This window comes from Styela clava, chromosome 13 (genome assembly GCF_964204865.1).
Source record: "Styela clava chromosome 13, kaStyClav1.hap1.2, whole genome shotgun sequence".
NCBI lineage: Eukaryota > Metazoa > Chordata > Ascidiacea > Stolidobranchia > Styelidae > Styela > Styela clava.
In genome coordinates this window covers 16,865,745-16,937,160 of record NC_135262.1, presented here as the reverse complement: position 1 = coordinate 16,937,160, position 71,416 = coordinate 16,865,745, and the positions used below count along the sequence as shown (strand labels likewise).

The 71,416-nt window shown below is 36.8% G+C and overlaps 9 protein-coding genes and 1 long non-coding RNA gene across 13 annotated transcripts in view; 5 read left to right on the top strand and 5 right to left on the bottom strand.

The window, feature by feature from the left end:
* Nucleotides 1-7,470, bottom strand: part of LOC120332296 (telomere length regulation protein TEL2 homolog) — a 13,968-nt gene extending 6,498 nt beyond the window's left edge. For all 3 annotated transcript variants that reach the window (XM_039399512.2, XM_078119088.1, XM_039399513.2), the window contains exons 1-9: nt 7,217-7,470; nt 6,395-6,603; nt 5,632-5,832; nt 5,154-5,308; nt 3,522-3,669; nt 2,858-3,029; nt 2,010-2,151; nt 757-883; nt 1-12 (exon numbers count right to left, since the gene is read on the bottom strand). The exon at nt 1-12 is cut by the window's left edge and continues 349 nt beyond it. In XM_039399512.2, the coding sequence (XP_039255446.2) occupies nt 1-12; nt 757-883; nt 2,010-2,151; nt 2,858-3,029; nt 3,522-3,669; nt 5,154-5,308; nt 5,632-5,832; nt 6,395-6,603; nt 7,217-7,339 (1,289 nt within the window). In that variant the 5' untranslated portion in view covers nt 7,340-7,470. The remainder of the gene's footprint in view (nt 13-756; nt 884-2,009; nt 2,152-2,857; nt 3,030-3,521; nt 3,670-5,153; nt 5,309-5,631; nt 5,833-6,394; nt 6,604-7,216) is intronic.
* A 594-nt stretch (nt 7,471-8,064) lies between these two features.
* On the top strand, nt 8,065-9,772 carry LOC120332297 (ankyrin repeat domain-containing protein 10-like). Its single transcript, XM_039399514.2, has one exon. The coding sequence runs from the start codon at nt 8,188-8,190 to the stop codon at nt 9,262-9,264; it is 1,077 nt and encodes a 358-aa protein (XP_039255448.2). The 5' UTR covers nt 8,065-8,187; the 3' UTR covers nt 9,265-9,772.
* A 4,546-nt stretch (nt 9,773-14,318) lies between these two features.
* LOC144431293 (uncharacterized) lies at nt 14,319-16,410 on the top strand. Of its 2 annotated transcripts, XM_078119229.1 has the most exons (4): nt 14,319-14,366; nt 14,807-14,953; nt 15,147-15,295; nt 16,069-16,410. In XM_078119229.1, the coding sequence occupies exons 2-4, from the start codon at nt 14,838-14,840 to the stop codon at nt 16,191-16,193; spliced, it is 390 nt and encodes a 129-aa protein (XP_077975355.1). In that variant the 5' UTR covers nt 14,319-14,366; nt 14,807-14,837; the 3' UTR covers nt 16,194-16,410. The 2 variants fall into 2 exon arrangements, with proteins under 2 accessions (XP_077975355.1, XP_077975354.1); XM_078119228.1 differs by lacking the exon at nt 14,319-14,366 and having other exon boundaries at nt 14,602-14,953.
* A 2,130-nt stretch (nt 16,411-18,540) lies between these two features.
* LOC120347879 (uncharacterized) lies at nt 18,541-19,299 on the top strand. The gene has a single exon (XM_039417994.2). It carries the CDS (start codon nt 18,541-18,543, stop codon nt 19,297-19,299), a length of 759 nt encoding a protein of 252 aa, XP_039273928.2.
* Nucleotides 19,300-37,636: 18,337 nt separating this feature from the next.
* On the bottom strand, nt 37,637-39,300 carry LOC120332396 (AN1-type zinc finger protein 1-like). The gene has a single exon (XM_039399635.2). It carries the CDS (start codon nt 39,298-39,300, stop codon nt 38,530-38,532), a length of 771 nt encoding a protein of 256 aa, XP_039255569.2. The 3' UTR covers nt 37,637-38,529.
* Nucleotides 39,301-39,327: 27 nt separating this feature from the next.
* LOC120332397 (MIF4G domain-containing protein B-like) lies at nt 39,328-40,216 on the bottom strand. The gene has a single exon (XM_039399636.2). It carries the CDS (start codon nt 40,209-40,211, stop codon nt 39,534-39,536), a length of 678 nt encoding a protein of 225 aa, XP_039255570.2. The 5' UTR covers nt 40,212-40,216; the 3' UTR covers nt 39,328-39,533.
* A 147-nt stretch (nt 40,217-40,363) lies between these two features.
* LOC120332395 (methyltransferase-like protein 22) lies at nt 40,364-41,333 on the top strand. The gene has a single exon (XM_039399634.2). It carries the CDS (start codon nt 40,372-40,374, stop codon nt 41,323-41,325), a length of 954 nt encoding a protein of 317 aa, XP_039255568.2. The 5' UTR covers nt 40,364-40,371; the 3' UTR covers nt 41,326-41,333.
* On the bottom strand, nt 41,331-48,672 carry LOC120332394 (RNA demethylase ALKBH5-like). The gene is made up of 9 exons (XM_078119130.1): nt 48,476-48,672; nt 47,352-47,500; nt 46,866-46,975; nt 46,654-46,782; nt 46,242-46,361; nt 46,089-46,169; nt 44,737-44,832; nt 44,153-44,315; nt 41,331-41,670 (listed from the first exon to the last, which is right to left on the bottom strand). The coding sequence occupies exons 1-9, from the start codon at nt 48,609-48,611 to the stop codon at nt 41,569-41,571; spliced, it is 1,086 nt and encodes a 361-aa protein (XP_077975256.1). The 5' UTR covers nt 48,612-48,672; the 3' UTR covers nt 41,331-41,568.
* A 3,450-nt stretch (nt 48,673-52,122) lies between these two features.
* On the bottom strand, nt 52,123-54,301 carry LOC144431265 (RNA demethylase ALKBH5-like). The gene is made up of 4 exons (XM_078119131.1): nt 53,964-54,301; nt 52,840-52,988; nt 52,354-52,463; nt 52,123-52,270 (listed from the first exon to the last, which is right to left on the bottom strand). The coding sequence occupies exons 1-4, from the start codon at nt 54,097-54,099 to the stop codon at nt 52,138-52,140; spliced, it is 528 nt and encodes a 175-aa protein (XP_077975257.1). The 5' UTR covers nt 54,100-54,301; the 3' UTR covers nt 52,123-52,137.
* A 1,696-nt stretch (nt 54,302-55,997) lies between these two features.
* LOC144431274 (uncharacterized) lies at nt 55,998-61,065 on the top strand. Its single transcript, XR_013479902.1, has 2 exons — nt 55,998-56,201; nt 59,288-61,065. It is a non-coding gene; the product is annotated as an uncharacterized LOC144431274 (long non-coding RNA).
* The last annotated feature ends 10,351 nt before the right edge of the window (nt 61,066-71,416 follow it).

Below are 71,416 nucleotides of genomic sequence, written 5' to 3'. Positions count from 1 at the left end.
CCAAATTCCAGTCTGACAAAATGAATTATGAATTTTTAGATGGAAAAATTAGAAGTACAAGAGTAATAATTAGGCATTAAAATGTTCATATAGGTACAGTTGATCATATTTTCGGTATGGCGCATCATGCTAAGTGTTAGGAATACGCCTGCCGCCCTGCGTAGGTTCGCAGATGCAAATCCCATGCGGGGATAGTTATGTGCGATAGGATTGCTGGGCTCTTCGCCGCTGTAAGGTGGTTCACGTGACCGCTGGTCGAGTTATGGCTTTCTTCAACATCAAGACCATGCTCCCGAAAAACAAATAACTGGCAACTAATCCCATAATCGACTTGAACTGGTATCGTAACCAGATAAGAGGCCAGAGGCCGTGGTTTTCCATATGATTAAGCCGTTTTTATAGGCTTTCCTCTCCTCCGGGATAAATATGTAAATCCCATCCTAGTCATATGTAAGAAACAAATTACCAATACTGCTAGGAGTGGCAATAATCGATTGCCATTTTATTCGATGATGGAAATAGGCAAAAGCATATGTGTAATTTGGACATTATTCAGTGTATATTTCTATATGTGAATGTATTTTCATCTGTTCCTATTATAAACTACTGATTGTTGCTGATTTCCAAACCGACGATATATCAAAGTGTATGTAAATTCCCCACAAAATGAAACAGCCCTGCGTCATAAATCAATAATATGATGTCACATATTCAAGCATGTATTACTTTGGGAAAATGTTCAACAAATGAACTTACTTATTAGTCCCTTTAATGTTTGCTTTCTCAGAAATAACCTCTCCTGCAATCATTCCAAGTCTGCGAATTTTTGGATCTGTCGAGTCGAGGTGACTACTCATCCCGGGTGCTAACCACATAGTCAGTTCTGTCAACAACGACAAAAATGATTTCAAGCTCTGCAGTCTATCCACCAGACGTTCCTTGTAAAAGTACTGGTATTACCCCGATATAAAATAGTAGGCATTTGTTTACAAATGACAAATCGACTTCCCTTTTCATATCGCTGCCAAGTGTATGAGGTTGATAAAATATCTTAAAAGCATTTTATCGTCGACCAAACGTTACAGACGTTATAACTGCGGCAATATTCCAATTTCAAAATGTATGTTATTCATGGTTTACATAATCTTATGATTGTACGATTAAATATGTCTGACTTTTACGACACATTTACTGCCCTTCTGTAATACGAATCGCGACGCAATATAAGCAAATTTGGCTACTGTATGGACATGAAATTACCACAAAGGCAAGTTTTATAAAGTAGTGCGTCACGGGTGAGCCTGTTTTTTTTCGCACAAAAACGATCATACTACGATGAAATGTTTGATATCCATAGTTGTACCTATCTGCAAAGTAAGTAAGTTTAGTCATTTTCAAGTTGTAAATGCGGGCAGACAATTAATAATTATTTAAAAAACGGAACGAAATTGCTAACATACCTAAATTATATATTTTTTAATCAAGTATCACGCCGCAGATAATAAATTCCAGAGCAATATTTCACTTGATCACAAAGTTAATGTTTAATTCAGTACATTTTATTTTCTGCGTCAGAAGCGATATTAGTCAAATGACATTATGTATAATTTATACATGAAGTTATTTATTAACCGCAAGGCCTGTAATTATTAAATCGCAATGATATTCCCAGTTGGTTTGTAAAATATAGAACTGTTTACTTCGATCAAACATGGCAGTGGATTCCGTGCGTGCGTAACTATTTTTGTCAGAAAAGTCGTATTGACCAGATGTCAATATTTTTGGCACGTCTTTATTGAACCGAACTGACGTATATCGAGGCCGTTTTCATTTGATTGATCAAATCCTGAAACCAGAAATTGAAATACAGGTCACGTTTGCTATTTCCACTTCTTGAATCTTAATTTGGTTCGATTGAATGATCATCCATACGTAGTAACCGATGTGAATAAAATAGAATGAGAATACGTGAAAATTTAACAAAAATAAAAAGTGCAAATTCAAAATACCATGTTGGTTTTGATCCACTTGGTGTTTCGCTAAATGTCGAATACAAATAAGAATTGCTTGAGTTACATATTTATGTTGTTCATATGATACATGCTTGATCGAACTTGAATCTGACCAAACTGAGAGAAGTTTTTTCAATGTCTGAATAACAAAAAAGCAAAATTCTAGTATTATGTATAATCATTTCACAATGGGTCAGTTTGTTTGTAGTTGTCAGTTACCCAAATTGTAGCTGGCAAATCCGTCATTATTGGTGTGGTTATTTTGAACGGACCCTTAGTTAGGATAATCAGCATAAGATTTTTTAAGTTCAAGTTCTTAAGTTTCTAAGTTGCTTTAATAATAATTTCATTTAAACTCTGCAATTTGAATCCTCTGTGCACAGGAAATGGGAAAACCACCCAACAATACACAGTTTCAGGTTAAGCAGAGCATGAAAAGGGATTATATTAAACTGGAACAACTCCTTTCATAATGTGAAGTAGAGTTTATCGGTTTGAAATTCAATTTGCACAACCAACATTGGTCGATCTATTTAACGAGTCTAAACATGAGCCATTCAAATATGAAATTGATATATTTGTGTAACCATTGTTGAATAAAGCCATGCTCATGCATGCAAAATGCCATATAACAACCTATATATGTATAAACGAATAATAGTGAGTATATATTTATGTACAATCGGAAGGCTCAAAATCAACAGATGATTCTACAATGAAAAAAAAAATTATTGCAATTTACATGTATTTAGTGTGTCTTCAAGTTGTAAGATACTAAGGGATGAAACGATTTATCCATGGATTATATATAATTAAAACAACCCCACATTAACCATCGCACTTACCTCTAAAACCAAATTCTGTGTTGTTATATTATCTGCAACGTATCCTATAATATTTTTCAGAATGTTCGATTCAGGAAAACATTTCACAAGAATAAATTTGTGCAATAGTAAAAATTTGAACTTCATGTTTTTTTTAATCAAATCGCCATATATCCATTCCATGCATCCATACCTAATAAAAAGAAACATTTATATTAGGATTTTTTAAGCATTTGAATTATTGTTTTAATATAAACGAAAGCAATGTCATGAATAAATTGTTGTTATTGCCTACAATTAAGCGATTAGTGTCAGGACATGTTATTTATGCTTTAAATCCTCTGTGGCATATGCATATTCTATATCTGAAGTTACATTTAATTAAAGTCATAAAATACCGTTTTCACTGTTATAGAACCCCCCACCCCATATGTAAATACTGTAATTTGGTATTTTAGAATTTCCCTTGAATTTATTTTAATTTTGAATGTTTTAGAAACTGATCAATAAATTAGCAAATTTATGAAATTTCACACAAATCTAGGTTTCTTGCCTATAATAGGAAATTTGACAGAAAAAATCAGTAATTTTGTTTATCCGATTTTTTACAAAAAAAATTTTCAAATATTATCTCCCATCATTGACTTTCTCCTGTTTTTGTGCAAAAGTGATACAAATTACTAACCAAGGTAGACTTTTAGTGATGAACAGAACAGTTGGCTCTAAACATCTCTCAGGAATACTATATATGATTTTTTGAACAATTCTTCTCCAAACAAAATCAGTGTTGCAATTAGCAACACAAAGAGGCAATAAAATTCCAAGAAATACATCTGTAAAATGAGGATATAGCAATGACAAGTACCGTTTCAAATTGGCCGAATTTATTGAAAAAATTGGCTGATAAAACTGGAACCAAACTGGATATCTCCAACCTGAGATGCGTATGGTAGCAAAAAAAAAAAAACATTAATGCCAATCACTAGTCTTGGTTCTACCTACACCCCACAAAATCTTCATATCCATCGAATATTGAAAACTTGAGATAACCTTCTGCGGATTTATTTTTAAGAGTAAAGTATTGCCGCATTATTTATATTTTGAGTCTTCATGTTCATTAGAATCTGATAACAACAAGAATATCATTAACAATATAGACTCCTGGATAAATTTAGGTCAATCCAACTTAGAAACTGAAAACTGTATGATACAGTAGAAACTTGGAATTCAAACTCATTTTTCCAGAACCACAAATGAACAAACTGCCTCCAACTCAAAAATGAGTAAATATTTGGGGTACCTCTAACCATTTCAAATATATCATTGAGATACTATAGATATACTGATGGAAGGAAACTGTATGTTGAAAGTGCAAGGAAATTAAGTTTCTTGAATGAACTTCTATCAACATCTTTAGATGCCACAACAACTAGCAAATTAATCTGTAATGCAGTATATTATTGCAGTTTCTGATTGGTAACTGTATTCAACACCATCCGCTGAAATGAATATATTCATATATATAAGATAGAAAGATTCACATATCGACACCTCAAAACCAAACAGTGCTAAGTCCACTTTTCCAAAAAATGACATTTTTCAATTGCTGATTTTCCTGGACTTAGCTCTATATTTTGGTCTATTTGCCTTATCTCTAGGTGCTCTAGATCTCAAGACAGCTATGGACATAACCCTGCCTTTTTTAGAACATTTGAGAACTAAAATGAGCTGTGTCTACTATAGTGGACTTATCTCTGGATAACTGCATTGTAAGTTGGGGCTAAGTCCGTTTTTTGGACATAGCTCCTCTAAAAAAATATAATACCAAGCGCTAAGTCCATACCAGACTCTATAATAACCAAATAAAGGGGCCCTAAGTCCAATAAAATTGTTTCTGGTCCAGAAAATTTAGAGCCAAAAAGGGTTAAGTCCAAACCCCCCCCCCCCAAAAAAAATTGGGGCAGAGCACAAATTTTTTTATACCATCTAAATATGGCCTTCATTGTAACTTTGGTAGACCATAAAAACTAGACATCGTCGATGTAAGGTATTAGAGAAATAAAAAAAAGGAACAAAAAAAAAACGTTTTTTGCGTTTTTCTCAAAACTAGAAAAATGGACTTAGCCCAATTTGGATTTCATGCGTCGATATATTTATACCGGGGGAAAGGAAAGCCGATAAGACGATTTAACCATATGGCGAACCACAGCCCTCGTCCCGTTACCATTTCATGTCGGTTATAGGACTAGTTAGTTATTTGTTTTCGGACAGATAACCTCAGAAACTCACTCATAATTTCCAACCTACCAAAACTTACCAGCTTTTCCGTTCAGACAAAACTGCCCAATCATTCGTGCTAAAAATGCAACTGAAACATTCTTTTCTTTTCTAACGTTGTTCACCAATGCAACCAACACATCACCAGTTTGAACTGCCAGTAGTTGGAAGAATTGTTCATGATGAAAAATGTCACTTTATGAAAACAAATAACGAACAGTGTGACATATTTACAAAAACATTCATCTATTTTGAAAATTAAAAAAAAAAATGAAATGTACAAAAATGTTCAAACTTCAGTCAGTTTGTAGTAAATGAAATGGGTTATGATGGGCGGGCCTCATATCATCCTGGAATAAAGGCACATAGTACAATCCATTACTAAACGAACTTCTATATGTCTTATCGCATCATTGCTATTTATCATGGAGTATTTTTTCAACAATATTCGAACTCAATACAAGTGAAAGAAGATAAATCTACATAGCAATTCAGAAATGAGTACGTTTCCGACATACCTGAATTTTCCATGTGTATTATTTGCAATTTTTCCAGGTAGCGAGTTGATAACTGATAATAAATTTATCGTTATAGTCTGCTGCTGATAATCATGTTTTCGATCAGTTTTTGATGATTCTTCAAGTAAAAAAGCAGAAAATCTTCGGTTCTTGAAATATTCTTCTAGTAGCTTGAGACACAAGTGTTGCCGCACTCCAACACTGCAGAATGCAGAGACAATTAATAGACCAAAATGGCAAATTCTGGCAGCCATTGATCTAGGGTAATTTAAGCAGAAAAAAGACAATCCAATGAAAAAAATGAAGTTTCATAATATACCATAGTGAAGCTAACCCAAAATCAAACTCTAAGATTAGTACGTCACATCCATTGGCGTGTGGCGCATCGTACTAAGCAGTTGAAATTTGCTTGCCACTGCATCTCTGATTACCGTGCGTGGGTGTGCAGGTTTGAATCCTGTGAGGGATAATCATGTGTGAGAAAATTGCTGCACTCCTCGCCACCGTAGGATGGTTCAGATGACCATGGGTCAGTTACGACTTTCTCCACCATCAAGGTGATGCACCTTCAAAACTAATCCCATGCCCGACATGGACTGGGAAATGGACGAGAGGTTGTGTACGCTATATGATTGAGCGGACTAATTGGCTTTCCTCTCCCCCGGGACAAATATGTAAATCTTAATTGTATTATAATTTTAACTTTTATATAGTCAGCGTAGAAACAATAAATAACTAAAGTACATATGAAATCATAACATACTTCAGTTTGTTGAAAGCTGACGTTAATGACAAAAAAGAAGATCTTGGTGCATAACTGTTGTAAAATTGATTCAAAGTTGAGTCCTTTTTCACACATATATCATCCAGTGAATTTTGTACCCATTCAATGTCAGCATTTATAATGATGTTCTCTAGCAAGTTTTGCAAGTTTGCTTGTATTTTCGAAGAGATTGATTCAGTTTTCAGTAGCTAAAAATGATAGAGAAAACAGTAAGAAACCAGGATTGAATACAAATTGAAATGCTGAACTGAGTATACCCCACTCTTTAATTAGGAGCCACAATATATCCTGGTTCGCCTGAGAGTGCTAGGATTTGAGATTCGGCCCAGATTCGTGGACAGACATAAAACACTATATTTCAGGCCCTTCTTAATACCTACATACACTACAGCCATATTCTTCTAGCTTCTACAAGGATCCAAAGATATTTATCCCTGGCTGCCTGGTGAGAGGGAAGCTGATAAGACGGCTTAACCATATGGCAAACTACAGCCTCTCGTCCGGTTATCATTCCATGTCGGGTATGAGATTAGTTAGTTATTTGTTTTCGAATGCATGGACTTGATGGTGGAGGAAGCCACCGACCAGCGTTACGTGAAACACCTATTTGACAGCCTCTTTCATCATACTGATATTACGAATCATTAAAGTGTGGTCAAATATTCCCATTATACCGTAATAGCTGAAGAACAATTCCTGCCATTCATATTTCTTGCTCATACAGATCACTGAAGTTGAGGTCGAATCAAAATAAAATCGGAAGAGTGCAGGACTGGATACCTTGGTGAAAAAAATATTTACCTTTGTCAACTCAATTAGCTCATTGTTCAGCAATGTGCTATCAATTTTATTCCTAGAAATAGCACTATGACATCGTCGGATTGCAGATAACCATTTTGTTTCACTGTTGAATTGAGTTGCCATCTTTATATCTTATCACACTGCCACAGAAATTTAGGCACAATCCAGCAAGTTCAGAAGTTACTTTAAAAATAATTGAATAAACAAGAATGACATATCACTGTATTATAATATTCCTATACTGTGAGACAATAAGATGACAAACAAAAAGTTACAAGATATTCGATTAATCTAGTTTTACGTCAATCATTTTTAATGTCAATGTGAGACAATTGTACACATTCAGACATTGTGTCAAGTCAGCTAATCCACAATGCGTGAACAACGTCATTCTGTCATTAGACATGAAAGGAAAATGAAGCAATGTAGTGTTCATATCCTATTACACTAGTTTCAACTTGTTTTTACGAATAAATCAAGTTCATTGTATTTGACCTATTTGTATTATTCTGTGCCCAAGCCTCGTCTAAGTTTGTTTCATTGTAATTTTTCTCTGTATAGTGTATGTTTGTGCTGGTGAGCAGGCACATAATATTTCTCATCTTTTAAACTTTTAAGAAGATTTTGCTTGCTCTACAAAATTCTACATTTTTAATTTGTGTGTATTATTAAGCTTTTCAAAATAAAGTATCTATCTACGTTTGCCTTGATGCGAGAGTTAATCTACAAAAAAGCCACATGTTCACGCTCGCTGCAGATGACTCACAACAAAATAATTTGAGTTTGAGCTCTGCTGTCTGGTTTATTTTGAATGAAGCGCCAATTGTATTTTTTTCCCGATGTCAACCAACAACGAATCACGCATATCAGCGACAGGTCCAACATTTCGCGCTGTTTCTTGTTGTGCGCGCTGTCGATTTGTTCTTTTCTCGTGTGGAATTGTTAAAAGTTAAGTTTCTTCGCAAGTCAGTATGAGCTCGTTTGAGTCATCAGCACTCGGGTTATGGGGTGGAGAAAGTGAAGATATAATAAAACGAGATTTCCCAATCCACAGGGCATGCCGCGACGGCGATATTGATGCTTTGCGAAGAGCATGGGCTGTAACATCTCATGATCAGCTGAGGGCCGAAGACAAATTTTATGGTTGGACGCCAATTCATTGGGCAGCTTATTTTGGAAAGACCCAATGTCTGGATGTACTTTTGGCGTTTGGTGTTGGAGCAAATTTGAGCACAACGAAGTTTAAACAAACACCGTGTCATATTGCTTCTTTCGGTGGTCACCCAAAATGCTTGGTTAAATTACTGAGATCTGGAGCAAATTTTCACGCACAAGACTATTTAGGAGAAACTCCAATACATAAAGCTGCGCGTGTTGGAAATATAGAGGCCATTGGCGTTTTACTGACCAATGGCTCGCGAGTGAATTTGTGCAATAACAACGGTCATACGCCGTGCGATTTGGCGAGAATGCAAGGCTTTCAAGAGTGCGTGCGCCTCCTCGAATCATCGGCCCTTCAGGAGGTTTCTCGAAATAATAAGCATGGCGCATCTGGACTTATTGTTCACAGACTAAATGGTAACATCAACAACGGCCGTCATCCACCCGATGTAAATGGAAATATGCGACCCAGGAAAAGGATGTTAGACGACGAAAGTATCCCGACTTATAAGCGTAGCAGAATAGAATTTCCTAACGGTTATCATAACGGTATGCAGGCCAATTCAAATGATATTAATATGGAAATGGAGGACGAATCTACAATGCCAGTAGAAAATTCATTGGACAATAACAGTATTGTACATGATAATAATCCAAACCAATGTAGACGAGCGCCCAGCCCTGGAATGGATATTCAACTACAAGAAATGGATATGCAATTATGGTGTCACCAAAACGGCTATGGCGACACAGCAGAGACAATGCCGTCGCCTGATAAAAGTTCTTGTTTCAAACACCGACAATCATTTAGTAAAAATGGACAGAGGCTTGAAAATTCCCCAGTCTGTGCCAGAGGAATACAAGCAAGGGGATGGCATTGGAATTAATTGGGTATGGGGCAAACATGCAACGTGCACAAATTGTACATATGTTTATTTAATACAGGACTCATGCTTTGCTATGAAGATTTTTCTCATACTTACACAATGAACTAATAATATCCAATTGCTACTTCACTGCTCAAAATGTCATCCTTTTTTCAATGTTTTTATTTTTTGTTCCATGTTACTCATTTTTATATGTGCAGTATCTCAGTTGTTTGTTGAACATCGATGGTTGAAGTTATGAATTGCTTACCAATTTTAATAACTTATTTTTAAGAAATTTTTGTGCACTAGATTTTCTTGTTGGTGAAGGTTTCTGTACCTTAATGAATTTATAGGTAATTTGGGTTGTAGTTTTTTTTAACTTTTTGTTTTTCGCTGTTAATTGCTTATTTGTCGCTGCTTTATGTTTTTCAAACCTGCCCTTTGCGGGTCTTTTTTATTTTCTATATACTGTGTGATGATAATCATTTGACCGTGTAGAAATGAGATAATTCCTCAATTTGTAAAAGGATTATGTTACTTTCTTGTATCGCCGACTCGATTATAATTTAAGACGCCGTCGTGCCGTACTTGACAGACTGTTGTAACGACACCGAAGTGAGGAAGTACAATTTCATAAATCTGACGCCCGAGGATATACACAAGAAAAACGAGGTTAATTGGGATTAATACGCATCGAATATATGCTTTGTCGACTGCCTTACAAGACGTTCCAGCGACCGAGTGAATCGATAGAGATAAATGGCGACGCAGGTGCGCGAAAGACCCGTATGGAATGATATTCTTTTTGCGCCCGAAGACTCGATTTGACGTCTAATTTTTAAAGTTTGACTATGATCTAACATCCCAATCAAGAATGAAGGTATATTTTAAGTTGCGGCGGGGAAATTTTCTTACCGCACTATATGCGTAGCCTGTTAAACACACTTTTCTTGGTGTTGCGCATGCATACATAATTTAAGCACCAGAATATTCTGATGATGTAACAGAAGTTACGCGACACCCCTAAAGAAACGATGCTTTTGAATTATTGCGCTGCGTTGGTGTGACTTAGTGTCCATTGAGCGAAAGAAAGTCTATTCGTAAAACTGTCTTATGCGAGAATGTAGTATACTCGGTGTTAATTTCAAATTTCTGACACGCTCTCGTGTGCTATTCCAAATCATTAATAAAAAACTACAATCAATCAATGTTATACTACTCTCTTTGGCATAAAATAACAACAAACGAACAAACAAAATATGTACAGTTACCAGGAAGACCAGCATGACCGAAAATAAATGTAAACTGTAGAAGTTACGCGTCTTCCTAACAAAACAGTGAAAGAAGATGGTGAAATAAATACACGATATGAAAACTGGCGGAAGCTTATAAATCAATTTGAGACCTGATAACACTGATAAATATAAGAACAGTGCGACACATTTTACAGACCAAATTCAACAAATGTGCCATTACCATGGTTCTCATATGGTGTAGTGTAATATATATTCATAATACATTCCCAAAAGCACAATTACGAATAATACCATTTAACATTTTAAGAAATTTGTTAAAAATTTGCAGGTAACGTGTAATTCAAACCTTTCTAATAATACTAAACATAACACTAGGGCAAAGAGCCACAACATAATTTTGTGGAATTGTGTCACACATCTTTAAACAGATCGGTGACGTTAACCAGTTACGCCGGAACAACGCATGAACGCGCGCACACACTCAATTGTATACTAGGGCTGAAATAAACGGTAAACTCGAAAAAATTTCGGGCACATTTCATAACAAAGTTTCCATACGAAAATTCTTCGTTCTATTTTTCTGCTCACCAGCGGCTGTTTTTGAAAATCTCTTCGCCGTAAGTGAGCCTCTTTAATTCCATTCCCATCCACTGGCGACATAATAATTACGTCTCAATTTCTTGAATGTGGCAATGGGGTTGACGTTTTGTAGGTTCTGTCTGGGGTTGTGAGCAAGATTTAGATGAGAGATATCCGACTTTTTAAATATATACCTGTTTTCGAAAATAAAACCTAAAGTCTTGTAGGGCGTATGTACGGCTTTAAAACTCAAAAAGAGAAGATGATATATATCGATCTTATAAACCTTGCATATGCCAAAAACGGACTTTTTCGCGAGTGTGGTGATAACCACTTTCACGACATTGAATAGGCACGTCACATAATAAGCAAAATCCCATACCATAACTCGTTATGAAGCCCTCAGTCAATGGTTGTCATAGTTCACGAAGTTATATTTTGGCGTAGAAGCGGATTTGTTCTTTGTTATACACTTAAACCTGTAAGAGTGTGCGCAGTGCATCACAAGACTTAAAAGCAAATCTGATGCAAACAGAATAGTTTCCATGATTGCAAAGGGTTACTGAATGTTTTTAATGTAAAAATCGATTTGTTTTTATATATTAAACAAATATACCGATCGAATGACGCTATTATAACGAGCACAATTTGGAAACAGATGCAGCTGTTATTCCAGAGTATCAGTGCCAATATCTACATTTCAAATGTCATCCTTTTTATAATGCTTTTTTTGTATCGTGTTACTTATTTTTATGGTGACAGCACATTTGCACCCACGTACATTTTGCACACGTAAACTGAACCCGGGACATTTGCTCCCACGGACATTTGCACCCATGTACATTTGCAACCACGAACATTTGCACTCATAGAGGTTTGCACCCATGGACATTTGCACCCACGTACGTTTGCAACCCTGTACATTTGCACTCACGGGCATTTGCATTCGCGGATATTGGCACCAGCATACATTTGCACCCACGTAGGGGAGATGCGGGTGACTTGAGCCACGAGGAGACTTGTTCCACCCCCAAAATTAGCAACATGCATTAGTAATAGAATGCTCGCGCGCCCTCTGTTGGTAGGTTGTGTCATTGCTTTATATTTGGCTGTGAGAAGCAGACGTTCTGTAGCTCTGGTGGAAAACAGTTAATGAAAAAGCCGGAATCGCAGCAAAAAGTGAATTTCATGGTCTCAGGTAATATGTTTACTATTAATAATATTACAGGTCGTGGTTTAGTCACATTAAGTCATTGTGTAGTCCATGTTGTGATGCTCTAATGGAGACTATTGCAGCGCACGTCGAGTAGTCATTCGGCAGTAGCGGAGCTCAAATGGGAAGATGGCCGATCATGGGAGGGTTGATCCAGCGGTCACCAGGAGGGTTGCTCCGTGGCTCAACGCTCCTGCATTGGATATATTTTTCATCACATTTTTTCTTTATCAGACGATGCCGCAAACATACAAAAGAAAATCAACCCGTGGAAGTGATCCGGCATTAGTCGAAAGGGCGGCAGAAGCGGTAAAAGAGGGATGCAGTATTAGATCGGCAGCGAGAACATTTGATGTGGACCGGATGACCGGATGACCTGATGACATTAAAGGTGCGTTTACACTGGATGCGTCGCGACGCGTTGCGAAGTGCGCTCGAGATCGCTCTCCATGGACCTTTCCCCGAGCATCGACTTCCTTGTTTATTCCGTGACGTTGGCCAATCAGCAAATTGCAAAAAGTGACGTAACAATGCCCCCTTTTCGCATCCGCTCAGACACTTTTCTCACTCAGACAGATTTTCAAGCGTGGTTGTAAACATTACCTCGTTTTCGCATTTTTGAACTCTATTCGTTAGTTTTCAGTTGTGCTTCGGAAACTTGAATAAAAATCAGATAATTCAATGATCACTCTGTCTTCTTGGGAGTTTTAATTTAATTGCAGTAATAAAAATTAGTGTAGAAATAGCTGTGATAGACTAGCCTGAAATTCTTTACCGGTACTTTTAAAAAACAGATTGTTGTGTGCGATGAATCCTAATGATGGTTTGAAACACATACCCCATTTTACAGGCGCCAACTCGCAAAAGCACTCCTAAAATAGCCCTGAAAATTCTGCAATGGTAAAGTATAGGAAGAATTTTCCGGGGGTCAAAGGTCGGGGAAAGGTCCATTGTTTCAAGTGACGCCGTTCACACTGAAAGCGCGGCACCTAACGACGACGCGCGGTGCCGCTGCTGATTCTCTCGCTGAGCGTTTTTCGGCGCGACTGACCTTCGAATTCCACGCAGGGTTGCCATATTGGCTTTTTTAACGCCAAATTTGCCATTTTTGGCTTTTTTCAAACGCGTTTGGCGTCAGAATTTCCGTTTGGCTTTTTGGCGTTTTTTTGGCTTTTTTCAAGTCTACTCTAGTCTCTTATATTAAAATCATATGAAATACAATATTTAGTGTGTAACAACGTACTTAGCTACTTAACATTAGGATTTCCTGGAGCATCGATTTTCTTGTTTGTTACATTAACTCTTAACCATATCCTACCCAATAAGAAACAATTGCAGTTTCTGCAGCTGCTCAGACAGATGTTCAAGCAGGGTTGTAAACATTGCCTTGTTTTCATAGTTTTGCCTATTTGTCAGTTCTACATTCTGTTTCCAAAAAATAGTTATATAACTTAATTTTTATTATGCCTAATATGGTTTATGTGAAACTTAGTTTAATTCTGCAATTGCAGTAACGATGTGATTAACTACGCTAAAATTACTAAATTAGATATCAGTGGTCCACCTGTGAGCGGCAGGGAGTTAGATAATTTTTTATTAAAATTGATGGTTTATAAATTTCAGAAAGGAAAAAATTTTCAATAGTAAAGCACGATATACTGATATAGGGAGAATTTTATAAGGTATATCACAAGTTTAAGTAGAAGCATGTAGGTATATTACATACTGACATACTGAGGCGGCACCTCAAATGAATGGTAAAATGATGCTGTCCGCTTGATATTTATTTTACTCTCTACCGTTCTATAGAAACTTTACTTTCTATTTGTGTGCCTCACCGAATTGACTGATGGCTCTACATCATCATCAGTACGTTGCCAAGCGCTTAAAATCTGACAAATCATGGGGCTTTTGTACTTAGTAAAATTGTTGGCTTTTTCTGGCTTTTTTTATGTTTTGATTTGGCTTTTTTTGATCGCTGGGGTCTGGCAACCCTGATTCCACGTGCTTTTTTGCGGCGGTGTCGGCTGCTTCCCGTGGGAAGTGGTTTTACATTCTGCTTAGATCAGAAGGTACCGCATTTTATAACTGCAATATCAAATTAGGTACCGTTTATCGTAATTTATAAGTTAAATATCCAAATTAGGTACCGTTATCTAGGTCAGAATAAAATTGATTGCAAGTACTAGTGAAGGATTGTAGTCTTTACTATTTGCTATACCGGTACCGGTATGAATTCTAACAACAATTGTATTTTGAATTCATTACAAACTTTGTTTCACAGTCATGTCGTTTGAAGAACTTTTAATAAATGAGGTGAAATCTAGACCATGTCTGTATGACATGAGTCCTCATTATCGTGATGTTAATATCAAATCCAACAATTGGGCGGAGATAGGAGCATTGCTGGATTTATCTTGATGGCAAAATCACGTTGTCTAAAATATTTTCAAGTACACCAAATTGAAAATAAAAGCTTGCTTTGCTCAACTAACACCACAATCTGATATAGCTATTTAGGACAGCAGGCAAGAGAAGTCAAGATGAAAAATAAAAATGAAAGTACCATGGAGTCAGGGGCACCCCGAGGCGTTTCAACGAATAAATGGCATCTATTTGAACACATGACTTTTTTAGATTCCTTCGTGCAGCATCGAAAGTAAGTTATTTTGCATAAAATCGGCACAAGAGTAAATATTGAGCTGCTGTGATATGTTACTATGATGAAAAGTGTGTGCCTATTTCAATGATATATCTATCACATGTTTTGAAATGATCTGTTCAATTTGGTACAAGTTAAATTCTTTATTAATTTGAAGTTATTTCAGGACCTTTTCTATTTCATATTTCAGAACGTCCTCAAATTTAGAACTTGTCACTCTATCAGCTGTGGTAGAAGGGGAAGAAGTGTCTGGGTCATCTTCTGTCGCACCGACACCAAAAAAAAGGAAGGAAGAAGTGAACATGCGGATTTTGAAAATTCTTGAGGAGGAGAAGGATGGTAATTTTTTTAACCTTTTCGAACATCGTTTTTGTTTCATGTTTTATCTACGGTCACACATGATATGGTGTGATCGAGATTAGTTTATTATGTTGTAGAATTAAAGGGAGCGTATGCATAGCATGCTCATATAGACAAGACAGCTACCGTATATACTCGCCTATAGGTCGCAACTTTTTACCTATTTTTAAAAAAAAATATAGGTGTGACCTATCCGCTCGACATACAGACGATTTTACAAAAATTTGGATATAGGCCATTTCTACAAATCGTAACACGCCGCACGCATCTATTACAGTTGACCTGGTTCTAACCATATAAAATTATGAGCGTCATTAACATATTTTGATTATATTTTGCCCTACAAAAAAAACAAAATAGGAAGATACCTATGCAAAAATCTAGGAAAAGGGCTTTTTAAATCCGTAGATTTTCAGTTTGACTTATGTGCGAGTCAAATCAAAATCAAACTTTTTTAACACAAAACTAATAGTGCGACCTATACGGTGGTGCGACCTATAGGCGAGTATATACGGTATGCTCAAATATTTGGCAAAAAAAAATAATAGCCTTCTGGGGAAAAATTTTATCTTTAACCAATGAAAATTTCAAAACAATTGGTTCAGTTACCAAAGAGAAAAGCGATTTCTTCTGAACGTGTCAAAGAAGAACAAGACTAAGTCTAAGAACAACAAACCGTTCACTATGTCCACTACGTGTCCAATAAACACGTAATGGTATAGAATATTGATACTATATATATTTATTTGTAGATGATCCAGACAAATTCTTCCTTCTTTCACTTCTACCACAGCTGAAAAGACTGTCTCCTGAGCGTGCTTCATCAACAAAGATGAAAATCATGCAATTACTCCATGAGGCTGAATTTGAGAAATGATTCAAATTCAATTTCCCACTTAAAAATTAGAAAATAAATTCAAACGTTTTTTTATCTTAATTACAGTACATTACTAAATTTAATTGACTCCGTACAAACTTGAGCAACCTTCTCTAAACAAGAACTCAATTTTCTAAAAAATTTTAATGTTTTTTATTGTTAGTTTACCTCAACCATTTTATTATTTGTTCAGGCAGTATGCTTTTTCATTCTGGCTATTTCTCATTACAGCTTCATGGAGTATTTGCATGATTTTCATCTTTCTGCTGCTGTTTATTTTCTTTTATCAAGCACAAATTCTTTTTTCAATTACGTTTATTTTCAAATATTCTTTGATGAAAAATTTGGATTATTTTCCAAATTGATTACAGCTTGAAATATTTTAGTGTAGCGTGTCAAATGTAAAATCTCTCATTCAGTAATATGTTTTTTCGATGGTAACCACTAAGCTAGATAAAAGGAACTTTTCATGTCCTTCTGACTCTTTGAAATTGCCAGGGGCAAGCTCCATCAACCATGAAATAATTTTTAAAGCTGTCGCGAACAGCCGCCGCCCCTACACTATTTCTGCGACCTTGCCTTTGCAGGGGCAAAAAACTGTTGTACCCGCCAACTTCCTCTTGTTATGTTTCCCTCCAGGTCTTCCCTATCCACTTCACCTGCATCTATCAGTGTATGGCGTCTTACATAATTATGCAAACAACATGCTGCCTTCACAACCAACTCTGCGTTTTGTGGCGACACACCCATGGGCCTCCTAAAAACTCTCCACTTCGCACTCATTATACCAAATGCATTTTCTACTACTCGCCTTGCCCTGGATAGCCTGTAGTTGAAAACTTTTTCATCAATTGGCAAATTTCGCCCCGGGTATGGTCTCATCAGGTGCTTCTGTAGTGGGAAGGCTTCATCCCCCACTATCACATAGGGAGCCTTTTTTGAGCTGTTAGTAAGCGTTGTTTCATCCGGCAAATTCAGGGCCCCTTCATTCATGAGCTTACCGAGAGCAGAGTGGGAGAAAACACTTCCATCACTCTGCTTTCCGTAAGCTCCCACATCGACAAAAACAAAATTATAATTGGCGTCGACAAGGGCCATTAGCACAATGCTGAAGGTGTGCTTGTAATTGTAATAAAGGGACCCTGAATTCACCGGTGCTTGAATTTGTATATGTTTCCCATCTATGCTCCCTATGCAATGTGGGAAATTCCACTTTTTCTCATACTCTTCAGCGATTTGCTTCCATTTTGTAACTGTTGGCGGGCTTAAATATTCTTTTTTGAGTGATGTCCAAATTGCCTCACAAGTTTCTGTAACTATTCCTGAAACTGTTGATTTCGATGTCCTATATGAATCTGCTATTGTGGTATAAGAATCCCCTGTTGCTAAAAATCTGAAATATGATATATGTGCACTTTTATTTGATGTTATGTTTATTTTGTTTTTAATAGTTCTATGTGGATGTGTTATAATTTGAATATTTTCTTCCACATACATTTTGCTACATGGTTTGAATATACAGTAATTGCTCACCTTAATGTTATTCCAAGCCTCTCTTCAGGAGATATAGGTTCTCGGAAATTAGTCGTGGTTTTAGTTATGTAAGGAGCCACTGGCACTAGACTCCTCAGGTCATCAAACATACCAGGGTCCAGGCGGTATTGGTTACGAAATGCAACCGTTCTTTCAAGTCTCATTTCTTGGACAAGTCTATGGTACTCACCTGCGTAGAAAGTAATATTAAATGAAAGATAAATGTTTATTCAACTTCAAGCTCTACCGTCTGTTCAATACACAGGTAGATGAAGAAAACAGTATAAGATAGCCTATGATTAATTAATCTTATATTAGTATTTTGAGGAAAGACCACGCAATTTCATAGGGCGATGATTTGAACTTACCAAGCTCTTTCCTTCTTTTTAATATGGGATGAACCCAATGTTCCCTTTGCTTTTGCTCCGTATTGTTTGCCAAATAAAGGGCGATTGCCAATCTTTTCCTTTTCGAAAGTGGCATATTTGTAAATTTTGTAGCGGAGTGGGAAGCAGACGAAATTCTAGCTGAATTTCCCGCGTCAATGTTCCTAAGCAACCGCCTCTAGCGCCCTTGAGTGGTGAAGAAATGACGCGCGCTATGTAAACACCTGCCCCGCGCGACCAGAAGCCGCGCCGCGCCGCGACGCATCCAGTGTAAACGCACCTTAAAGGTGAGCGATACATGGATAAACAAAAACATGACCCGCTTGGTACAAGCGGATACAAGAATTGCAAGCTCAAGAATATGATATTCAGTCCTGAAATGGAAGCTGAACTAGCTAGTCACATCAAAACACTTGCAGCAAACTACCATGGCCTATCCAAAGATAAATGCCGATGTTTGGCGTATGAGTTTGCAGAAAGAAACGGTGTTGATGTGCCAGAAAATCAGCAAAAAAGCTGGTCAAGGGTTTTGGCTTGGATTGAAAGCACGCAATAACCTTGCAATTCGAAGTCCAGAAGCTACTTCATTAGCCAGAGCAACGGCGTTTATTCGCCATACAGTGGGACAGTTCTACAAAAACCTTGCCAAAGTAATGGACCAACACAAATTCGAGGCACAAGACGTATATAACATCGACGAAACAGGGTGCCATACGGTGCAAAAGCCTGAGAGCATTGTTACGGAAAAAGGGGTTAAGCAGATTGGTTCTGTCACATCAGGTGAAAGAGGTGAGCTGGTAACCGTAGTCAATGCGATCAACGCTGCTGGTGGATATATTCCGCCCTACATGATATTTCCCCGTGTCAATTATCGTAATTATTTCATACGAGGTGCGCCACTGGGATCTGACGGTGCGGCCACCAGATCAGGTTGGATTAACGAGGAAACGTTTGTCAACTATCTCGATCACTTCATTGAGCATACACACTGTATACCCGACAGAAAGGTATTGCTCATCTTAGACAATCACGAGGCCCACGTTTCACTGACAGCTGTTGACAAGGCAAAGGCGAACGGAGTTGTGGTGTTGACCATCCCTTCACACACGTCCCACAAACTCCATCCAGCCTTTAGACAAGACTGTTTATGGACCATACAAAAGAGCCTACGCGCGCGCGATGGATAATTGGATGAGGTCCAATCCGGGTAAGACTGTGTCTATATACGATATAGCTCATTTGGTGAACGAAGCTCACATCTGCGCATTTGTACCGCGTAATATCCTAGCTGGCTTCCACAGCACTGGTATTATGCTTTTCAACAGCGACGTATTCTCAGATGAAGACTATGCGCCATCTTCAGTTACAGATCGTGAAAATCACGTTTGCTCGGCAGTAGACAATGTTGAAAGCGTGTCAGGTTTACAGAGAAATCCCGATACTCCCACACACCAAAAAGATAACACAATTCAATCAGCAACTGGCGTTGAGAGCAATACTGGTTTGCCTAGAGCAGTGCAGACTACCAACGCGGAGACTCCTTATGTGTCTCCAAGTGATATACTACCTTTACCGAAAGCAGGGCCAAGGAAGGTGAAAGCTTCTAATAGGAAAAAAGGTAGCACGAAAATTTTGACAGACACGCCAGTTAGAGATGAAATAGCAGCGAAATCGGTGGCTAGGATAGAAAAAAATAGAGCAAAGAACTTCGGTCGGGCTAAAAAAATGCTTTGCAAACAAGAAAACAGTTAGAGTGAGGGTAGCACCATCCGGATGTAGCACTTCTTCGAGTGGAAGTGAATCTAACGAGAATGTATTGTGCGACGATACTGATGACTCAGAGGAGGAAGATCAAAATATTATCGAGGGCGATTTTGTCATAGTTAAGATTAGTGGAAAATCTCGAATTGTTCACTACGTCGCAAGAGTTGATGCTTTCGAAGGAAAAGAGTTCGAAGGAGTGTTTCTCCGCCGGGTTTTAAGCGTAAATGACCGAACTACTTTTATTCTGGATGTCGAAGATGAAGCACTTTGGTCGAAGAAAGACATTGCAAGAAAGTTACCAATCACTAGCATTATTGGAACTTCACGTCGCACCCAGTTCACGTTTTCTTGTGACCTCGATGATCAATCAATCAATCAATCTTTTATTTGTCAACACAAAAAACAAGCATATAGAAAACTGTTACAATAAATGAAATATACTGATCATGTTAATTGTGTGACTGGAGTCGCGAGGGACCTATAAAGGTCTTCAAGCAGCGACACCTATTCAATCAGCGACACCTATGAATGGAATCTTTGATTTTCACATACTCTGTCACACGCTATTTCAACTTATGAATAAACGTTTCTTTTCGATTTCTAAGTGCTACCAAGGTGTAATAAGAAGGCTTCGGTGGTATAATTCGTTTCCATTCTGTATTGACTGACAAAAATAAATAAGATTATAGATGCATTGACTCCTATTTAAGATTAGCTAAGTTAAATTTGCCCAGTTGCCTCACGGTTTCGATACAGAAGTATTTGCATCTCACATTTGTGAAAGATACTCGCCCGATTGCAACTTAAACGCTACTTCCCGTGCCATTCTGCATGTAGCGGCTCAACTCTCATCAATGGTATGCACAACTCTCCTCAACATGCAGGAGACTTGTGACATCTGACATCCCTTTTTAAAACTGGTATAACTCAGAAACAGGGTCGGTTGGATTAAAAGAGACATAACTGTAATATAGCAGAGGTAATGACCTTCGGATGATATGAGCGTCTTCAAATTGCTACGAACGATTGAGGAGATATAACTAAATATATAAAAAATGGCTCATCTCTCCCGCATCTCCCCTACATTTAAACCCATGCACATTTGCACCCATGTACATTTTCACTAATGGACATTTGCATCTGCGCACATTTGCACCCAAGTACATTTGTACCCATGCACATCTGCATCCACGGATATTTAGGCGCAAAATCTACAAAAAGTATTGCTTCGGTAGCGCACACTGACTGTTCTCGTTTGTTCAATAATTCTCCGCAAGGCAAAATTGCGGTCTTACATTTAGATGGTATTGACAAGCGCGACGACATTTGTGAATATTTCATGGAAGTTGGTAATGTTCCACGGCAGGCACAATCTGGTTTGGGGGGAGACCAAAGAAAAGGTAGAATTACTACAGGTACACTTCTGACATCAACAAACTATATATTTACAATGCTTCTTTTCGGTAAAATGCTACAAAACCGACACTGATACATACCAATGTGCTAAATGTCCGTAGGTTTATGCAAACCAACATTATACTCTGAGATGACTAAACTCAAATGATTTCTCAATTCCCAATATATCTGCAGAAAAATATCTTCTATGGGGTCATGCTGAACAGAAACAGCGTATATCCGATTGGATCGATTTCGTGTTGTAGAAAAAGTAAGGTACAGACTGCTTTTCTACAGTTGGCAGAACATAAGCCTGGATCTATCCAGAGTACTCCAGACGTATACTTTAGTTTCACAAGAGCGTATTAAAATGCAAATTGGTCGTAACAAACATTTACCTCATTGAGATATACTTTGCAATACTTTTTACATTAAAGTAGTATAAAATCTCGCATATGTAACCTGTTTTTCATAGATGAACAAGTAATCTGACGTGGTTGCATACCAAAAACTTCTGCTTTCTTGTGAATACCCTACTTTAGGAGGTATATATGAGAATGGATACCTGGTCAAATTACTCATTTTAGATCAATCGAACTTGTTGCAGTTTCGATTTCAGTCCAATGCGAAAAAAGGAACTAAGCAAACTGATATGCATTCACTTTGACAATCGACATATAGAAAATAAATGAAAACATTATCTTTCTTTTTGATGTTTATTTATATTGATAGTTTTTACCAGAAGCCAGATTGAAATAAGAATAATTGGTAAGCCAGTAATGCAGTTGTAGCTACTACATGAACTGATCACAGTCAACCTGCAATCGTGTTCGCTATCTACCACATTTTCTGTAATTAGCTCTAAAATGCCATTTATCAAAGTTTTCATCCAATTTTCTTTATTCTTCCGCTTTTATATTGTTTAGTATAGGTGGTTGGTCACGCAGATTTTTCATCAGAGAGGTCCTAAGCTTCTTCCGTGTCTTTCTGCAGTTGTCCACTGAAATATTTATCATCCTATGCAAATAATAGAAAAGATGGAAGAAATCTGCTTTTTTTTTTTTGTCCTCACCTAAAGGTCAGGTAGTGTTGATGTGAAACAGTAAATAGTATTGATGGAAGAAGAATATGGATTGATGTATGCTATGGGTATTTGTTTGTCTTTCTGACAAAGCGGCAGTTGGCCACAGACCGAGAATATGTTAACATTTGAGGGAATTTGTCCAGGATAGGTGAAACAGAACTACATAAATCAGATTTTTAGGCGAAAAACAAACCGATTTGTTAGCAAGTGGGCTGAGAACTTGCGCATAGTTAGTGTTAGTAAAAACAGAACTATATAAATCAGATTTTTAGGCGAAAAACAAACCGTTATTCAAGATTTGTTAGCAAGTGGGCTGTGAACTTGCGCATAGTTAGTGTTAGTAAAAACTTTTCGGGAAGCCTGGTAGGAAATGTCACATTTTGTATATAGAAAATATCTATTAAATTTAATGGCATATGATATGGTACTGATGTTTTGCATACTATGTGCAATACTAACCAGTTTCATTCAGTACTTCTGCTACTGTTTTCCAAATTATCTCTGCAGATTTCTGCCACTGTATGCCGGATTACACACATCGCTCAATAGCTTGCAGGGGAATGATGTTTTTATGTGCATCATGTGACCTTTTCATTTCAAGATTAGTGATATGAATTACTGGAAAATAAAACGATTAATTCAATTTGTATATATATAATCTAAATTATATACTGTATATCGGTACGTAACCGTACATTGAGATCTGATAAAGAATTTCTTTGGTGGCAAATTTTTGGCTTATTATTAAACTAGAAATGTCATGAACAAACGATGACTTTATGTTTTTATCATCCATTTCACACCCGAAAGTGTTGCTATATAGTAGTACGCTATTTTACCGCGTTTCCACGAAAAAAAAATAAGACTGGGTCTCATTTCAGTTTTCTTCCGAAAAATTACACCAGGTCTTTTTTTCGTGGGGTGCCTTATATTTTTATTCATCAAAAACAAAATTACAAAGTAGAGAATTACAAGATTTAAAAAATATACAAAATATGGAAACCGATATCCATTTACTTATAAATAACGCATTTTTATTAAAAATAGCTGCAAAACATAAATTATCAATCATTCAAAACGTGTAGGAGAGATTTCTTGCTATCGACTAGGTCAAAAAAAAGACGCTTTATTGACTATAGGTCTTATTTTGAGGGGAAGAAGCTTATGTTAAAATCATTTTTGAAATTCAGACTAGGACTTATTTTCGAGGAAACACAGTATGTAACTATGAGAGGCAGTACGATGTTGCTAGAACTTTCTACGTTTCATGCGCAAGCTGTATTTAAATTTCAGTATCGGCATCCATTGGTATGTTTTCCTCACCCAACAATTGAAATGAAATGACTTGTAATGGTACGGTACCGGTGTCAAAGAGTGGGGCTGGTAACGTGATATACATATACAGCCAAAAATATACATATGGCGCCAACTAAATATACATATAGCACCAACTAAATATCCATGTACAGCCAATTAATATCCAAATACAGTCATTTTGGTGATGTACAAATACTGCCAAGTCATATGCATATACAGCTAATTAGATATACATATGATATAATAAGTGTGTTAGGGTTAGGGTTTTAAAAATAACTCTCAGAAACTCCAAAACGACTTTTGTTGCAGTTACTTACGATAAGTATAAAATATATGTACTAATATATTGTTATATTAGCATCATTTAGTCTCTAGTGACAAGTATTTTTTTTTTTTTTTTTATTTTTTATTGGATTTTTATTAAATAAAAACAATATGGCAATAAACAATATCGCTCAAAATCAAAAAAACAATAAATAACAATATCATTTCAGATCACTCTATAGGACATGCATTTTTTGGATTTTCATAAATTATAAAACATTATATAGCAGCAAACAATATTGATAAACTCCTTAAACCATTCCACAGATAATTTTGGATTTTATACATAAAAACATAGAAATAAATAAATAAATAGTAATATTACTCAATAACACAGACATAAGAGTATTTTTTCATAACATGAACATAACAGTTTTAATCAAATTATCTTACAGAATAAACATGAGAGAATTATTTTTTATTTTTTTTCTAAATCTCACACTTTTAAATATATATTAGGCTATATAAAGACTATAAACAAATTAGAACAAAAACACAGTTGTCAGGTTTAAGCTAAGTAATCAATGATTATATAAATAAACGCCATTTTGTATTATGTATCATGATTTTACCATTTTTCATTGCGATATATTTCTCATTGTTTCGAATATCAGAAATGAATTTATAAAAAACATCAAAAACTGGTTTACGCTTTTGAATCCGACATCTATATATAAAGAAACGTGCAGCTAACAGCACACAGTTGATGAATTGCATATCAGAAATGTCATCGAAGCCAATAAAACATTCTTTCATTCCAAGATTAAAATCCAAGTTATCGGTCTTAAAGACAATCCATTGGTCTATGTCAGACCAAAATTCACTGGTGATTGGACAATAATAAAATAAATGCAAAAGGGTTTCAATATGTAATTTACAGAATTCACAGAGGTTTGTTTCCACTAGTCCGAATCCATATAAAACATTATTCAGAACTATAGCTTTATAAAAAAATTTAATTTGAAAAGATCTAAGTTTTGTTTCAATAGTTGATAAATATGAGTTTGTGAAATACTTGTTCCATTCCACACAAGGGATATTAAAAGATTCCTGCCAAAAGGATTTGTACATGTCTGGTGGGACAAATATTTTTCCAATCATTATTCTATATGCATTTTTACATGAGAAGTTTTTTGTAGTGGATGAAAGGAATGCACTAAAATCAAAATCACAAAAGTCATCACATGATTGAGCAATCTCATTCCATTCCTCAGGAATACTGCCTATGATTTTGTAATAAGTTCTATAATCATTAGCATTATATGGCATGCAATATTTACTAATTAACTCGAAATAAGTATAAAAAGTATTGCTAGAAATCAAGTGTTTCAATTCAGAAATACCATGCTCTTTCCATGTTGAAATATAAAAAGGTTTTCTACTGTATTGCAACTTTCTATTGTACAATATGGATTGATTGAGTATATGTACATTTGTAACAATATTTTTAAAGTTATACCAGTATACTAACATATCCTTAATAGTGATAAATGGAATATTTTTGATAAAATGAGAGTTCCGAAATAAATTCCCTTTAACAAGGATGCCAAATCCAAATCATTCAAATAATTAAGTTCAACAAGTTTCCACTTACAAACTTTGGCATCGTCTAATAGAAATCCCACCCACTTAATTTTTTGTGCTATTATAAAGCTATGTACATCAATCATGTCAATCCCACCCAACATTTTTGGACCAATTAATGTTTTTCGTTTGACTCGTTCCCATTTGGAGTTCCATAAAAAATGATATAATGCAGCATTCAGTGACTTTATATATCTATCTGGTATAGAAACGGGTATATACGTAAAACTGTAAGTGAAAAGAGAAGCAATTAATGTCTTAATAATACACACCTTACCTAATAATGTAAGATTCCTCATTTTCCATACTTGAATAATATTTTTTGCCTTGTTTATGATTTGGGGGGAATTTACATCAAATAACTTGGATAAGTCAACAGGAATGTTTACACCAAGCAACTTTAAAGAGGAAGTCAATTTGAGGCCAAAGTGACAAGTAACATGTTATTTGTTCGAAGCTTACAATGTCAGCCTCTCGTGGTACGTTGTTTACAATTTTATCGTACATTTTGCCTCTGTATGCAGTGCATCGTGCGCTGCGTATAACCAATCATTGTAGACCCATTATTACCCTTTTTCCCTTTGCTTATAGCGTAAATTAGTAATTTTATCTGTTGTCTGGTTCAGCGTTTTTCTTGCGGTCATTTTCGCATCACGTATTCATCGTGTAAGAGCCGCAGATATTTGTCCGTATTGTGGACTGTTTACTTATCTGTTATATATATATATTGTAATTGTGTTAGCCACCCGGATCGGAAAACGTTTGGTAAGAAATTAGCCTTTTGTTGTTGATATATGTAAGTTAATCAATTGTGTTTTATTCATTTAAGAAAATCGCTGTTCTTTGCCAAGTGTATAGAGAAGAAGCTGATTTATGCATGTGTCTTATTCGTGGATAAAGGGGCTGAGAGTGGCGCGTTGGATACGTGTTCATTGTGTCTCGTCTATATAGAGTCCGGGCTATCAAAAGACGTGACACGTGGTGCATGAATACATGTCTCTATAATGCCGTAAGATAAAGCCCCACAACAACTGATTATGATAACATGCGAAATGTGTCGCTGCCTACGACGGCATTGAAAATCTCTTTTCAGTGAACTATGCTTTGGTTATTTTGTCAACGAACTAATCAATAGAAAATTTGGTGCCAACTATCATTACTCACATTACATGTTGGGATTATTCGAGAAAGCATCGCCAGATTATGTTCATAGGATGAGACCATACTCGTTGACGCACTGGGAGTATAGTGTGCTTATGCTTACAGAAAATCCATAACGGCTATTGATTGAAATATAAAAAATGACTTACAACTAGTGTAAAGTAGATATAGTAATGATATGAACATCATTCAGCGGTAAGACTTTACATTTTGCCTGTGCAAATGAGACATAAAGACATAAAGTTGCCAGTGCATGTAGTTAGGAAAGAAATTAAATTAAAAAATTATTGTTGAGATTTCAGTTTGTTAAATAAAAAAATGATTCGACTGGAAATGTCATTTATTATATGCAAAGACCAGACAAATATGGAAATGCCATTGACATGAGAATGAAACTGTAAATATGCTCCTATAATAGGGTATATAATACAACAATCCTGGCAAATATAAAGCATAGTAATTTAGATGTCGTAAAGCGGTGGTTCTTAAATCTTTGTGACAATACGCCTTTGTAAAAACTCTCCGCGCATGCGACGCACTAGGGAGAAAATATTTGAAAGCAAAATAAGAGAAACTCTGAAAATCAAGTTTGGTTAGCGTTGTTACGATATAGCTCTCGAATAAACCGTTTGTATCATTTTTAGTACAAACTGAATATTCGGAAAATTTTCGGATTTACTAAATTGAACTAATCTTACAGTGAACTCGGAAAGTAACATTGTGGTTTGATTTGATCAGTAATTATTGACTACAGTTATGTAATAGTTTATTCAAATAGGCATACCTACAGTCAGTAGAGTATTACTTACCAGTTAAATATTTGTGCGAAGCAAAATTCAAATGACTCGTCAGTGCGCCGTATCGCACCATTCGAAAACTCCTGTTGTAAAGAAATAAGATAATATTTTAGACTTTAGTGCAATGGTTCCCAAACTTTTTAGAGTTGGGACCCACTATTTTTACCACAGCTTATGGCGACCCATTTAACTTCAATAAGTTAATAAAACATTGATGGAGGAAACAAATTTAATTTCTCAAATTGAATTTTCAGTGAAGCTAGTGAGAAAGATGAGATTGTTTCTTGCTATTTTCCATAACAGACTTGACATTTATTTAATTTCAGATAGTTTTAGACGTAAAAAATTGAAAAGTTGCAGTTTATTTCGAAATTTGCTTTGCCACCGATCCTAATAACCAGCATAATTGATCAAAGATTTCTACATCTTTTCACGACCCACCAAGCTTCCTCTTGCGACCCACCAGTGGGTCGCGACCCATCGTTTGGGAACCACTGTATACTAGAGCATTAAAATGGCACAACATTATATTCCACGAAATAAATGCCGGCAAGATTGTATAATTACACAATTTAATTTTTAGCTTGTACTTGTAACTTGATTGCGAAAAAGGTATTTCCATTACATGTGAAAATATTGAATATCCCATCATACTGACTTATTAAGAACTGACTTGTCAATTATTGGAAAACACTGCCACTGCTCGGATTACATTTTTCGATTCAATTTAAAAAAAACCTTAGAATGAACAGCCACATTTTTATAATTCTTTTGCATGTGCTTGACTGGCTATTTCTATCGGCACCATGACATGAGCCATTTCATGCATAATTGTGTGAAAGATTAATGAAATATCAAGCTTATCCGGCTCCAAAATTAAATTATGAATTTGTCAAGGTCGATTTTATACGTAACGCCCGTCGAAATTTTGGATGTGTTGCCCCTTAATTTGCAATATGTTTCATTGGAAACACGTCTAATTTTGTTGTCACCAGTGGGCAAGGTTGTATATGAAAATAGGTCACGGATGCTATTGTAGATCGACACTACCATCGGTGTTCATGGTGGGATAATATGACATCTTGCCAAGTTTTCAATTCCTCCATTCTTTTTTAATCTTCAACTGAATAAGTACGACAATTTCGACATTTCCAGTTCTGGTTCCCGAATTCGTCAGTTTCACATTTTTCATGAAACATTTTCTCACACAGTGTACACTGCAATGTTTCAGATCTATCACGTCGCATCCTGCAATGGCAAAATACTTTGCAAGTCCACCGAAGGGATGTTTTGGGTACTCTGGTAGAATGTATTTCAGGTTTAATGTGACTCCAAAAACGTCAATATCATATTGAATGAATGCCATTTCGAGCCCTTCATTAAATTTATTGCTATATGTTAGTAAACAGGGATTCATATTTTTGCGAATTGCTAGGGCGTTGGCTATAGCGAAATACCCACATTCATTTCCTCGCTGCTGTTGAACAGCCATCATTCCAATTGTGATGCTATCACTATTGGTCCCACTGAGCTGCACGATTTCAGGATATTTACTCGATAAAAGACTGTCATACACGGATGCATGATTTTTTTGATTATTTTGTGGACGGATTATTGCCAATAGCCGAAAAATAGTTTTTTCATATAAGATTTTCAGCCATTGGATTTCTAATATAATCTATCAGCTGTTGTGGGGAACTATGACATCATAGATTGGCGCCTATTGGATATTCATCGAGAACTACGCGCACAGGCAGTTTTATGTTTCATATATTCCACCAAACGTTAATTTAAATATTTTGTGGACAGATTATTGCCAATAGCCAAAGAATAGTTATCTAAAAATGGATTTTTATGCAGCATATTTCTTGTGTTTCCAACGATAAGCTGTCGTGTGGGGTATTATGACATCATAGATTTGGCGCTTATTGGATATTTCTGAAGAACTAAGTTGGTGCATATTGGATATTCCTCAAGAATTACGCACATTGGCAGTTTTATATTTTTTATTTCCCATTAAGCGTTTATTCGATTAGTTGGTGAACAGTTTATTGCCGTTAGCCAAAGAATAGTTCACTGAAGAGCGATTTCCAGCCAGCACATTTCTTGTGTAATCAATGACCAGCTGTTGTGGTGTATATATTATGATATTAACACTGGCAGTTTACGCGGTGTGACTCATCGTAATAAGCGTTAGGAATACGCTCGCCACCACATCTCTGATTAATCTGCGTGGGTTCGCAGTTTCGAATCTCATGCTGGGATGGATATATGCAAAAGAATTTCTGGCCTCCTTGCTGCCGTAGGGTGGTTCAAGTAACCGCTTGTCGGTTACAGCTTCCTCCACCATCAAGTCCATGCTTCCGAAAACAAATAACTAGCTAATCCCATACCCGACGGACGAGCGGCCGCGGTTCGCCATATGGTTGAGCCGTCTTATCGGCTTTCTTCTCTCCAAGTATAAATAGGTAAATCTATCTTATTTTGATTGTTTTATTTATATATTGATTTGTCTATATATGCATATGACTTGGCAGTACTTGTACATCACCAAATTGGCTGTATATGTATATGACTTTGGCTGTGTATGGATATTTAGTTGGCGCTATATGCATATTTAGTTGGCGCTATATGCATATTCTTGGCAGTATATGTATGGTACGTTACCAACCCTATCGGTGTCAAATGATGGTAACAGTCTAGCTGCCCCAGTTTTATGTATCTTTCACTCTGTCCAGCAGTCCCGATTGCCGTTACCGTTCTAACTTCGCCAATCAAAAATGTAGGATTTCTCCTGTCAATCTTTTTATCCGATCTGACACGATTCAAAATACAGGACATTGATTGTATTTAGTACCAGTAGTTTTATTGTTCAAAGCAAACTTCTTAGGTCTAGATCTTGAACTTTAGCGCATGCATCTTTTATGATGAGAATCAGAATCAACTTTTTTCTTTGCAGTTATCGATAGAGATTTTATTTTGTTATCCTTGAGGTTCATGTATTATACATGTATCAACAGCTTTTTTTACGTAACATAAGCTTATTTTAGCAATTGTCTTTGCAGGATATCATCAGAAACGCCAGTCAAAATTCTGTCTTTGATTAACTCATCTTATCGCCAAATTCGCAAGACTTGGATTTATATTCCAGGTCTACAACAAATGACGGAATAAATTGACCTGGCATCCGTGCTCCCACAGTTGAATTGATATCTTGTTAGGGCTATGTTTGACTTGGGTAGGCATATTTCAGCAAATTTTCTTTTCGGGCATTCTGGATCATCACGATTCACGAGACTCAACAACGTCACATTTAGCTGACTCGTATGTAAAAGATTTTTCTCTTTCTCTTCTTTCTTTCCCGATCAAATTAAGCTAAAACTGAAGCATCGATATTGACGTCATGAATATCATCTTACAGAAATATGGACGTTCCCCCGACTGCAGAAATTTTTTTCCTTTTCCTAACTATTGCAAAATTTTGGATCTTATATATATCCAAACCAAGTCAGAACTGCTCAGTAGTCCATTGCACTGCGAATACTCTCCATCTAAATATTTGATGATGCTGATCTGGGATTTTCATCGCAGAATGTTTAGATCAGGGGTCACCAACGCGTTGCCCGCGGGCACCAAGTCGCCCGCGAAGACCATATTAGTCGCCCACAGGTCTGTTCCAAACTAAGCTTAATAAAGGCTCTTTTAAGTAAGCTACATCAATTATATTTTGTCCTGCTATTTTAGTATAAATCACACTTATATGGGAACTAGAAATGGCACTATATTAATTATTGTAATTGTAACCATCAACCTTATTTTTATTTGACCTCAGTAATGTGACGGGTCAATTAACACTCTTCCAATTATGACATCACACTGAGATCACATTCCACGAACCCGCGCTTTTTCTTGTCCGTTGGCTAGCGGAGCAGTAATAATACAATTATTGATTCCAAAGAAAAATCCATCATTTTCACGATGAATGGGAGGTGGATATATTTATACCACCATGAAAACAGCCTGCGTGTGTCTCATTAGTGGGCCGATTTTAGCGACGGCAAAGCGGAGAGATATTTCACATCTTGTCACGTAATCTTCCGCGCTAACTACTCACTGGTCAGCACAGTACGGACAGAAAAAATCTCGCGATTCAAATCATACAGTAATCCTATTTTACGAGACCATCGTTTGTTTCAACCTATCCTTTCGAATCAACATTTTTGACATAAATTCAGGATAGGAGATTTACATATTTATCCCGGGGGAGGAGATAGCCGATAGGACGGCTTAACCATATGATAAACCACGGCTTCTCGCCGGTTACCATTCGATGTCGGGTATGGAATTAGTTAGTTATTTGTTTCCGGAAGCCTGGACTTGATGGCGAAGGAAGCCTTAACCGACCAGCGGTTACGTGAACCACCCTACGGCGGCGAGGAGTCCAGCAATCCTTTTGCACATAACAATCCCCGCATGGGATTCTAACCTGCGAACCTAACGCTTAACACGATGGGCCATAGCGCCGCGACTCACTCCACCAGGAACAAACATGGAACACGCCTCCCTGATGAAAATCTGCAAGACTCGCTCAGAGTTACAGTGTCAAGTTACACGTCGGAGTATAATACTCTGCAACATTCGATAGTACAACCGTTAAGTCCATTTTATCTTAGACTTGTGCAGAGTGTTGAAAATCAATTTGAAAACACTCAGTTTTGAAATACAATTTATTAGTGTCTATACTTCACTAAATACCAGTAATTATATCAATAATTGAAGCTTAATCGAGCAACTGATTTTTTTAGAAGTGTACATTGAACTGGTAGCCCGCAGCTTAATCTGTACCCAAAAAGTAGCCCTCGGCTTCGAAAAGGTTGGTGACCCCTGGTTTAGATTAATTTCCTAACCTGGGTTCGAGCGAATCCATGGAGTTCGGCTGAGCCAGAGGCGTAGCCAGGATATTTTGCGCCCGGGGCAAAATATAAAATTGGCGCCCCGACCCCCACGTTTAATCATGTTTTCTATTGCATTTAATTGTATATGTAAAAACAAATTATATATCGTCACGTTAATAACCGAATTGCGTAAGTCATATTTAGCTGTTTTGAGGAAAACGTAAAAAAACTTCCTAATGATACTGCTATGCCATTAATTTGCCATAGTTCAACTTTTTGATCGTAGCCGGATTTAAGTTAATTTGTATGACGCAGTCATGTGACGTCATAATGGCGCACTGTGACTTAGGAAAAAATGTGTCTAGGACTAGGGGACATACGCAATTTTGCAACTTGACTTTATGTACCAGTCCTGAAAACCGAACAATCCAAAATAGCTAATCTGTTTCAATTACATTATTTTTTATGTTTAAAAATATATATTTCATCAATATAACACGCTCTGCACATCCACCGAAATAAGACTAAAGTTAAATATAAAGAATAAAACAGTAATGTACCATTATATAAAAGTCAACCAAGGTGAATTGGACTCAGACAGTGAATATCACAAGTGCACGCCTTCCTATACAGTAGTATAAATTGAAAATTATTGGCGCTAAGCTAGAATCTGAGATGCAAAAACTCGAAAATCCTTCGCCGAGGTTATTTTGCCTTTGTGACGTCACAATAGTCCTGCGTTAAACAAAGATAATTCATTATGACGGAACAATTGAACAAATTTGCATATCATACAAAATCTCTATTTTTATGGGTTTTGGAAGTCTTAAAATAAAATCTGAGTAAACAGACAGGTGCGCAGCATTACATAAATACCTATTTTATGAAAAAACTCAAAACCGCCAAAAATGACTTACGCAATTCGGTTTTTAGCGTGACGATAAGTGAATTCAAATTTATATTTATTTATATATTTATTATTTATTCAAAAATATATGTATATGTAAATTCAAATGTAATGTTCATTTTTTCAATTTCACTGTCGTAAACTGGTTAACACGTCATCAAAATCTGTTTTTTTTTCCCCCAATGTTTCTCTTTCAACAACGATCCTGTCCCGTTGATGCACGCGAATACGACAAAATAAGTTTCAATTTGCTTAAAGACCGTTCACAGCTTGCAATTGAAACTGGTATTGTTAACAAAATTTGTGGAGAGATTCGCAGATTAGGTAAAACGTCGTCTCCAAAAGACACAATAAAACCAAGAAGAGCCAAAGGAGTTTCTGGTTGACCTACAGTTTTGTTACTGAGCAGCATTCTGCAATCTCCAATTTCGGTGAAAAGTTCGTGGCCATTGATGTCCGTGTCGTAGAAATTTACAAAATCTGTGCATTCTCGACGAATTGTCGAAAACGGCATTAGGGTCTTTTAGCACAGTATAATATATTTTATGTAACTCTGCCGCAAAGTACGGTACTTTGACAACAACGAAATACAAAACCACGTATTACTCAAAACCTGTATTAACATCATTCACCCAAATTCCGTTTCCATTTGTCTTCAGCACAGTACTAATATCAACTTACATCGGAGTGCGCAGGCAAGAACTTAACGATACAGAACCACGTAATTAACGCGGTGCATTTTGTTACCTAACGTTACCAAATCAAATTTTGCTTTGTTTCCCGGCCAGATTTTTTGGCCATGTAATTACGATGGAAATCTGACCGTGAGCGAACTATGTGCGTGATGACGTCGGCAGTCGTAAGTGGTCTGACCAAGTGTGCAGTTTGCCATGTACTAGGACTAGATGTCTGCCGCCGGTGCGATCTTGCTTGTGACCATTTTTTACCCTTGTGAAATTTTTGCAAGCCCCATTTTGGCGCCCCTGTACCTTGGCGCCCGGGGACATATGTACCCCACTGCCCCCCCCCTAAGCTACGCCTCTGGGCTGAGCTGTTCTAAGGGTTCGACGAATGTCGTCTGCAATACTTTTACACCATGAGGTCTTTCCATTACCCAGCCTTTTACTTATGTATAATAATTACAATATATATTTCACCGAGGATATCCAAAATTTGAAGTTTAGATTTTATTGGAACTTTCAATGACGGGTATAGCTTATATCTCAGTTCATCGTTAAAACGCTTTCCGCTTATCTTATCTTCGGTGGTTTAAACCTTAGAGATTTAGGTTGAATATTTGCGTCAATGTTTAAATTTATTATCTACCAGTAAAATGTCGCTTACATTTATTCACAAGTTGAAAATCCGAATTAAGTGTATACAAACGAACATGGAATTTGGGCGTATTTGTTGTAGAATTGGAATAGTTTGTTGCAGAAGTTTGCTTAAAATATCATCACCCGCCCTGGAAGACGGAGTCGTACGGTATCATTATTTCTTTCAATCTTTATATCCGCACCTGCTTGTTATTTGGATTATGGGATGTGAATGGCTTGGACTCTCAACGCTTTTAATGCACCATTAAAACCGCTCGGATTCTAAAAGTTGCAATTTTTGCCTTGGGAGGGTTCCCCTTTTTCAGTCGCACACTTATTTTTCTACCAATTTGTCTCCTATCGCGGACGCTATTGTGGCACATCCAAGGTTATTTAGGCAAGGCGTTTGGTATCTAAGGTTACACTACCATGATCGTGGTGGTTCCAAGTTTGTCCGAAACAATCTTTGCAATTCAGAGGAGTTTTTTGTGAAATATGTCAAACATGAACGATACCTGTTGTTTTCTTGTTTTAATTTATGCTGCTATATCCAGTGGTGCACTCATAGAGTTGGTGGTGGATACCCCTTTTAATATTGCATGCCCGTTATAAATAACCCTAAAATTGAAGACGGGTGCATTTTCTAAAACATTGTACAAAATTAGATTTTCCCTTATAAAGTTCTGTTTGCGCTCCTGGTTTTAACTGTTCAAAACATTGGTATTCGACAGACAGTTATCGCAGTTACGTAGGTAGAGGTTTGGCAGGCTCGCTAAGGTTAAAAACCACTATTTTAGATGAAAAGTGCGATATTGGTAGATGTTGTTAAGATTGTAAATATGTTTCCATCAGTTTCGTAGGGGCGCCACGGGTTCTATAATCATACATGGCAATTCCTGGTGCATTGCGCAAGATTTACTGCCTATCGCCTTCGCGCTAGTGGAGTTACTTACGTATAATACAAGGATGCTGCAGAAAAAATAGGAATGCCTATTCTTGTTACATTACTGGTCTAGGCTCAGCGATCCTATTGTAGGCATTTCGGGAATTATGCAGATATATATTTAGACATGTATTGATGTATATACATAGTTCAATTTACTGCGAGTGCGGCTGATTCGAGCCGAAGATTTGAGTACAAGTGAATCACAGACAGAATTAATACAACTGGGTTAGAAAATATTTTTGGTACTCCCGAAGGGTGTGAACCAAGATGGCGGACACCGGAACGTAGTACGTGCACCGGATTAGGGTTGGGCCATAATTTCAGATACAAATACTACGGGAGTTACTTGGCTTGTTCCCGAACTCGTAATAGCACTAAAATAAGGAAAATTGGAATAAAATTACGGCCTAACTCTAACCTGGTTCACATAATACGTTCTGATGTCCGCCATCTTGGTTCACATACTTCGAGAGTAGGCTACTATATTTTTAATGCACTACTCACCACTGCATGCAAGCCTGAAGATACATTCAAATGATATCTTGGAGGCTTATATATGGATGGAACTGAATTATACAAAAAACTTCAAACCACGCCTTTCAAGCTCAAGCCGTACTTAGGGTTTTGTTTGTTTTCCTGATTCTGTAACCAGTATTGTTTATATCAATTTTTTATCGTCTGCTATGCTGATTACGGAGTCAAATAAACTCATACCTACGTCTGCCTGAACGTATTATTCGAGAACTTACAATCGATTTTTGTGTGGACGTTTAGTCGATACCATGATAATCACCAGATACCGCTAGTGTTTTGAATTTTAAGGCACGAAACGCTGTCATGTGCTTGCACATTTTAATTTAGAAACTTTTTGTTTGTAAACATCTAATTTACATGCACAACGGCTGTTTAGAATTTCAATCATTGTTTCGAATCGTGACCCACCGGCTATATATATTCATATATATATATAGGTTTATTTTCTTTTCATTCGATAGATGAACTCGTTTTTGTTTATTTTTTTAAGTTAAGTATCACTTCCCACATTTTTCGCCTCAATATCTTTTGTGTGTGTATTGTTTTGTTTTTGCGAAGGAATCGAAATAAATAAAATCTATCTATCTGTACGACGTACATTTTCATTCAGATATATTTGCAAGTTATTGACGTCCACTTATTTCTGCTATAGCTTGCGTACCATGACATTTTTACAAAAGTATTTGAATGTACATACCCAGGAATACGTTAATGATTACTGCGCGGCATGACTCCACAACTCGTATCGTCACTGTGGCTTTCGTACCCGCGGTCGCTGCGATAGCGACACACCAATCGTAGAGCGTTTCATTCAGCGCATAGAGAAATCCAATACATTAATACGTCCACAAAAAGCCTTGCCTCAACCCAATAAGAAATCTGGTAAAATTGGAATATATCTTTTCAACTCCAGGGCAGTATATATGCGGAAATGTTTTAACCGACTCCCAGCCAATAAAAAATGGGACTATCGGATAATAAAATTTGACTGATAAACTGTGACTTTTGCATGCTTCATCAGTTTCAAATTAAAATTCTAACTCCAGGGGATTTTAGGTGAGATGATATAATGAGACAAAAACACCATTTTCAGTACCAATCACTGATGAATGTAAGAGATGTGGATTTTAGCAGCAAAAGTGCAATACACCCAATTTTGACAAATTATTTCACGAATGGGGTGTGAAAAAAAGATTGTCGTTATTTAGATTTTAAGGTACCCCAACAATTCTCCTGTGGGCTTTTGACTTTATTTTTTGTGAGTCATAGGATGGTATGGGGCAGGGAATACAGCCAGCGTAGTCGCATTGAAAAGCAAAATAGACCTTATTAACATTAATTTGAAAGTAAGAGTTGCGAGTAAGAATTTACGGCTCTCGCAAACAGACAAAAATGTAAGAAATCTTTAGTGTTATGAACTATGGTGTTTTTTTGTTCTCTTTCTTATTGTATCTTTTCAATTCCTAATCCGTTCTGTAAGTTTAAAAATGTCAAACCAGATAAAGTAAGACAGGTAAATAATGTAATTTATTTTATGAAAATTTCGCGAGATTTTTAGAGGAAAATATCATCTCGACCACGTACATTTTCCATTATTGCCGATGTATTTTAGTATTTAGTATACTGAGTTGGGTGAATATTCAACACTGATTATTCACGCTGTTACTAATTTGCGGAGTTTTTAATCATTATTCAATACGAAAGTAACACGGAAACGATAGAAAATTAAAAGCAGAAAAATGTCGACTCTGAGCTTCATAAATATCTGCATCCCGGGGTTAGAAATGATACTATTGTTCGCTTAAAATCGGGACCGTAATTTCAAATCCTACGCAGAAGATAAATATCAGAAGAACGTCTCATTTTGTGTTATGAATTTACTCTATTATCTGAACTCACACTTCTGCCCGAAATGTAAAAACCAAACTTCGATGTCCGCCGTTGCGTGAGAAATAAAACTTATAAATATAAAAAGTGCTTTAATACATTAATTGGGATGTCGGCCCCCAAAACGATCGCGATTACAAAAACAATCAGTGATTATTAGTAATAAACGCTAATAAATAAATCATAAATATAAATAAATAAATAATAAAGGGATGCTAACTCTAGAACGATGCACAATTTTTAGCTGGCTGCGCCCCTGGGGTAATTGTAGGGAGCTAGGAAGATTTCAAATACATTGGGCTGAATTGAGATTATTTTACTTTGAAAGGCAGTTACTCATATTTTCTGCATCATTAATTTTCATTTTGAAATCCTGAAAGAAACTACATTCATTGATTTAGATCCACAATAGGTGCCACTTTCAGTCGGCACTGCAAAGTCTGCAATATATTTTTACCATATGCGCAAAATCTACAAATCAAGAAGTTTCAGAAAGGAAACAAATGTTATGATGATTTTTCCACACTTAGAAATTTTAAACTAGAACCAGAATATATTATTTCATGGCTTATTGCATCATTGATAGTAGAAGAAAATGGTAATGATTGTTCGGTGTCCATATTAAGCAGACCAAATCTATTTTCTAAAGAAACGTTATTCGTATTAATAATTTTTTCAGTTTTGCAAAGATAATCAATAAGCTTGCCAAATGTCCATTCACCATCCACAAATATATACCTCTCTCCTTTGGGTGTGTAAACATGGAAATATATTCTCTTTTCCATTGGAATATTTTTATCTCCAACAGACTTTTGTTTCAGTTTCATAAGAGCAACCTTAGCAGACAGTTTTTGATTCTTCTTACTAACAGACTTTTTTTTGGAATTATCACATACAGACTTTTTTGGATTAGTAGAAGAAGTTTGAAATGTTTGCATACCAGCTTTTCGATGTGGTTCAGATTTTAATTGATGACATTTATGATCCTCTGGAAGGCGATGCTTCAAACAGAAATGCTTCCCACAGAGATTACATTCCACTTGTACGAGATCGCTCTGATTGCATTCCTCAAGTGAACAACTATAAGAACGAAGGGGAGTAACTCTAGTCAATGAGGAACCTTCTTTAATATAGTTGACATCTGAACAGCTATGTGCAGTTCTACCCTTGTGATCCAAACAAAATATCTGAGAGCATCCATCACATTCAAATGGTAGGAAATCAAGTCGCTGACATTGAAGTAAACTGCATTGTTTACCAATATTGAGTTCTGCCATAGCTTATATGAATTAAATATCTTGTACCTTGATACCAGAAATTATAAAAATAATAACCGGTTAGTATCAATTAATTCTCCCAACATAAATATGAAAATGTATGCAATTGAATGATACTATGATTATGTATAATTATTTATGTAATATAGGTATATATTATTTTGTTTAAATGAAATAACATAAAAAAATAAGGTATCATTGAGAATCGTATATAAAAATAAAGCATAATAACATTAGACGCTGTTTGTATCATAATAATACGTATTAGCATCAGAAGACAATTTCCAGTTTCCAGCTCGAAGTTCAATAATTTCAAGCAGCAGCAATCTTGAAAGCTGTGATGTGGTTTCTGACAAAAACAATTCGCGAATTATACAAAATAGTTCAGCCATTTTCTTCTCATTCAATCCTTCCAATTCCTCTCCATGAAGTTGTATTTGCATAACCAAACATTGAATAATTTCCTCTCTTTTATTGCTCTGCTTCGCCACGCTTGCCAAAGAAGCCAAACACTCGAACACTGGAGTTACTAAAGCAACAAGTGCCCTCCCATCAATACGGATGTGGTGAAAAATGCTACTCAAAAAGGTCACAAATGCTATCAATCTGGCTTCATTATGTTCTTCAGTCGTTCTGATGTTGGTGTACTCTCTTTGGAGTTTTGTGAGCAAAATGTTCCGAAATCGTGTATCATTTGATATTTTGCCTTCATTTTCTACAAATATGCTGCACAGTTTTGCAGCATTACTTCCATATTTTACATCTGAAATTGCTTGCAGTACAATAATTTCAACTAGGGGTCTGATATCTTGTTGGTTATTGCCGCTCGTGTTCCAGCCACCCAGGGCTTTACTTACAGCATCTCTGTTCTTCCTGTTAAATCCAAGCTGTTCTAACATATTATGCTCCATAGCCTGGCTTCCCCAATAATAATACTGAAAGCAACAGTACGCAGAAAATCACTTTGTTAATCATAGCAGCAGCTGCAAATCGGGCGAAAAGCTGATTTCAGCTCTGCACGAGTGCGAAATCGTAGACCAGCTTTGTGAGCCACCGAGTGACAGAAGCAAGATGTGCGCTTGTGCGGACGAGTTGATACTCTCCGACGTCCAGTTAAATCGAGATAAAGATTCCCAAATAGTTTTGAATAAGAAACATGGTGAATATGCAATCCACCTTGTCGATTTTCACATAAAATTACCTGGATGCTTGATACAGATTGTTAGTGAGCGAACTGAAAAATCTTTCGGAATAACTGATTCGATCCATGACGATGACGGCGATTTGATTGTTTCTAGAAGCGCAGCTAACTTTGACAAGCAGAACCAAACGCTCAATTTTCGTATACACCATGCAATGGAAACACATCTTGCCGACGTTGGCTTACAAGTATGGATGGGAGCGCTTGGGATGATAGATTTCATGTTAGACAACGTTCAGTTATTCCGCAATAAACAGATTTTGGAACTTGGGGCAGGCGTTGGCCTGACTGGTATTGTTGCAGGGACATTAACCAATAAAATCACTCTCACGGACGTTGGAGAGAACATTTTGGGTCTCTGTGAAATGAATTATCACGCAAACCAAAACATCTTTCAAAGTCCTCCCCACTGCTTCGAAATTAGGGAACTGAACTGGCACAAGCCCACTTCAATAAAATCACTGTGCATACCCAAACCTGACATAATTATGGCATGTGATGTAATTTATGACAACGATATCACAAATGCGTTTTTTCAAACTCTCCAAATCTTGCTGAATGGGGACACATACACCAAGGAAGGTTGCCGACCTTCAATTGTAAAAGTGTACATCTCTACAGAGAAGAGACTCAACTTCACTTTGGAGGACTTGGATATCACTTGCAAAGAGTACAATCATTTTTTATGCAAACTGAGCGAACTCGAGAATACATTTCAATCTTCATTGTCTGTCCAAAGAATTGATATGGAAGACATAAGTCAGTTCTGCCAATACAATCAGACTCAACAATTAGAAATATGGGAGATTCAAAAACAATTGTAACAACATATTTTATATGAGTGTATTATTGTTTTGAAAGTTTACTTGAAAATTGTACAGAACTTGCACAAAAAGAAAGTGAATAGAAGTAAAATCAAATGAGATTAAATTGAAAGATAAAATGCTTGCGCATAAGCATATACAGAATAATTTATAACTTCTGGAACCTGCTTTTTACAATTATTGCTGGTGAAAAAATTACAATATATTGGTTAATTGTATTATACACATTGACAACATCCAAGACTATAGAAAAAATGGTTTAGGTCTCCTTGTTGCCTTTTTCGCAATAATATTTTGACTTGTTTTCAAATCTGAAGAATCTTTGTGTCCATCATCCTTCTTGACCTAATGAGTAAATGGAATAATGATTATTATTCAACTTGATAACGTTGAAACTAAAATTGCCAATCAGTGTTGAACTTGTGAACGTTCTTTACCTGGTCCAGTGTTTCTGCCATTCCTTACATATACTATCTCTATGCATATTGTTACATATATTACTTCGATGTTACATCTCTGTAAATATATCAAAATCATTTGCTCCAAAGGATACTTTTTGAGGTGTAGTTACCAGGGTTGGCCAATATCGAATAGTTCACTATTTCGAATACATTCGAAATTATTTTTTCCGAATATGAAATTTCGAATACTTTGAAAATAAAATCCACTAATTGAAGCTTATCTAAATGTATGTAGGAATTTCCATACAATAAGCAATGGAATAACTGCTATCTAACGTTACAACCTAGCCAAATTACCAGGCATTTCATATTTGCAGATTATTGCAGTATATATTTTATATACCATGAGTCATGTTAACAGAATTAAATTAATACGACAATAGTGGTATCGATGATGGATTTGAATATTTGCGCAACACAAAATCATCCTAGTAAAACGCCCATACTTTTAAATACCAACCATTATCCAAATTATTTGTCAAAAAGCGGGATAAAGTATGAGGTATTTTTCCGACTTGTAACAATTTTTTCGTGAATACAAAAATACGAATCAAAAATTAATCATATTCGGGAACTTTACCACACATTTTAAGTCCGCAGATCGCCGTTGTATGTTTGAGTAATAATACTTTTATTATTTCATAAATATGAAAATAGGAATCAAAAATTAATTATATTCGGGAACTTTACCACACATTTTAAGTCCGCAGATCGCCGTTGTATGTTTGAGTAATAATACTTTTATTATTTCATAAATATGAAAATAGGAATCAAAAACTATTTATAATCGGGTAGTTTACCACTCATAGGTAGTTTTCGTACTCACGAAAAATTGTCACAAGTCGGAAAAAGAATTTATACTTTATCCCGCTCTTGGGAACTAATTTGGATAATGGTTGCCATTGGTTAATTAAAATGCCCTACCGTGTTAATTCAATTCTATTATCATAACTCAAATGTTGGTAAATCGGGCAGTTCACCACACATTTTAAGGCCACAGATCGCCGTTGCATTTTAGAATTATAATAGTTTTATTATTTTGTAAATACGAATCCGAAATAAATTATGATTGCGCAGTTTACCACGTATTTCATGTCCACAAATACCCGTTGTATTTGGTATTAATACTTTCATTATTTTATCAATATAAAAATAGGAATCAATATTTAATAATATCGGTCAGTTTACCACACATTTTATGTCCACAGATTGTCGATACAACCATGAGTTACGTTGAACAGAATTAAATTAATACGGCATGACATTTTAAATGCTGGTACCAGTCATGGATTGGATTATTTTGCGCAACAAAAAATCATCCTGGTAAAGGATCGATACTTATAACTATCGTTATCAGAATTATTTGCCAGAAATTATTTTCTAATAAATCGACCTTGTTTTTCCAACTTGTGACAATTTATTAGATATCGTAACAATGACGGCTATAAATACCGTATTTCCCGGCTAATAAGTCCACATGGCAAATAGGACGATGTCTATTTTTAGCACTCATAAAAGGGGTTTTTCCATATAGGCCTCCAATAAGACGGGTAGACAAATTGTGTCCCTGTTGTTCAGTAATGCTGATATGCGCTAATAATTTTATATGTTAAGGACCAGATCATGTTAGTTTGGTAGAATCATACTCACAGAATTAACTATTTTTAACAAATGAGTGGTAAATTCAAGTCGTAAAGCGGCAATCATTTTAGACAACATATTAACCCGAATGTCAAAATAATTTTGGAATGTGATAAGTACTACACTGTACGTCCATGGGTTATTTCACAGCTATGTTTTCCTATCCCTGTCCTGTTCTGCTGAATCGGCAAAACGAAAGGGTCACAAATCACTTTATCTCGGTGGCCGTGTTTCTCTTTAAAGTAACGATAACCAGCCTGCGATTAAATATCATGATTGGCAGACCCTAAGACCCAAATATAAGGTTACACAAATCATGCTTGAGAAGACTCATGCGAATAATAAGCAGGACACATAGAAATAAAATAAACATACTTTCTCAATTTTTCGACGTAATGGAAATGAATTTGTAAATTAAAAGCCACGTACACGAATGACGGCAATGTCCACCCACGGAAACGTGCAAATGTGTCGCAACACTATGAGACGTATGGTCTCACAGAATATAAACAATCAAAGTGCCGATTCTATTTCATCGTCATTACAATACGTGAGACAGCGTAAAAAGTCGTTTGAAGATTCCCGTTAAAACGAAACACCACGTTTAGGGCGAAAAGTGGCTACTATTCGTAATTATTCGAAAATCAGCCAAATTGGTATTCGAATACTTTGATATTCGAATACATTCGAATATTCGATTCGTTTTGGACAACCCTGGTAGTTACCTTATCCTGTGAGTTCGAAACAGAAAGCCTTTTCTTTTCCATGTGATGTGATGAATAAGAGTCACTTTTCCTTCGTCTCTTAACTGGTTCAACGGCATCATTATGACCATGTCTATCTCTGCCATTATGATGATGTGTGGATGAGTCTAATGACAGCCTTTGTCTGAAAAATTACAAATCCTTTCAATACAAGAACTATAAGACTAGTTATTAAGATAAGTAGATCCGAAGAAGGTGATAATACCAAATACAAGCCATATACAAAATGATCAAAAACTGATTTCATGTGAATATATGAAACTGTTTATACTATTACAATGCTGAAGGTTTCAACAATGCCAAAATAATCTACCATCCTTTTATTTAGGTTTTAAGAAAACAGGGCTAACAGTAGATTGCAAATCACCAACATCGAATGAACTGTTATGATTTTTCAACACTTCAATACATTTTTCATTGTAATTTTATAATTCAGAAGGTCAGTTAAAAATTAGCAAATAGGGGAGGGCATCAAACATCAAGCTATAATGAAAGATTGGAAAGCAGTATACTCCACTACTACTTATGCAAAAGATTGAGTTTACCTTTTTCTGTTGTCAGAATGATTGAGAAAATGGTTAGAGTATGATAAATCATGGGGAGGATCTGGATCTCCTACTCTAGGAGCATTTTCAAGTGTTCTAGAAAATAAATACCAAATTTAATCAGTTTTATTTCATATAATATAACAGCTGTTTTATCATTCAGCACCAATGGAAAGCAGTAAAAACAATAAACCTCATATGTTCATTCACGACAGGTCACTTTAGCACGGAAACAGAAAAATTATAAGATAATTTCCATTTGAAAATCAATATATTATTACATTCTTAAATTTGTTGCAAAAGTACCTGTCAATTTACCCTGACATAATGGATCACAAATTCACAATAAGCATTCACACATTACTGCATAACGGAAATTTCCAAAAACCAAGTTCTAAAGCCTTTCGCTATTAACATATGACGAGCAGTCCTTAATCTCCAAGTAATTTTTTACAAATATATTTGGCATCAGGTCACATACATGAAGTATTAACTCGAAAATGTGCGGTATCATATTGCTGAAATAGAATGTGCAGCATACGCTTCTAAAGAGCCATGAGTGAAGTTTTAGGGCTTAAATGGCCGACTATTTGGAAAACATATAAAACGACTATACAAATTAGTTAATTGAAAACCGGCTCTTGTGGATTAAACAACACAATTTTTCTCTTCCAGGACTATTATGGACTGTGCCTTTCGTATGATTTATAGCTATATAAAACCAATCATGCATGTAATGAAAATTTTTCATTCATTTACTACTGTAACCAGAATACCAAAAACAGCGAAACTAAACTTAACCTCGAGAACCTCTTTGGTCATTGTTCTTCATAAATGTAAGTGTTTACTTGCTAAGCTAATGCTATTATTGTTCGTAAAAGGAATCTATTCCTTTCTAATCTACTTATTCCCTACGCTGGTAAAAAGCAATCAAGCTTTTAATTAAAAACTATGCTGCTGGAAATGTAGCAATGAGAAGTCTGCATTTAGTTTCTCATCAGAGTATATTGTCTGTGATTCAAGCATAGTTTCATGATAATCTTGTTACATAACTTTAATGAGGGTTCTGAATCAGGTAATCAGGTAGTGCTTGACATATCTTTTGTAAAAAAATGCCAAGCAGAGTCTTCAACAAGCAACAACAGTCCAACTGGTCTATTTGGTTAAACGTCAAAGCGTTTCGGCTAAAATTCCCAGCCCTGCTCAGAATCTTTCCAGTTATTTTTATTCTGTTTGCAGTGACTAGAACTAGAATACTTCACTGTGATATATATTTAAGTGTTTTGGGGATCATAACCATGTCACACCAAAAACAAAGGTAATGGTAGGTAAGCTATAGTTTAGTAACTCACCTGCGCAATATAATCACTGCTCTTCGTGATGTCACGTCTTGTGGTCTAATGCAATGAGTAATTTTGTCTGCTGCATACCCACTAAAAAACATTTACAATAATGAAATCGATGTTCAGTTTTGAGATTCCAAATCAATCACAGGCCAGCATCACCTTATACTTGTAGCACATCCCCGTTGCATTGGCAAACATACCACAGGATTGGAGACTCTGATGGGTTTGAAAGAGAATCGACATCCAAAAGACAAAGCACTTTTACTGTAGAAAGAGACACTGAAACAAAATATTGGTTACTTATGTATATTAATGGTGGGCAAAGTGAGGCAATTACCGTAGTTGACATAATCCCTGGTTCTCAAATGCAGATAAATTCAACCCCCTTTTCAGGTAAAGCATAGAAGTACATGATCAGTTGGTCATTGACACTTTTTTATTGATGAAAGGATTTTTATGAGACTCCAAATTTTTATGAAAGGTTTTGTGGGCGTAAAATTTCTTTTGACACTGAAAATGGGCCACAAGGGTAAACGGTTGAGAACCACAAAACAGTTGACCGAAAGCTTACCTTACGATAGGTCTATCAAATATGTGCCTTGGATCCACGTGTGAAACGATACATCCTCCTGGACGGTAATCATTGATGACAGCGGATGTGATCCAATTTTTTGGAATTAATTTTTCATCCTCCAGTCGCCTTAAATAAATAATTTCAGTGTTATTCTAAGACAACTAAGCCAATCTCTAAATGCTGAAATGATCAAACAGAGGATGTCTTACTTCACGACAAGTTTATATATCCAGTCTGGTATTGCATCAATTTCCCCTTTTTCATACAGCTTTTCCTGTCCAGGACCTTTACGACGCATTTGTGTTCCATATGTGTATCCCTTTGAAATATAGGATACAAATTTATCATGCAGCTACAAAAAATTCTATAATTTTGATCATTCCACAGTTAGAAATTGAGATGTATACATTATGAACCCAATCTTCATTTAAATGGCCATATTGAAACTAAAGATCTGATATAAAACTGGAAAATAACTTGAGAAAATACAATGTTGTATCAAATAATTATGCAATTTACTTAGTAATAGGTTTATGAGATTTTTCTCATCCAACAACATACACTCATTTAGAAATGAAATTAGAATTACCTGATAAATGATAGCCATTGGTAAAATTTTGAAAAAAAAAGACAATTTTGATAGATTTAATTGTTTTATTACAAGACAATTTTAATAGATTTAATTGTTTTATTACCTCTCCAAAAAAATATTTCATGCGCAGTGGTGCACTGTCTACTGTGTGTGTTTTATAGAGACCCTGTTCCGCATTTTCGGCAACTATATCAATATGATGTTCAATTTTCTCACATTCTTCTGGTGTAAAGACTTGTTTTTGTTTGATCCCTGTAATTTCGCAAAGACGTGATGAAAAAAAAATACAGCAGAACTTTATAATCACCATCAGATTATAGGCTATCTCGGTACAAAAGTACAGGGAATTAGGTATTAGTAGAAAAACCCCTACTGACCCTAAGTTCTTCACATACAGACATTGATGCATGAGATTCGAATGTCACATATGTCAGTATGACATACGATTTTAGGATTTACATATTTATCCCAGGGGAGAGGAAAACCGATAACACAGCTTATCCATATGGCGAACCACGGCCTCTCGTCCGGTTATCATTCCAAGTCGGGTATGGGATAGGATAGGATTTACATATTTATCCCGGGGGACAGGAAAGCCGATAAGACGGCTTATCCATATGGCGAAACACGGCCTCTCGTTCGGGGACCATTCCAAGTCGGGTATGGGATTAGTTTTTACTGTTCCGTTTTTTTCGAAGCATGGACTTGGTGGTGGTGGAGGAAGCCGTAACCGACCACCGGTTACGTGAACCACCCAACGGCGGCGAGGAGTCCAGCAATCCTCTCGCAGATAACCATCCCTGCATGGGATTCGAACCTGCGAACCCACGCAGAGTAATTAGAGGTGCGGTGGCGAGCGTATTCCTAACGCTTAGCCCGTTGAGCCACACCGCCCCCCTAATTAGTTATATTGTCAATCGCCATATTGTTTTGTTTTCGGAAGCATGGACTTGGTGGTGGAGGAAGCCGTAACCGACCAGCGGTTACGTGAACCACCCAACGACGGTGAGGAGTCCAGCAATCCTCTCGCACATAACCATCCCTGCATGGGATTCGAACCTGCAAACCCACGCAGAGAGTAATTAGAGGTGCGGTGGCGAGCGTATTCCTAACGCTTAGCCCGTTGAGCCACAGAGCCACACCGCCGCGCCTAAATAAACTATGTTTAAATTCGAAATTTTTGAGTGTTAGAGTATGGGATGGAATATATCACGCAATTCAGATTACCTTCACAAACTTTCTCAATTTCTTCCTGGGATCCATGAGAAATGAATTGGTCATCTTTGTGTTGTTTCTTGTCATTTACAGACTGGGGTGTTTTTATTGAAGATAAAACATCAACAAATTCGAAGGCCTCTGGCATGGTGAAATTAATTAATGTTAATGGTTATCAAAAACGACCTGGAGAAGATTTAAGAGTGAGTAAAACTGAACAATACAAGCCAAATTAAGAATGCAATGTCAGAATACGTTCACGGGTCTCGTGTAGTTTGTAACCTAAAGTAGAAACTTCCAGTTTGCATAGCATAACAACTTTTGCATATTTCAATCCTAACCCCCACCTGACTGCGTCATGCAAAAATTACGTCACTACGACGTCACAGTGACGTAATAAGGGCCTTCAAACTATACGCACTGTCATCCAAGACGCGCAGACGATCAAAAACTAACCAGTGACAGCGATCTCTCTCACATCGGGAACGTTGCAACGAAAAAACGAGAGAAATGGACCTTTCCCCGAGCATCGACTTCCTTGTTTTTTTACTTCGTGACATTGCCCAATCAACAAGTTGCAAAAAGTGACGTAACAATGCTCCCTTTTCGCATCCGCTCAGACACTTTTTCCACTCAGACGGATTTTCACGCTTGGCCGTAAACATTACCTCGTTTTCGCGTTTATGAACTCTATTCGTTAGTTTTCAGTTGTGTTTCGGATATTTAAATATAAATCAGATAATTTAATGATCACTCTGTCTTCTTAGGAGTTAGAGCTAAGATCTGAAGCCCGAGCCCGACCCGAAATATCGATATTTCGGGTCGGGTCGGTGCGTTCGGGTCGGGTCGGGCCGGGCCTATATTGTCAATCATTACGTTCGGGCCGGGCCTAAAACGTCAAACATTGCGTTCGGGTTGGGTCGGGTCGGGCCTGAAAGGTCAATAATTGCGTTCGGATCGGGTCGGGCCTGATTTGTCAATCATTAGGTTCGGGTCGGGTCGGGCCTGATTTGTCAATCATTACGTTCGGGTCGGCCCTGAAATGACAATCATTACGTTCGGGTCGGGCTTATATATCGCTGGATTTTTTATAAGTAAATATATGTTTATAAAAAAATATATACTAAAACTATGTGCGGATACTAAACGAAGGAATACTTGTTATAAAAGAAATAATTTGGATAAAGCAGAGAAGAAACTGTAATGGACCCAGGGATGGCCGATACCGAATAGTTCACTATTTCGAATACATTCGAAATTATTTTTTTCGAATATGAAATTTCGAATACTTCGAAAATAAAATCCACTAATTGAAGCTTATCTAAATGTATGTAGGAATTTCCATACAATAAGTAATGGAATAACTGCTATCTACAAGTTACAACCTAGCTATATTACCAGGCATTTCATATTTGCAGATTATTGCAGTATATATTTTATATACCATGAGTCATGTTAACAGAAATAAATTAATACGACAATAGTGGTATCAATGATGGATTTGAATATTTGCGCAACACAAAATCATCCTAGTAAAACGCCCATACTTTTAAATACCAACCATTATCCAAATTATTTGTCGAAAAGCGGGATAAAGTATGAGGTATTTTTCCGGCTTGCGACAATTTTTTCGTGAGTACAAAAATACAAATCAAAAATTAATTATATTCGGGAACTTTACCACACATTTTAAGTCCGCAGATCGCCGTTGTATGTTTGAGTAATAATACTTTTATTATTTTATAAATATGAAAATAGGAATCAAAAACTATTTATAATCGGCTAGTTTACCACACATTGTAAGTCCACAGATCGCCGTTGTAATTTGTAAATACGAAAATGGGAATCAAAAATTAATATTAATCGCGAGTTTGCCACACAATTTATGTCCACAGATTGTCGTGATATTGTGCCGAATATAATTAGTTTTGATTCTTATTTTAGTACTCACGAAAAATTGTCACAAGTTTATATTTTATCCCGCTCTTGGGAACTAATTTGGATAATGGTTCCTATTGGTTTGTATTTAAAAGTATGGACTTTTTACTAGTGTAGCAAGTACATAAGGATAGTTACTGTGTATTTTAATATTTTCACCACTTATTGTTAGTAGTGCATGTTATTTGCCTGAAACAAGGTCGTTGTCCCAATTCATTTCCTTTATGATATATTTCTCTCACTCAGTGTAGCTTGTCTTTGCCGTTCTTTGTTAGTTAGAAATTTGGTTTCATCACATATACTTGCTTTAAGGCAGGGGTCGGCAACCTTTTGGCACTCGCGGGCCAAAATTGAAGGCTGCAATTACTGGCGGGCCGGACATATTTTGGCGATGACGCACAACCTGAACTCAAAGCTGGTACACATACTATGTTGAAGGTTGTGCGCCAGGTTTGTACACATACTTCAGGAGCAGCCATATTTTTTTTATGAAAGTTATAAACCGAATGGGTTGTTTATTAATCACATTTTTTACACAGATCAGAAATTGAAATTTTAGATTGTAAATAGCGAGCTCTGTGACGACTCGTGAACTCAAGTCGCCGTACAGGCAAACAAATTAGAAAGAATATTTAATGTGACACTTGTTGTTGCATTACGCTTGATAGCTTTTCGACGTCAGGTGACACACTGGATGAAGCCAATATCAGAACATTTTCTAAATGGGCATCACTAATACTAGTTCTCCGCCTGTTCTTTGTAATGTTCATTTTTGAAAATAATTGTTCGCACGCATATGTGCTTCCAAACATCGATGTGAATTTTTTCGCGTGGTTTATCAAATTCGGATAGATATTTCCCTCGAGAAGATACTTTTTATAAAAATCAACCAGTGACACATCTCTCGAATAAGAAATGGATTTAATTTCCTCATTGCATTGCATCTCAAGAAGCTCCATTTGAATATTTTCTGCAACTGTTTCTACGTTGACATCAAACGGAGTACTAAACAGCCTGAATTCGTTTTCAAGAGAACGAAAGTCAGCAAAGCGGGAGGAAAAATCGCTTCGTAACTCCCGTATTACAGAAACAAACTCAAAGTTGCTTGTGGGGTTTCTTTCTTTAAGTGTGTTAAAGTGAGCGTAATTTGCTTTTTCCAGATAGCTCTCCCAGAGGCATAACTTCCTTTCGAATGCGAGTATATGTCTCCACATCTGATGTACGAGCTGATTTTTCCCCTGGAGCTGCAAATTCAGTTTGTTTAGATGGGACGTTAAATCAACTAGAAATGCCAGTTCAGAGAGCCATTTTGGATCGCGAAATTCAGGAAAATTCCTATTTTTGCTTTCAAGGAATGACGCTATTTCATTCCTCAGTATATACACTCTCTCTAGCATTGTACCCCGACTAAGCCAGCGAACGTCGCAGAAGTAAAGTAAATCGTAAAGTAAAAACAAAATATTGGTTACTTATGTATATTAATGGTGGGCAAAGTGAGGCAATTACCGTAGTTGACATAATCCCTGGTTCTCAAATGCAGATAAATTCAACCCCCTTTTCAGGTAAAGCATAGAAGTACATGATCAGTTGGTCATTGACACTTTTTTATTGATGAAAGGATTTTTATGAGACTCCAAATTTTTATGAAAGGTTTTGTGGGCGTAAAATTTCTTTTGACACTGAAAATGGGCCACAAGGGTAAACGGTTGAGAACCACAAAACAGTTGACCGAAAGCTTACCTTACGATAGGTCTATCAAATATGTGCCTTGGATCCACGTGTGAAACGATACATCCTCCTGGACGGTAATCATTGATGACAGCGGATGTGATCCAATTTTTTGGAATTAATTTTTCATCCTCCAGTCGCCTTAAATAAATAATTTCAGTGTTATTCTAAGACAACTAAGCCAATCTCTAAATGCTGAAATGATCAAACAGAGGATGTCTTACTTCACGACAAGTTTATATATCCAGTCTGGTATTGCATCAGTTTCCCCTTTTTCATACAGCTTTTCCTGTCCAGGACCTTTACGACGCATTTGTGTTCCATATGTGTATCCCTTTGAAATATAGGATACAAATTTATCATGCAGCTACAAAAAATTCTATAATTTTGATCATTCCACAGTTAGAAATTGAGATGTATACATTATGAACCCAATCTTCATTTAAATGGCCATATTGAAACTAAAGATCTGATATAAAACTGGAAAATAACTTGAGAAAATACAATGTTGTATCAAATAATTATGCAATTTACTTAGTAATAGGTTTATGAGATTTTTCTCATCCAACAACATACACTCATTTAGAAATGAAATTAGAATTACCTGATAAATGATAGCCATTGGTAAAATTTTGAAAAAAAAAGACAATTTTGATAGATTTAATTGTTTTATTACAAGACAATTTTAATAGATTTAATTGTTTTATTACCTCTCCAAAAAAATATTTCATGCGCAGTGGTGCACTGTCTACTGTGTGTGTTTTATAGAGACCCTGTTCCGCATTTTCGGCAACTATATCAATATGATGTTCAATTTTCTCACATTCTTCTGGTGTAAAGACTTGTTTTTGTTTGATCCCTGTAATTTCGCAAAGACGTGATGAAAAAAAAATACAGCAGAACTTTATAATCACCATCAGATTATAGGCTATCTCGGTACAAAAGTACAGGGAATTAGGTATTAGTAGAAAAACCCCTACTGACCCTAAGTTCTTCACATACAGACATTGATGCATGAGATTCGAATGTCACATATGTCAGTATGACATACGATTTTAGGATTTACATATTTATCCCAGGGGAGAGGAAAACCGATAACACAGCTTATCCATATGGCGAACCACGGCCTCTCGTCCGGTTATCATTCCAAGTCGGGTATGGGATAGGATAGGATTTACATATTTATCCCGGGGGACAGGAAAGCCGATAAGACGGCTTATCCATATGGCGAAACACGGCCTCTCGTTCGGGGACCATTCCAAGTCGGGTATGGGATTAGTTTTTACTGTTCCGTTTTTTTCGAAGCATGGACTTGGTGGTGGTGGAGGAAGCCGTAACCGACCACCGGTTACGTGAACCACCCAACGGCGGCGAGGAGTCCAGCAATCCTCTCGCAGATAACCATCCCTGCATGGGATTCGAACCTGCGAACCCACGCAGAGTAATTAGAGGTGCGGTGGCGAGCGTATTCCTAACGCTTAGCCCGTTGAGCCACACCGCCCCCCTAATTAGTTATATTGTCAATCGCCATATTGTTTTGTTTTCGGAAGCATGGACTTGGTGGTGGAGGAAGCCGTAACCGACCAGCGGTTACGTGAACCACCCAACGACGGTGAGGAGTCCAGCAATCCTCTCGCACATAACCATCCCTGCATGGGATTCGAACCTGCAAACCCACGCAGAGAGTAATTAGAGGTGCGGTGGCGAGCGTATTCCTAACGCTTAGCCCGTTGAGCCACAGAGCCACACCGCCGCGCCTAAATAAACTATGTTTAAATTCGAAATTTTTGAGTGTTAGAGTATGGGATGGAATATATCACGCAATTCAGATTACCTTCACAAACTTTCTCAATTTCTTCCTGGGATCCATGAGAAATGAATTGGTCATCTTTGTGTTGTTTCTTGTCATTTACAGACTGGGGTGTTTTTATTGAAGATAAAACATCAACAAATTCGAAGGCCTCTGGCATGGTGAAATTAATTAATGTTAATGGTTATCAAAAACGACCTGGAGAAGATTTAAGAGTGAGTAAAACTGAACAATACAAGCCAAATTAAGAATGCAATGTCAGAATACGTTCACGGGTCTCGTGTAGTTTGTAACCTAAAGTAGAAACTTCCAGTTTGCATAGCATAACAACTTTTGCATATTTCAATCCTAACCCCCACCTGACTGCGTCATGCAAAAATTACGTCACTACGACGTCACAGTGACGTAATAAGGGCCTTCAAACTATACGCACTGTCATCCAAGACGCGCAGACGATCAAAAACTAACCAGTGACAGCGATCTCTCTCACATCGGGAACGTTGCAACGAAAAAACGAGAGAAATGGACCTTTCCCCGAGCATCGACTTCCTTGTTTTTTTACTTCGTGACATTGCCCAATCAACAAGTTGCAAAAAGTGACGTAACAATGCTCCCTTTTCGCATCCGCTCAGACACTTTTTCCACTCAGACGGATTTTCACGCTTGGCCGTAAACATTACCTCGTTTTCGCGTTTATGAACTCTATTCGTTAGTTTTCAGTTGTGTTTCGGATATTTAAATATAAATCAGATAATTTAATGATCACTCTGTCTTCTTAGGAGTTAGAGCTAAGATCTGAAGCCCGAGCCCGACCCGAAATATCGATATTTCGGGTCGGGTCGGTGCGTTCGGGTCGGGTCGGGCCGGGCCTATATTGTCAATCATTACGTTCGGGCCGGGCCTAAAACGTCAAACATTGCGTTCGGGTTGGGTCGGGTCGGGCCTGAAAGGTCAATAATTGCGTTCGGATCGGGTCGGGCCTGATTTGTCAATCATTAGGTTCGGGTCGGGTCGGGCCTGATTTGTCAATCATTACGTTCGGGTCGGCCCTGAAATGACAATCATTACGTTCGGGTCGGGCTTATATATCGCTGGATTTTTTATAAGTAAATATATGTTTATAAAAAAATATATACTAAAACTATGTGCGGATACTAAACGAAGGAATACTTGTTATAAAAGAAATAATTTGGATAAAGCAGAGAAGAAACTGTAATGGACCCAGGGATGGCCGATACCGAATAGTTCACTATTTCGAATACATTCGAAATTATTTTTTTCGAATATGAAATTTCGAATACTTCGAAAATAAAATCCACTAATTGAAGCTTATCTAAATGTATGTAGGAATTTCCATACAATAAGTAATGGAATAACTGCTATCTACAAGTTACAACCTAGCTATATTACCAGGCATTTCATATTTGCAGATTATTGCAGTATATATTTTATATACCATGAGTCATGTTAACAGAAATAAATTAATACGACAATAGTGGTATCAATGATGGATTTGAATATTTGCGCAACACAAAATCATCCTAGTAAAACGCCCATACTTTTAAATACCAACCATTATCCAAATTATTTGTCGAAAAGCGGGATAAAGTATGAGGTATTTTTCCGGCTTGCGACAATTTTTTCGTGAGTACAAAAATACAAATCAAAAATTAATTATATTCGGGAACTTTACCACACATTTTAAGTCCGCAGATCGCCGTTGTATGTTTGAGTAATAATACTTTTATTATTTTATAAATATGAAAATAGGAATCAAAAACTATTTATAATCGGCTAGTTTACCACACATTGTAAGTCCACAGATCGCCGTTGTAATTTGTAAATACGAAAATGGGAATCAAAAATTAATATTAATCGCGAGTTTGCCACACAATTTATGTCCACAGATTGTCGTGATATTGTGCCGAATATAATTAGTTTTGATTCTTATTTTAGTACTCACGAAAAATTGTCACAAGTTTATATTTTATCCCGCTCTTGGGAACTAATTTGGATAATGGTTCCTATTGGTTTGTATTTAAAAGTATGGACTTTTTACTAGTGTAGCAAGTACATAAGGATAGTTACTGTGTATTTTAATATTTTCACCACTTATTGTTAGTAGTGCATGTTATTTGCCTGAAACAAGGTCGTTGTCCCAATTCATTTCCTTTATGATATATTTCTCTCACTCAGTGTAGCTTGTCTTTGCCGTTCTTTGTTAGTTAGAAATTTGGTTTCATCACATATACTTGCTTTAAGGCAGGGGTCGGCAACCTTTTGGCACTCGCGGGCCAAAATTGAAGGCTGCAATTACTGGCGGGCCGGACATATTTTGGCGATGACGCACAACCTGAACTCAAAGCTGGTACACATACTATGTTGAAGGTTGTGCGCCAGGTTTGTACACATACTTCAGGAGCAGCCATATTTTTTTTATGAAAGTTATAAACCGAATGGGTTGTTTATTAATCACATTTTTTACACAGATCAGAAATTGAAATTTTAGATTGTAAATAGCGAGCTCTGTGACGACTCGTGAACTCAAGTCGCCGTACAGGCAAACAAATTAGAAAGAATATTTAATGTGACACTTGTTGTTGCATTACGCTTGATAGCTTTTCGACGTCAGGTGACACACTGGATGAAGCCAATATCAGAACATTTTCTAAATGGGCATCACTAATACTAGTTCTCCGCCTGTTCTTTGTAATGTTCATTTTTGAAAATAATTGTTCGCACGCATATGTGCTTCCAAACATCGATGTGAATTTTTTCGCGTGGTTTATCAAATTCGGATAGATATTTCCCTCGAGAAGATACTTTTTATAAAAATCAACCAGTGACACATCTCTCGAATAAGAAATGGATTTAATTTCCTCATTGCATTGCATCTCAAGAAGCTCCATTTGAATATTTTCTGCAACTGTTTCTACGTTGACATCAAACGGAGTACTAAACAGCCTGAATTCGTTTTCAAGAGAACGAAAGTCAGCAAAGCGGGAGGAAAAATCGCTTCGTAACTCCCGTATTACAGAAACAAACTCAAAGTTGCTTGTGGGGTTTCTTTCTTTAAGTGTGTTAAAGTGAGCGTAATTTGCTTTTTCCAGATAGCTCTCCCAGAGGCATAACTTCCTTTCGAATGCGAGTATATGTCTCCACATCTGATGTACGAGCTGATTTTTCCCCTGGAGCTGCAAATTCAGTTTGTTTAGATGGGACGTTAAATCAACTAGAAATGCCAGTTCAGAGAGCCATTTTGGATCGCGAAATTCAGGAAAATTCCTATTTTTGCTTTCAAGGAATGACGCTATTTCATTCCTCAGTATATACACTCTCTCTAGCATTGTACCCCGACTAAGCCAGCGAACGTCGCAGAAGTAAAGTAAATCGCCGTATTCGTTTTCTGCATCTGAAAGCAACTGACGAAACTGGCGATGGTTCAAGCCTTGAGATAACACAATGTTGACAGCTTTCACTACTGTATCCATAACACCCTTCAAACTCAAAGCTTTGGCGCACAGGGCTTCTTGGTGAATCAGACAGTGTATTTTGACGATGTCGTTATCAATTCCGAGGTCACTTATGTGTTTTTGAAGTAGAGCTGAGACGCCTCGATTCTTACCTGTCATTGCCGGGGCTCCATCGGTGGTTATTGATACCGTCTTTGATAGATCAAGGTCCATGTCTCCAATGCATAGCAGCAATGCGCTAAGAATGTCAGCACCTGTTGTAGTTCCCTTCATGGGAACTAGTTGGACAAACTCCTCAACAACGTCAAAAGCTTCACTTACTCCACGCACGAAAACTGAAAGCTGAGCGGTGTCTGCCGCATCTGTACTCTCGTCAATTGCAATTGAGAAGAATTGTAAGTTATTGATGATATCCCTTTGACGACGCTTCACATCCCTTGACATTTCTTCTATTCGCCGAGTCACGGTTCTAGCAGAAAGACTGATATTTGAGAATAACTTTTCCTTATCAGGACATACAATACCAACGACGGTCATCAAGCATTCTTTCACAAATTCACCATCTACAAAGGGTTTCATGTGTTCTGCAATTAATTTAGCCACCTCGTAACTAGCAACAATATTTTGTTCGGTTTCGTTATGTTGTTTGTGGAAGAAAGAACTTTGCTTTTCTAAACTGTCTTTTAACTGTTTAATCTTGTCCTTCCTCCTTTGGCTATCTAGTTCTGAAAATTTGGGATGCTTTGTCACATAGTGGCGTCTAATGTTACATTCCTTATTGACAGCTATAGATGCGTAGCAAATCAAGCAGGTAGGTTTGCCCAAGTGTTCTACAAAGAAATACTTTGTCGTCCACGTGCTATTGAACCCTCTTCCCTCAGCATCAACTTTCCTGCGCTTTGTTGCCATTCGCCTAATTATAATTATATTGCTGGCTCAATAAACCTGTTCACTAAATTACTAGGTTATATTAAAAATTAGTCCACTTCACAATAAATTCTGTTACATAAACAAAACAGCTATGCTCCAATATCCTCTTCTAAGCGAGATATTTTATCACCAATTCCCCGAGAATCATATGAGGCAACTTACCGGTATCGGGATATTGTCACAGCTTTTCCAGGTCCTGTGACAATGATCTATTCTTCATAATTCAGTTTTAATGTAAATTGAAATACCAAGTGATCTGAGTCACCTCTATATTTCCAGATCAAGTACCACAGCCTACCATTACCCATAAAATCATTTCCATAAATCATCTGCGTTAACTTACCAGTCCGGTTACGGTACAAGGACTGTCATGCTTTTCCAGGCCCCGTGGCGATTACACATTCATTTTAATAAATTTTAACATGAATTTGAAATGCGAACTGATCCGAGTCATTTCTGTATCACCTGTTCAGGCCCCACAGTCTAACGTTCCCCATAAAAACTTTTGCCCACTTTCGCTAATCACGAGATACACCGACGTTCGCTGAGCACGAAATCGGCAGATAACGAGATACACCGACGTTCGCTGAGCACGAAATCGGCAGATACGCGTTCGCGGAAACGCCACAAGGCAGCAAATTTTGGAGACGAGTCGTAGCACACAAAAAACGAATCCCATAGAGCTCACAGAAATAATTGAAATGAATAAAAGACCGTTTAATTAATGAAGACCACATAATAACAAAACGATCCATAGCTCCGTGTCTAATAATCTGCTCCTCGAGGGTAGATTATTAAATTAAATGGTGAAAATTCACCTTTTTGCAAAATTCACAAATTCGTCGTTTTGTCTCTAAATTTTGGTGAAGCGTCGCGGGCCGGATTGCGTTACTCCGCGGGCCGGATCCGGCCCGCGGGCCGTAGGTTGCCGACCCCTGCTTTAAGGTTTAAAGTGTAATTCGTTTTTGGATCAATTCGATTGTGCAACTTTACAATATAACAATTGGCATTCAATACATTGTGTGCTTTTTGATCTCTGAAGGAGTCAAGATCGGAGTTACACTCTGTTAACGTGTGTTCAATAACACGGGAGTGTGGACACGCAGATAGGGTCGAATCTTAGTTGCCCTATATTTTGGTGATACCCGTTCGTGATCAATAAGCAATCAACTTCAATTCAGCAACTGGAATTTCGTCAATCAAAATGGAAAAGAAATTCATCACTAACCGAGTCAATGGACAATACGTCAGCATTTCAGGAATCAAGCAACCAACCAAACTGCAGTCTTTGGCGGTATGTCAATTTATTAAGCAGTCAAGAAGGCCAGAACAAGGTAGATTTTTGACTCAAAACGAGGAATCTGGACCAGGACCTCCTAATATCAGACAGCACTAACTCAACTTCAACTCTTCAAGTTTAACGCCCGAGTTCACGCTCGTGTATTTTTATTTTCCAAGCATCAACGCCCAAATTCTTTGAATTTGTGTCTCATTATCAACCTATATATTACAACTATATGTTTTGTGTGTCAACCGGATCAGGAGATATGGACTTCAGCAGATTAATCCGCCTCATTACAATTTAAAGTTACCAGGACAACTTCATATTATTAATGGACTTTCAAATGTGTTTATCGACAAAACAAGCTACGCCGGAAAATACATTGATATTATACGCAAGCCCATTTTTTACACCAAGAAGCAGCATTTAGCGACCTATTCTTTGACGAACGTACGAACGAACATCTACTTTATTCTTTCAAGTCGATCATCATCTATTTCAGCATCATTGGAAACCAAGTCGAAATCGAATACTCGTGGCCCGCGTTAAGGGGTCCTTTTTACTCCAATCACATCACACGAAAACTGCATTCACCTCTAGCTCATCTAAGTCAATGTGAACCGAACACGAGTTTCCGTCGCAAAGGCGCTTTCACAATTGTTTGGAATGTTGGAGATACGAAAGTTCGCAGGGCCCGCGACTTTCCGAAATTCAGCGCTACCGAACTCTTGCTACATTACAATTCATCGGACAATCTTTCCAGATTGAAAAATCCGAGAGTTGGACAAGTTTTCAAAGCTTAGAGGAATGTTTTCAACGAACGAAATTTTAACGTCAACATTATTCTTCAAATCAACTATTACGCTCATTATTTTACAAAACAGAAAGAAGTCGATTGTCCAAACGCAATGGCTTAGTTCTGGGTGTTATCGAAGATTTCGTGAAAATCTGTAGATTTCACCGCAAAAGATCCTTCAACCGGAGGTATCTCAATCAAATTGGTTTTCCTGTGTCGTTGCATTAGTTGGTCATCAGCGACTTTGATGCAGAATTAAATACACCAATACATGGCAAATTTTACGACATATTATTCAATCAGAAATCGTTATTAGCTAGTCTTACAAAATTTAAAAATTAGCAAACTAATTTTTTTCATTGTCGGGGGGAATTGTGTAGCAAGTACATAGGGATAGTTACTGTGTATTTTAATATTTTCACCACTTATTGTTAGTAGTGCATGTTATTTGCCTGAAACAAGGTCGTTGTCCCAATTCATTTCCTTTATGATATATTTCTCTCACTCAGTGTAGCTTGTCTTTGCCGTTCTTTGTTAGTTAGAAATTTGGTTTCATCACATATCCTTGCTTTAAGGTTTCAAGTGTAATTCGTTATTTGGATCAATTCGATTGTGCAACTTTACAATATAACAATTGGCATTCAATACATTGTGTGCTTTTTGACCTCTGAAGGAGTCAAGATCGGAGTTACACTCTGTTAACGTGTGTTCAATAACACGGGAGTGTGGACACGCAGATAGGGTCGAATCTTAGTTGCCCTATACTAGGATGATTTTGTGCTGCGAAAAAAATTCGAATCCATGACCGATACCACTGCTTAAAATGCCTTACCGTGTTAATTTAATTCTTTTATCATAACTCAAATGTTGGTAAATCGGGCAGTTTACCACATATTTGAAGGCCACAGATCGCCGTTGCATTTTAAAATTATTAGTTTTATTATTTTGAAAACACGAATCCGAAGTTAATTATAATTGGGTAGTTTACCACGTATTTCATGTCCACAAATACCCGTTGTATTTGGCATTAATACTTTCATTATTTTTTAACAATATAAAAATAGGAATCAATATTTAATAATATCGGTCAGTTTACTACACATTTTATGTCCACAGATTGTCGATACAACCATGAGTTACGTTGAACAGAATTAAATTAATACGGCATGACATTTTAAATGCTGGTACCAGTCATGGATTGGATTATTTTGCGCAACAAAAAATCATCCTGGTAAAGGATGAATACTTTTAACTATCGTTATCAGAATTATTTGCCAGAAATTATTTTCTAATAAATCGACTTGTTTTTCCAACTTGTGACAATTTATTGGATATCGTAACAATGACGGCTATAAATACCGTATTTCCCGGCTAATAAGTCCACATGGCAAATAGGACGATGTCTATTTTTAGCACTCAAAAAAGGGGTTTTTCCATATAGGCCTCCAATAAGACGGGTCGAAAAATTCGCTAATAATTTTATATGTTCAGAACCAGATCATGTTAGTTTGGTAGAATCATACTCACAGAATTAACTATTTTTAACAATTGAGCGGTAAATTTAAGTTGTAAAGCGACAATCATTTTGGACAACCTATTAACCCGAATGTTGAAATAATTTTGGAATGTGATGATAAGTACTACACTGTACGTCCACGGGTCATTTCACAGCTGTGTTTTCCTGTCCCTGTCATGTTTTGCTGAATCTCGTACACGAATGTCGGCAATGTCCAAGTGCAAATGTGTCACAACACTATGCGACGTACTGTCGCAAAGAATAAAAATTATAAACAATCAAAGTGCCGATTCTATTTCATCGTCATTACGTGAGACAGCGTAAAAAGTCGTTTAAAGATTCCCGTAAAACGAAACACCACGTTTACGGCGAAAAGTGACAACTATTCGGAATTATTCGAAAATCAGCCGAAAAGATATTCGAATACATTCGAATATTTGATTCGTTTTGGACAACCCTGAATGGACCTTTCCCCGACCTTTGACCCCCCCTAAATTATTCTTCCTATACTTTACCATTGCAAAATTTTCGGGGCTTATTTTATTTTAAGAGTGGTTTCGAGTAAAATGGGGTATATACTTCAAACCATGATTATATTTCATCGCATACAACAATCTGTTTTTTTTTAAAAGTACCGGTTAAGAATTTTAGCCGAGTCTATCACAGCAATTACACAAATTTTTATTTCATTTAAATTAAAACTCCTAGGAAGACAAAGGGATATTTGAATTATCTGATTTATATTTAAATTTCCAAAACAAAACTGAAAACTAATGATTAGAGTTCGAAAACGGGGTAATGTTTACGACCACGCCCGAAAATCTGTCTTCACTCTTGGGCGAGAAAAGTGTCGAAGCGAATGCGAAAACGGGGCATTGTTACGTCACTTTGCACGCGTCGTGAACACTGATTCTTAATAATCTTCCCGTCCGCAAGTCCGCGTGATTTTAACCTAGTATTGACGATATAGAGCAGCAAGAAGTGAAGGATAAACTTAAGACAGGGGAACTGAAAAGAAAAACACACACCGGTAAGAGTGAGGTGTGGAAAACGTTCAAACTGATTGTTGAAAATGCTACAGAAACTTGCGTTGGCTTCGCTGAGTGTCAATGCGGATTATTACTTGCATGCGATAGCAAAAGGACTGGCACGTCGACGCTGAGCAGGCATTTAAAAACCTGTATTGGCAAAAGTCATGATCGCCAATCATCTATATTATCATTTGCCCCAAAGACCGTCCCTCTTCGCGCTAAGCAGGCCATCACAGACAAGTGTGTGGATTTTTGCTGTCAAGACCTCAGTTAAGAAAGCACTGCCAACCCAGTTTTACGGATAATCTTCAGCAGGCGTTTGTGCGCCGCAGGCATTCTGAATTTTTGGATCAAAAAATCAAAATACATATGTTGCACAAAGTTGCACTGTTCCTGTGGCCTACCTTCAACAAACTCAAAATTATGACACCGACAGAGATGTCAGAAGTGCATGTACATGTCCGCAAACTCCTGGAAGAGGATGGAGGAGAAGCCAATCCTAGGCCTACACTGTTGAAAACGAGGAGGACGAGGCGCACACCTCCAGCACCCTTTCTCCACCTGCAGCAAAACAAAAAATTTCCCTATTCGCTGAGTGGGAAAACGCGGATGATGATGATGATGATGCACCTGTTCGAGATGAAGTTAGCCCGTACATCAGTCAAAGGCATGCCATGGATGATGACCGAGATTTGCTTGGCTGGTGGAGAACAAACTCCTGTATATACCCTAGGCTTGCCAAGTTAGCAAGATCCGTGTTGTGCATACCAGCAAGCAGCAGCAGCAGCAGTGAGCGAGTTTTTAGCGCAGCTAGCCGAACGATAGACCAGCAGAGAACTTCACTGAAACCTGGCACAGTGGACGCAATCTTGTTTTTACATGACGACCACCGAATGTAAACAACGTAAGTAATATCTTGTTGTTCAAATCGCCATTTTAATTATAGTCTGAGGCTTTAATTATTTCCCTTATTTCACAGGGACAAAGATCAAGATACGAGAGGCCTATAGATGCGTGTTTTGTGTAATATTTCGTGTTTTGTGTAATCTTTTGGCCCATGGCCCAATATGGAATAAATTCGAGATTAGAAACTATTTTTCAGAGTGGTTCCGATTTCATAAATATTAAATTTCGAAATTTAAAGTTTCGTAGTTCTTTGGATGATGATGCTTATTCATTGCTTTTTAACGGCATACCTCGTTTAATTTAATGTGCCGCACAAGTGGAGTGCAGCGGGACATTTGACACACGTTATTGAATGCCTTTTGATGATAATATGTGTGTCGCTAGGGAATTTCTTAGTTTGCCCAGTAAAACCTTTAGCTACCCTCTATATATTAGACCCGCATTGTCCAATGAATGTGCAGATTATAGAGCTCACAAAAGAAGAAATATGTCCCAGCATTCTCCTATACTGTACTAAACTCTTGCAATGACAATTCGAAGAACTCCTGAAAAAATATAAAATTTCGGGCCTGCGAATCCAGTTAATTTGTCGGGCCTGCAAAGCCAGTTAGTTAGTCGGGTCGGGCCTGCAAATCCATTTAGTTAGTCGGGATCGGGTCGGGTTTTAATACCCACGGGCCCGGGTCGGGTCGGGCCTGCAAATCCAGTTGATTAGTCGGGCTAGGGTCGGGTCGGGTTTTATTACCCACGGGCCCGGGTCGGGTCGGGCCTGCTAATCCAGTTAATTAGTCGGGTTCAATACCCATGGGCCGGAGTCGGGTCGGGCTGAAATTTTTGAGTCCGATCTTACCTCTATTAGGAGTTCTACTTTAATTGCAGTAATAACAAGAGAGCAACGCTCAAATATATGGACACGTGGACTAGAGCGAAGCTTTACCTTTGACGTTACCGGTACCGTAGCCTCAAAAAGTTCCGGGTTTTCAGTCGCAAGAATTTTTACAGTCAGCCGTCACGCTTGGCGGATTAAAAACCGTGTTCCCATAACTAAAAATTAATACAGCGCAATTTTGGATGAAATATTAGATCTCATAAGATTCATAGAAAATTCAGGAATAAATGAAAGTAATAGCCTTCTGGCAAAAAAATCAATCTTGAACCACTAAAAATTCCAAAGCAATTGGTCCAGTATTCGAAGAGAAAAGCGATTTTTTAATGATAATAATGACGAAAGAAAATAACAACAACAAAATTTTGAAACGATCGTTATGGACACTAAACGTGTCCAAAAAATTGCTGTGATACCGGTACTACTGTGATACTAAAACCGATTGTTGTATGCGATGAATCATAATGATGGTTTGAAACAAATACACCATTTTAGAGGCGCCAACTCGCGAAACAATTCTTAAAATAAGCCCCGAAAATTTTGCAAGGGTAAATTATAGGAAGATATTTCGGGGGTCAAAGGTCCATAGCTCGCTCGATCAAGTCACTGAGGTGTATATAAGACGTCAATGGATTAAGTGCAGTTTCTAGTATTTTGTGGCGTCTAGAGCTACCATGGCTGCTATGACCAAACCCACGGTATGACAGTATGTATAGTTTGTAGGGCATCATAACGTTTCTGTGACATAGGTTTGGTTATCGCAGTCGGTTCCATTAAATTTGAACCCATCTACATTTGAACCCACGATTATTGAACCTGCATACTATTGTACTATCGCTGTTTTACAGATATTTAAACCCATACTAACCCTAACCCATGGATTTTAGCACATGCATATAGATTGAACTAGTGGATATTCACATGGGTTCAAATGTACGGTCACCATCGCAGACAGGCGGGGGCTGGGATTGACATATGCAAAAGTTAGGTACTGCCGAAGTATGTGAACCACGATGGCAGACATCGCGACGTAGTATGTGTACCAGGTTGGGGTTAGGATATAATTGGACACGTAGTGGACACAACGATCGTTTTGGTATTTTTAGACACATTAGTGGACATAACGATCGGTAACGTTTCGGTATTTTTGTTGTTCTCATGCTCGTTCTTGTTCTTTGACATGTTTTCGAAAAGTATCTTTTCTCTTTGATTACTGGACCAATCTGTTTAAAATTTTCAGTGCTTGAAGATTAAATTATTCTCTAGAAGGCTATCACTTTTATTTATTTCAAATATACCGGTGAGCTGCATGGGATTCGTTTTTTGTCATCCGATTTTACCACTGGGTGGCGCTACGTGTCCATATATTTGAGCATAGCTCTCTTGTTGTTGTTGTTCTTATGCTTGTTCTTTGACATAGTTAATAAAAAGTCGCTTTTCTCTTCGATTACTCGACCAATTGCTTTGAAATTTTTAGTGATTGAAGATGGAATTTTTCTCCAGAAGGCTAATACTTTCATTTATTTCTAAATTTTGTATGAGTTCTATGAAATTTGATATATCGTCTAAAAGTTCGCTGTATTATTTTTATCCACGGGAACACGGATTTTAGTCCGGGTGATGACTGGCTGTACGTTTTGATTCTGCAAGTATAAGTATAAGTTTATTTCCATAATCTGCATAACAATACATTTGACAGATAAAAACAAATAAATAAAAACTGATTATGAAATCAGGGGAGCAAACGAAACCTTAAATAAGGTTTTAACATACAAAATATTAGATGGAAGGTTTTGCCAAGAGGAAGTGGTACGTGTTTACTCACCTAAAATTATTAAGTTATTTCACACACGCTCACATGCACCCACCAGCCACACACACACACACACAACCACTGAGAAGTGATTTAATTAAGAATAAAACGCGATAAATCTAGGGTATACTATGCAGTAAAAAAAAAAATAAATACTAGAAAAGAAAAAAATTATTTGCCACACCATATTGATATTTTTGTAATGGTTGCCATTGCCAAATTGATCGATCATCTAATCGTTAATTAAAATATAAAAGGAAGATTCTATTGAAAACATATTGCCAAGCTGATTATAGTTGGAGTCAAATGCCAAGTTGCCCAACCAAAGTTGCCAGAATCGGGTGCATGAAGAGGTGGGCGAGACCATTTCATTCCCCGAATTAGAGCCTATTATTGCCAAATTATAGTCCAGATTGTAATAAGTAATTAAAGTTACCGATAACAGTAAAATTACTATAATTAAGTAAAGAAGGATATGGAAATAAATTGGTTACAAAGGGTGTAAGTGAGGTTTTTCATTCTTGGGTATTGATTTCAGACAAGGATATATGAATAAGGTTGTTATTTCACAGGATTTAATTTTTTCCTTCACTTAATCACTTTGAAGTAACCTGAAAAACAAAAAATAGAACTGCAAGTAGATGTTTCAATGATTGGGTGGAGGGGAACGCGCTGAACTATTTATTATAGGCAGAAAAATTGTTTAATTAAATGGGATGTATTGTCATGATATAGCGATGGATAGATGATCTATGATGACATTCTGCTTGGGACAGAGAAAAATTTATCACACCATGCAAAACACACACAAAATTTTACTATCTATACTTTGGCCAACAAGTCAACTCAAACACCAATACCATGCCTTAACATAAAATGCATGCATACATAAAAATGATATAAAAACCACATCCAATTACAATGACCCACAGAAAATTGAAATTTGAAGGGGAGAATCCAACATAGCTCTACTACTCGCCTGGTTGCAGGAACTATATTATACTATCTACAACCCTTATACCACCACTCAAACATAAGACCAAGCGTGTATGATAAGGACATCACAGCTAGAAAAAGGTAAAAACACGAGCGTGAAGTGATAGAATGTGTGCAGTTATTTAAAGAAAATATTATCCGGGTATGTTAGCTACCTATATATTCAAAAAAATATATATACTCATGCATGTCACAATACCATTTCTTCGGTGCTGGACTAGGTCTGGCCAAGTCATGGCAAGATATAGCAATATAATTATAGCTGTTAAACATTTTTATTAAAAAAATAATGTGCAAGTGTGGAGTGTCCCAAGTTTTTGTCATCGAATACCACCAGTAGTAATTTTTAATATTTGGAAACTAAATGAGACTTGACTTGTTTTTATAAATATTTTTTGAACTTTACCGTCTCCAAATTTAAGGGAAGAGAATTCCAAATTTTGGGTCCAGTAAAAGACAAGGAATGCTGACTCACAGATTTACTCATGAAAGGTACGAATAAATCAGAACTACTTCTTCGGTTGGAGGTATTTTTGACAAGTATGTCATTAAAGCAATTTGGCAGCGCATTATTATGGAAGTCGTAAGCTAGGGATAATATTTCAAATTTCATCATGTCTTCAACCTTAAGTATATTTAGTGATTTGAAGTAAGGGTCTACACTTTCACGTTTTTTCTTACCAAAAACTATTCTTAAAAAATTATTACAAATACTCTGCAGTTTTGAGACAAGTGTTTTATTACCATGAAGCCAGACTGAACAACAATATCGAATACGGCTAAGTAGTAATGATTGAAACATTGCTAGTAGAGCTGATTGATCAACACACTGGGATACTTTGGCAGAAACTGCTAGGTTTCTTTTTGTTTTACCAATAACATGCATTATTTGTGATTTCCATGACAGATTTTCATCAAAGATAACTCCTAGAAATTTTCTTTCTTTCACTCTTTCAATTTCATTGCCATTGAGCAGTAGTTTTTTTGAACAACTCACACTTTTATGCTTGCTTGGATGGAATAATACAAATTTAGTTTTGTTGGCATTAAGAGATAATTTATTAACTAACATCCAGCTATGAATGTTGGTTAGTTCTTGGTTAGCAACTGTAAATAGATCTTCAAGGTTTTTCCCATGAAGAATCAAGTCAGTATCATCAGCAAACATGGTCGACTCAGAGGATTTTAGACACCTGGACATGTCATTAATGTAAGCTAGAAAAAATAATGGGCCAAGTAAAGATCCTTGTGGAACTCCGTGCTTCATGACACAAATATTTGTGGAGAATGAGTTGTCATATTGCACAATTTGCTTCCTGTCTTGAAGGTAGCTCCTGATCTAATTGAATGGGACGCCTCTAATTCCATAGTGATAGAGCTTACTTAAGAGGATGGAATGGTCAATGGTGTCTAAAGCTTTTGAGATATCAAGAAATATTCCAATTGCATGTTGTTTGCATTCAAACGCCTTGGTCAGTTTGTGTACCAAAACATTAACAGCCATAGTAGTGGAGTGATGCTTGCGGAAACCAAATTGATGCGAGTGGAAAACATTGTTAGTTTCAAAGTAGTTTGACATTCTACTATACATTATTTTTTCAAGAATCTTAGAAAATGATGGTAAAAGACTAACAGGTCTATAGTTTCACTACCCTTTTTAAAGAGAGGAAGAACTTTTGATTTCTTGAAGCTTTCAATGAATAATCCACTAGATAGTGAAAGATTAAATATATATGTCAGAATATCAATAATATGTTCTGGAACATATTTCAATATTTTGAATGGAATACCATCGATTTCGAAACTCGACTTGGGCTTCATATCGCGTATGATATTTTTTATTTCTAATGAGGTAGTTGGCCTTAAGAACATGGATGAGGATTCTTGCTTCCCAAGATATGAAATGTAATTTTTGTCACAGCCAGCTGGTTGTGGCATACAGTCGAGCAGGCTTTGTGCCACTTGGGAAAAGTGTTCATAAATTTATTTGCAATTTGTGTATTACTGCAATCAAGTCCAATCAAAGGACAAGGATTTGTTTTATTTTTACCAATAAGTTCATTAATTGTTTTCCACGCTGCCTTGATGTTGCCTTTGTGAGAAGCAAATTTAGATTTGTAATAACTTGATTTCTTTTTGTGGAGCAATCGAGTATAAAGGTTCCTGCATTCATTGAACTGTAATTTGTGCTTGTCATTTATGTTTTTATTGTTTATTAATTTCTTATAAAGTTTTTGTTTGACTTTGTTGAGTTTGCGTAACTCAGTATTATACCAAGGTTTGTTTGATCTATTTGTCTGTTTTTTGTATGGAAAAGATTGAGAGTAAGCACTGGAGAATTTTTCAAAAAAATTTTCAAAGCAAGTGTTGGGATCCTGGATGCTGCTGAAGTCATCAATATCAATAGAATTCAGTTCATTCATAAAAGTATTCAAGTTGGAAGAAGTAAACTGGCGATGAAGCGTTTCAATTCTGGTCTGAATTTGCTTTTCTAGAAGAGAGCATTGTACAATTGGCAGATGATCAGAAACACATTCTGCTAAAACAGCACTGTTAATTTTTTTATCATATACGTTTGTCCAGATGTGGTCTATACAGGTAGCCAAACTTGAAGTTATTCTGGTGGGGCAGTTTATCAGAGAATAATAGGCCAGGTTGTGCATAATATCAACAAATAGGCTGGTGTTCATATTGGACTCATCAATAAGATTATAGTTGAAGTCACCCATTATATAATTATAATTCAACCTGTTCATCTTTGAGAGAACTTGGGACAAGAGATTCCGAAAGTGAGCATTGTTCAATTCATCAGTTAGTGGTGATCTATAAATAGTACCGCAGGTTATTGTTTTATTTTCCAATGATATGTCAATGAATATAGATTCAAAAACCTTTTCGCACATTATAGTAATATCTTTGCGTACAATGTATTTCAAATCATTTCGAATGTAGAGATCAACACCACCACCTCGGTGATGAGATCTACTATTAGAGATAAAAACATAGCCATCCAGTGCATTGAAATGTTCATTTGTACCAGATACAATCCATGTTTCATTTACAGCAATTACATGAGGCTTACAATTCAGTGAATTAACTAGTGCTTCAAATTTTGTGCAGTTTTTGAAAGAGGCTAAAGATCTGATATTGATTGTAAGAGTCATGAAAACACTTAGTTTAAGGCTATCGTTGAATTTAAGGGCATTGACATCATTGGAGCAGATATATTGCTTTGAACAATTGTACAAGAAAACACTATCAATGTTGTTGAATTCATCAGTATCAGTATTGGCTGATTCAAGAAACATTTTGTTGAGGTATTCAGGATCAAGAATTTTGGTAAGTGCCTGGGCTTCAGCTTTTTCTGTATGAAGGGGAACAAATAACTCAGATATTTTATAATCAGAGAGACAAGAGAATGGCATACAATCTATTTCACAAACAAAAAAACAGCACCAAGGTATTTCATCATCTTCAGATTCAAGATTTTCATATTGTTGTCCAGAAATATTGGTACATTTTAAGTGTATCCAAATGTCACAATAAAGAGCTTTTTGATTGATTCGAACTGATTTGTGACAATTTCTGCGTGGGTATTTTAAATTAGTTTTCATGGCAGTGGCACAACAAAATGAAAGGAAAAAATAAAAATGAATAAAATAAGTCAAATATCTAGTCTGGCTATATAGGTTTCCAGATGTTTAAAGGATGGAGAACCATTGATTAGACAGCACTAGCCTATTTAAATAAGAAAAATGGAGATTAAGAATAAGTTAATCGTTCTCCTCTGCTCATAGGTTACCGCTACGCCTTGAGGTTGGTCCCACTGAACGGGCAGCAGCCTTGGA

Coding starts and splice junctions, on each gene's coding strand:
- LOC144431293 (XM_078119229.1), top strand. CDS start 14,838: ATGAAAAATAAAAATGAAAGTACCATGGAGTCAGGGGCACCCCGAGGC. Junction 14,954..15,146: donor TCCTTCGTGCAGCATCGAAA/GTAAGTTATTTT, acceptor TTCATATTTCAG/AACGTCCTCAAATTTAGAAC. Junction 15,296..16,068: donor TCTTGAGGAGGAGAAGGATG/GTAATTTTTTTA, acceptor ATTTATTTGTAG/ATGATCCAGACAAATTCTTC.
- LOC120332395 (XM_039399634.2), top strand. CDS start 40,372: ATGTGCGCTTGTGCGGACGAGTTGATACTCTCCGACGTCCAGTTAAAT.
- LOC120332394 (XM_078119130.1), bottom strand. CDS start 48,611: ATGCCAGAGGCCTTCGAATTTGTTGATGTTTTATCTTCAATAAAAACA. Junction 44,833..46,088: donor GCAGTGATTATATTGCGCAG/GTGAGTTACTAA, acceptor TTTATTTTCTAG/AACACTTGAAAATGCTCCTA. Junction 44,316..44,736: donor CATTCTGACAACAGAAAAAG/GTAAACTCAATC, acceptor GTAATTTTTCAG/ACAAAGGCTGTCATTAGACT.
- LOC120332397 (XM_039399636.2), bottom strand. CDS start 40,211: ATGGAGCATAATATGTTAGAACAGCTTGGATTTAACAGGAAGAACAGA.
- LOC120347879 (XM_039417994.2), top strand. CDS start 18,541: ATGGCCTATCCAAAGATAAATGCCGATGTTTGGCGTATGAGTTTGCAG.
- LOC120332297 (XM_039399514.2), top strand. CDS start 8,188: ATGAGCTCGTTTGAGTCATCAGCACTCGGGTTATGGGGTGGAGAAAGT.
- LOC120332396 (XM_039399635.2), bottom strand. CDS start 39,300: ATGGCAGAACTCAATATTGGTAAACAATGCAGTTTACTTCAATGTCAG.
- LOC144431265 (XM_078119131.1), bottom strand. CDS start 54,099: ATGCCAGAGGCCTTCGAATTTGTTGATGTTTTATCTTCAATAAAAACA. Junction 52,989..53,963: donor AATTGAGAAAGTTTGTGAAG/GTAATCTGAATT, acceptor GCGAAATTACAG/GGATCAAACAAAAACAAGTC. Junction 52,464..52,839: donor TGAAATATTTTTTTGGAGAG/GTAATAAAACAA, acceptor TATATTTCAAAG/GGATACACATATGGAACACA.